Source organism: Lathamus discolor, unplaced genomic scaffold, assembly GCF_037157495.1.
Source record: "Lathamus discolor isolate bLatDis1 unplaced genomic scaffold, bLatDis1.hap1 Scaffold_78, whole genome shotgun sequence".
In the NCBI taxonomy this organism is placed as follows: Eukaryota; Metazoa; Chordata; class Aves; order Psittaciformes; family Psittacidae; genus Lathamus; species Lathamus discolor.
The window spans coordinates 609,891-676,619 of NW_027069390.1; positions in this window are offsets into that span (position 1 = coordinate 609,891).

Here is a 66,729-nt window from a genome sequence, read left to right on the forward strand (position 1 = left end):
TCGGTGGAGAGCCCGTCTTTTACTGCTGAACTTTGTTTTTCGGTGGAGAGACCAGCGTCTCGGTGGAGAGCCCGTCTTTAACTTCTGAACTTTGTTTTTCGGTGGAGAGCCCAGCGTCTCAGTGGAGAGCCCAGCGTCTCGGTGGAGAGCCCGTCTTTTAGTGCTGAATTTTGTTTTTCGGTGGTGAGCCCAGCGTCTCGGTGGAGAGCCCAGCATTTCAGTGGAGAGCCCGTCTTTTACTGCTGAACTTTGTTTTTCGGAGGAGAGCCCAGCGTCTCGGTGGAGAGCCCGTCTTTAACTGCTGAACTTTGTTTTTCGGTGAAGAGACAAGCGTCTCGGTGGAGAGCCCAGCGTCTTGGTGGAGAGCCCGTCTTTTACTGCTGAACTTTGTTTCTCGGTGGAGAGCCCCGCGTCTCGGTGGAGAGCCCGTCTTTTACTGCTGAAATTTGTTTTTCGGAGGAGAGCCCAGCGTCTCGGTGGTGAGCCCAGGGTCTCGGTGGAGAGCCCGTCTTTTCCTGCTGAACTTTGTTTTTCGGTGGAGAGCCAAGCGTCTCAGTGGAGAGCCCAGCGTCTTGGTGGAGAGCCCGTCTTTTACTGCTGAACTTTGTTTTTCGGTGGAGAGCCCCGCGTCTCGGTGGAGAGCCCAGCGTCTCAGTGGAGAGCTCGTCTTTTACTGCTGAACTTTGTTTTTCGGTGGTGAGCCCAGCGTCTTGGTGGAGAGCCCAGCGTTTCAGTGGAGAGCCCAGCGTCTCGGTGGAGAGCCCGTCTTTTACTGCTGAACTTTGTTTGTCGGTGCAGAGCCGGGCGTCTCGGCGGAGAGCCCGTCTTTTACTGCTGAAATTTGTTTTTCGGTGGAGAGCCCAGCGTCTCGGTGGAGAGGCCAGCGTCTCGGTGGAGAGCCCGTCTTTTACTGCTGAACTTTGTTTTTCGGTGGAGAGCCCAGCGTCTCGGTGGAGAGCCCGTCTTTTACTGCTGAAATTTGTTTTTCGGAGGAGAGCCCAGCGTCTCGGTGGTGAGCCCAGGGTCTCGGTGGAGAGCCCGTCTTTTCCTGCTGAACTTTGTTTTTCGGTGGAGAGCCAAGCGTCTCAGTGGAGAGCCCAGCGTCTTGGTGGAGAGCCCGTCTTTTACTGCTGAACTTTGTTTTTCGGTGGAGAGCCCCGCGTCTCGGTGGAGAGCCCAGCGTCTCGCTGGAGAGCTCGTCTTTTACTGCTGAACTTTGTTTTTCGGTGGTGAGCCCAGCGTCTCGGTGGAGAGCCCAGCGTTTCAGTGAAGAGCCCAGCGTCTCGGTGGAGAGCCCGTCTTTTACTGCTGAACTTTGTTTTTCGGTGGTGTCGTGGTTTGAACCCAACCACAAACCTCTTTTACTCACTCCCCCCCTTCTTGCCCTCCCCCTGCTCCTGGAGGGACGGAGAGGAGAATCAAAAAGAATGCAACTCCCACGGGTTGAGATAAGAACAGTTTAGTAACTAAGGTATAACACAAATCACTACTGCTACCACCAATAATAATAGTGCTAAAGGAAATAACAAGAGGAAAGAATACAACACCTCAACACCAGCCGACCAATAACTCACCCCACTCCCCCCAGCCAAGCACCGACCGATACCTTCTCCAACCCTCCAGTCCCAACCCTTCCAGGTCACTCCAAGTTACATCCTGGGCATGATGTGCTGTGGTATGGAATACCTCTTTGGCTGGTTTGGGTCAGGTGTCCTGTCTCTGCTTCCTCCCGGCCTCCCCTCCTCCCTGGCAGAGCATGAGGCTCAGAAAGTCCTTGGTCAGACCAAACATTTGAGCAGCAACTGAAAACATCGGCGTTATCAGCACTGTTCCAAGGCCAAAAGATCAAAACACAGCACTGTACTAGCTCCTAAGAAGGAGAAAAATGACTGCTGCTGCTCAACCCAGGACAGGTGGAGAGCCCAGCGTCTCGGTGGAGAGCCCAGCGTCTCGGTGGAGAGCCCGTCTTTTACTGCTAAACTTTGTTTTTCAGTGGAGAGCCCAGCGTCTCGGTGGAGAGGCCAGCGTCTCGGTGGAGAGCCCGTCTTTTACTGCTGAACTTTGTTTTTCAGTGGAGAGCCCAGCGTCTCGGCGGAGAGCCCGTCTTTTACTGCTGAACTTTGTTTTTCGGTGGAGAGCCCGGCGTCTCGGTGGAGAGCCCAGCGTCTCAGTGGAGAGCCCAGCGTCTCGGTGGAGAGCCTGTCTTTTACTGCTGAACTTTGTTTTTCGGTGGAGAGCCCAGCATCTCGGTGGAGAGCCCAGCGTTTCGGTGGAGAGCCCGTCTTTTACTGCTGAACTTTGTTTTTCAGTGGAGAGCCCAGCGTCTCGGCGGAGAGCCCGTCTTTTACTGCTGAAGTTTGTTTTTCGGTGGAGAGCTGAGCGTCTCGGTGGAGAGCCCAGCGTTTTGGTGGAGAGACCATCTTTTACTGGTGAACTTTGTTTTTCGGTGGAGAGACCAGCGTATCGGTGGAGAGCCCAGCGTCTCGGTGGAGAGCCCGTCTTTTACTGCTGAACTTTGTTTTTCGGTGGAGAGACCAGCGTCTCGGTGGAGAGCCCGTCTTTAACTTCTGAACTTTGTTTTTCGGTGGAGAGCCCAGCGTCTCAGTGGAGAGCCCAGCGTCTCGGTGGAGAGCCCGTCTTTTAGTGCTGAATTTTGTTTTTCGGTGGTGAGCCCAGCGTCTCGGTGGAGAGCCCAGCATTTCAGTGGAGAGCCCGTCTTTTACTGCTGAACTTTGTTTTTCGGAGGAGAGCCCAGCGTCTCGGTGGAGAGCCCGTCTTTAACTGCTGAACTTTGTTTTTCGGTGAAGAGACAAGCGTCTCGGTGGAGAGCCCAGCGTCTTGGTGGAGAGCCCGTCTTTTACTGCTGAACTTTGTTTCTCGGTGGAGAGCCCCGCGTCTCGGTGGAGAGCCCAGCGTCTTGGTGGAGAGCCCGTATTTTACTGCTGAACTTTGTTTTTCGGTGGTGAGCCCAGCGTCTCGGTGGAGAGCCCAGCGTTTCGGTGGAGAGCCCGTCTTTTACTGCTGAACATTGTTTTTCAGTGGAGAGCCCAGCGTCTCGGCGGAGAGCCCGTCTTTTACTGCTGAACTTTGTTTTTCAGTGGAGAGCCCGGCGTCTCGGTGGAGAGCCCAGCATCTCAGTGGAGAGCCCGTCTTTTACTACTGAACTTTGCTTTTCGTTGGAGAGCCCAGCGTCTCGGTGTTGAGCCCAGCGTCTCGGTGGAGAGCCTGTCTTTTACTGCTGAACTTTGTTTTTCGGTGGAGAGCCCAGCATCTCGGTGGAGAGCCCAGCGTCTCGGTGTAGAGCCTGTCTTTTACTGCTGAACTTTGTTTTTCGGTGGAGAGCCCAGCATCTCGGTGGAGAGACCAGCGTTTCGGTGGAGAGCCCAGCATCTCGGTGGAGAGCCCAGCGTTTCGGTGGAGAGCCCGTCTTTTACTGCTGAAATTTGTTTTTCAGTGGAGAGCCCAGGGTCTCGGTGGAGAGCCCGTCTTTTACTGCTGAACTTTGTTTTTCGGTGGAGAGACCAGCGTCTCGGTGGAGAGCCCGTCTTTTACTGCTGAAGTTTGTTTTTCGGTGGAGAGCTGAGCGTCTCGGTGGAGAGCCCAGCGTTTTGGTGGAGAGACCATCTTTTACTGGTGAACTTTGTTTTTCGGTGGAGAGCCCAGCGTATCGGTGGAGAGCCCAGCGTCTCGGTGGAGAGCCCAGAGTCTCGGTGGAGAGCCCAGAGTCTCGGTGGAGAGCCCGTCTTTTACTGCTGAACTTTGTTTTTCAGTGGTCAGCCCAGCGTCTCTGTGGAGAGCCCGTCTTTTACTGCTGAACTTTGTTTTTCGGTGGTGAGCCCAGCGTCTCGGTGGAGAGCCTGGCGTCTTGGAGGAGAGCCCGTCTTTCACTTCTGAACTTTGTTTTTCGGTGGTGAGCCCAGCGTCTCGGTGGAGAGCCCAGGGTTTCGGTGGAGAGCCCGTCTTTTACTGCTGAACTTTGTTTTTCAGTGGAGAGCCCAGCGTCTCGGTGGAGAGCCTGTCTTTTACGGCTGAACTTTGTTTTTCGGTGGAGAGCCCAGCATCTCGGTGGAGAGCCCAGCGTTTCGGTGGAGAGCCCGTCTTTTACTGCTGAACTTAGTTTTTCAGTGGAGAGCCCAGCGTCTCGGTGGAGAGCCCGTCTTTTACTGCTGAAGTTTGTTTTTCGGTGGAGAGCTGAGCGTCTCGGTGGAGAGCCCAGCGTTTTGGTGGAGAGACCGTCTTTTACTGGTGAACTTTGTTTTTCGGTGGAGAGCCCAGCGTATCGGTGGAGAGCCCAGCGTCTCGGTGGAGAGCCCAGAGTCTCGGTGGAGAGCCCAGAGTCTCGGTGGAGAGCCCGTCTTTTACTGCTGAACTTTGTTTTTCAGCGGTCAGCCCAGCGTCTCTGTGGAGAGCCCGTCTTTTACTGCTGAACTTTGTTTTTCGGTGGTGAGCCCAGCGTCTCGGTGGAGAGCCTGGCGTCTTGGTGGAGAGCCCAGGGTTTCGGTGGAGAGCCCGTCTTTTACTGCTGAACTTTGTTTTTCAGTGGAGAGCCCAGCGTCTCGGTGGAGAGCCTGTCTTTTACGGCTGAACTTTGTTTTTCGGTGGAGAGCCCAGCATCTCGGTGGAGAGCCCAGCGTTTCGGTGGAGAGCCCGTCTTTTACTGCTGAACTTAGTTTTTCAGTGGAGAGCCCAGCGTCTCGGTGGAGAGCCCGTCTTTTACTGCTGAAGTTTGTTTTTCGGTGGAGAGCTGAGCGTCTCGGTGGAGAGCCCAGCGTTTTGGTGGAGAGACCGTCTTTTACTGGTAAACTTTGTTTTTCGGTGGAGAGCCCAGCGTATCGGTGGAGAGCCCAGTGTCTCAGTGGAGAGCCCAGAGTCTCGGTGGAGAGCCCAGCGTCTCGGTGGAGAGCCCGTCTTTTACTGCTGAACTTTGTTTTTCGGTGGAGAGCCCAGCGTCTAGGTGGAGAGCCCAGCGTCTCAGTGGAGAGCCCGTCTTTTACTGCTGAACTTTGTTTTTCGGTGGAGAGGCCAGCGTCTCGGTGGAGAGCCCGTCTTTAACTTCTGAACTTTGTTTTTCGGTGGAGAGCCCAGCGTCTCAGTGGAGAGCCCAGCGTCTCGGTGGAGAGCCCGTCTTTAAGTGCTGAATTTTGTTTTTCGGTGGTGAGCCCAGCGTCTCGGTGGAGAGCCCAGCATTTCAGTGGAGAGCCCGTCTTTTACTGCTGAACTTTGTTTTTCGGTGGAGAGCCCAGCGTCTCGGTGGAGAGCCCGTCTTTTACTGCTGAACTTTGTTTTTCGGTGGAGAGCCCCGCGTCTCGGTGGAGAGCCCAGCGTCTTGGTGGACAGCCCGTCTTTTACTGCTGAACTTTGTTTCTCGGTGGTGAGCCCAGCGTCTCGGTGGAGAGCCCAGCGTTTCGATGGAGAGCCCGTCTTTTACTGCTGAACGTTGTTTTTCAGTGGAGAGCCCAGCGTCTCAGCGGAGAGCCCGTCTTTTACTGCTGAACTTTGTTTTTCGGTAGAGAGCCCGGCGTCTCGGTGGAGAGCCCAGCGTCTCAGTGGAGAGCCCGTCTTTTACTGCTGAACTTTGCTTTTCTGTGGAGAGCCCAGCGTCTCGGTGTAGAGCCCAGCGTCTCGGTGGAGAGCCTGTCTTATACTGCTGAACTTTGTTTTTCGGTGGAGAGCCCAGCATCTCGGTGGAGAGCCCAGTGTTTCGGTGGAGAGCCCGTCTTTTACTGCTGAACTTTGTTTTTCAGTGGAGAGCCCAGCGTTTCGGTGGAGAGCCCGTCTTTTACTGCTGAACTTTGTTTTTCAGTGGAGAGCCCAGCGTCTCAACGGAGAGCCCGTCTTTTACTGCTGAACTTTGTTTTTCGGTGGAGAGCCCGGCGTCTCGGTGGAGAGCCCAGCGTGTAAGTGGAGAGCCCAGCGTCTCGGTGGAGAGCCTGTCTTTTACTGCTGAACTTTGTTTTTCGGTGGAGAGCCCAGCATCTCGGTGGAGAGCCCACCTTTTCGGTGGAGAGCCCGTCTTTTACTGCTGAACTTTGTTTTTCAGTGGAGAGCCCAGCGTCTCGGCGGAGAGCCCGTCTTTTACTGCTGAAGTTTGTTTTTCGGTGGAGAGCTGAGCGTCTCGGTGGAGAGCCCAGCGTTTTGGTGGAGAGACCGTCTTTTACTGGTGAACTTTGTTTTTCGGTGGAGAGCCCAGCGTATCGGTGGAGAGCCCAGTGTCTCAGTGGAGAGCCCAGAGTCTCGGTGGAGAGCCCAGCGTCTCGGTAGAGAGCCCGTCTTTTACTGCTGAACTTTGTTTTTCGGTGGAGAGCCCAGCGTCTAGGTGGAGAGCCCAGCGTCTCAGTGGAGAGCCCGTCTTTTACTGCTGAACTTTTTTTTTCGGTGGAGAGGCCAGCGTCTCGGTGGAGAGCCCGTCTTTAACTTCTGAACTTTGTTTTTCGGTGGAGAGCCCAGCGTCTCAGTGGAGAGCCCAGCGTCTCGGTGGAGAGCCCGTCTTTTACTTCTGAACTTTGTTTTTCGGTGGAGAGCCCAGCGTCTCAGTGGAGAGCCCAGCATTTCAGTGGAGAGCCCGTCTTTTCCTGCGGAACTTTGTTTTTCGGTGGAGAGCCCAGCGTCTCGGTGGAGAGCCCGTCTTTTACTGCTGAACTTTGTTTTTCAGTGGAGAGCCCAGCGTTTCGGTGGAGAGCCCGTCTTTTACTGCTGAACTTTGTTTTTCAGTGGAGAGCCCAGCGTCTCGGCGGAGAGCCCGTCTTTTACTGCTGAACTTTGTTTTTCGGTGAAGAGACAAGCGTCTCGGTGGAGAGCCCAGCGTCTTGGTGGAGAGCCCGTCTTTTACTGCTGAACTTTGTTTTTCGGTGGAGAGCCCCGCGTCTCGGTGGAGAGCCCAGCGTCTTGGTGGAGAGCCCGTCTTTTACTTCTGAACTTTGTTTTTCGGTGGAGAGCCCAGCGTCTCGGTGGAGAGCCCAGCGTTTCTGTGGAGAGCCCGTCTTTTACTGCTGAACGTTGTTTTTCAGTGGAGAGCCCAGTGTCTCGGCGGAGAGCCCGTCTTTTACTGCTGAACTTTGTTTTTCGGTGGAGAGCCCGGCGTCTCGGTGGAGAGCCCAGCGTCTCAGTGGAGAGCCCGTCTTTTACTGCTGAACTTTGCTTTTCTGTGGAGAGCCCAGCGTCTCGGTGTAGAGCCCAGCGTCTCGGTGGAGAGCCTGTCTTATACTGCTGAACTTTGTTTTTCGGTGGAGAGCCCAGCATCTCGGTGGAGAGCCCAGTGTTTCGGTGGAGAGCCCGTCTTTTACTGCTGAACTTTGTTTTTCAGTGGAGAGCCCAGCGTTTCGGTGGAGAGCCCGTCTTTTACTGCTGAACTTTGTTTTTCAGTGGAGAGCCCAGCGTCTCAACGGAGAGCCCGTCTTTTACTGCTGAACTTTGTTTTTCGGTGGAGAGCCCGGCGTCTCGGTGGAGAGCCCAGCGTGTAAGTGGAGAGCCCAGCGTCTCGGTGGAGAGCCTGTCTTTTACTGCTGAACTTTGTTTTTCGGTGGAGAGCCCAGCATCTCGGTGGAGAGCCCACCTTTTCGGTGGAGAGCCCGTCTTTTACTGCTGAACTTTGTTTTTCAGTGGAGAGCCCAGCGTCTCGGCGGAGAGCCCGTCTTTTACTGCTGAAGTTTGTTTTTCGGTGGAGAGCTGAGCGTCTCGGTGGAGAGCCCAGCGTTTTGGTGGAGAGACCGTCTTTTACTGGTGAACTTTGTTTTTCGGTGGAGAGCCCAGCGTATCGGTGGAGAGCCCAGTGTCTCAGTGGAGAGCCCAGAGTCTCGGTGGAGAGCCCAGCGTCTCGGTAGAGAGCCCGTCTTTTACTGCTGAACTTTGTTTTTCGGTGGAGAGCCCAGCGTCTAGGTGGAGAGCCCAGCGTCTCAGTGGAGAGCCCGTCTTTTACTGCTGAACTTTTTTTTTCGGTGGAGAGGCCAGCGTCTCGGTGGAGAGCCCGTCTTTAACTTCTGAACTTTGTTTTTCGGTGGAGAGCCCAGCGTCTCAGTGGAGAGCCCAGCGTCTCGGTGGAGAGCCCGTCTTTTACTTCTGAACTTTGTTTTTCGGTGGAGAGCCCAGCGTCTCAGTGGAGAGCCCAGCATTTCAGTGGAGAGCCCGTCTTTTCCTGCGGAACTTTGTTTTTCGGTGGAGAGCCCAGCGTCTCGGTGGAGAGCCCGTCTTTTACTGCTGAACTTTGTTTTTCAGTGGAGAGCCCAGCGTTTCGGTGGAGAGCCCGTCTTTTACTGCTGAACTTTGTTTTTCAGTGGAGAGCCCAGCGTCTCGGCGGAGAGCCCGTCTTTTACTGCTGAACTTTGTTTTTCGGTGAAGAGACAAGCGTCTCGGTGGAGAGCCCAGCGTCTTGGTGGAGAGCCCGTCTTTTACTGCTGAACTTTGTTTTTCGGTGGAGAGCCCCGCGTCTCGGTGGAGAGCCCAGCGTCTTGGTGGAGAGCCCGTCTTTTACTTCTGAACTTTGTTTTTCGGTGGAGAGCCCAGCGTCTCGGTGGAGAGCCCAGCGTTTCTGTGGAGAGCCCGTCTTTTACTGCTGAACGTTGTTTTTCAGTGGAGAGCCCAGTGTCTCGGCGGAGAGCCCGTCTTTTACTGCTGAACTTTGTTTTTCGGTGGAGAGCCCGGCGTCTCGGTGGAGAGCCCAGCGTCTCAGTGGAGAGCCCGTCTTTTACTGGTGAACTTTGCTTTTCGGTGGAGAGCCCAGCGTCTCGGTGTAGAGCCCAGCGTCTCGGTGGAGAGCCTGTCTTTTACTGCTGAACCTTGTTTTTCGGTGGAGAGCCCAGCATCTCGGTGGAGAGCCCAGCGTTTCGATGGAGAGCCCGTCTTTTACTGCTGAACTTTGTTTTTCAGTGGAGAGCCCGGCGTCTCGGTGGAGAGCCCGTCTTTTACTGCTGAACTTTGTTTTTCGGTGGAGAGCCCGGCGTCTCGGTGGAGAGCCCAGCGTCTCAGTGGAGAGCCCAGCGTCTCGGTGGAGAGCCTGTCTTTTACTGCTGAACTTTGTTTTTCGGTGGAGAGCCCAGCATCTCGGTGGAGAGCCCAGCGTTTCGGTGGAGAGCCCGTCTTTTACTGCTGAACTTTGTTTTTCGGTGGAGAGCCCAGGGTCTCGGCGGAGAGCCCGTCTTTTACTGCTGAAGTTTGTTTTTCGGTGGAGAGCTGAGGGTCTCGGTGGAGAGCCCAGCGTCTCGGTATAGAGCCCGTCTTTTAATGCTGATCTTTGTTTTTCGGTGGAGAGCCCTGCGTCTAGGTGGAGAGCCCAGCGTCTCAGTGGAGAGCCCGTCTTTTACTGCTGAACTTTGTTTTTCGGTGGAGAGCCCAGCGTCTCAGTGGAGAGCCCAGCATTTCAGTGGAGAGCCCGTCTTTTACTGCTGAACTTTGTTTTTCGGTGGAGAGCCCAGCGTCTCGGTGGAGAGCCCGTCTTTTACTGCTGAACTTTGTTTTTCGGTGGAGAGCCCCGCGTCTCGGTGGAGAGCCCAGCGTCTTGGTGGAGAGCCCGTCTTTTACTGCTGAACTTTGTTTTTCGGTGGTGAGCCCAGTGTCTTGGTGGAGAGCCCAGTGTTTCGGTGGAGAGCCTGTGTTTTACTGCTGAACATTGTTTTTCGGTTGAGAGCCCAGCATCTCGGTGGAGAGCCCAGCGTTTCGGTGGAGAGCCCGTCTTTTACTGCTGAACTTTGTTTTTCAGTGGAGAGCCCAGCGTGTTGGTGGAGAGCAAAGCGTCTCAGTGGAGAGCCCGTCTTTTACTGCGGAACTTTGTTTTTCGGTGGAGAGCATAGCGTCTCGGTGGAGAGCCCGTCTTTAACTGCTGAACTTTGTTTTTCGGTGGAGAGACAAGCGTCTCAGTGGAGAGCCCAGCGTCTTGGTGGAGAGCCCGTCTTTTACTGCTGAACTTTGTTTTTCGGTGGAGAGCCCCGCGTCTCGGTGGAGAGCCCAGCATCTTGGTGGAGAGCCCGTCTTTTACTGCTGAACTTTGTTTTTCGGTGGTGTGCCCAGCGTCTCGGTGGAGAGCCCAGCGTTTCGGTGGAGAGCCCGTCTTTTACTGCTGAACGTTGTTTTTCAGTGGAGAGCCCAGCGTCTCGGCGGAGAGCCCGTCTTTTACTGCTGAACTTTGTTTTTCGGTGGAGAGCCCGGCGTCTCGGTGGAGAGCCCAGCGTCTCAGTGGAGAGCCCGTCTTTTACTGCTGAACTTTGCTTTTCGGTGGAGAGCCCAGCGTCTCGGTGTAGAGCCCAGCGTCTCGGTGGAGAGCCTGTCTTTTACTGGTGAACTTTGTTTTTCGGTGGAGAGCCCAGCATCTCGGTGGAGAGCCCAGCGTTTCGGTGGAGAGCCCGTCTTTTACTGCTGAACTTTGTTTTTCAGTGGAGAGCCCAGCGTTTCGGTGGAGAGCCCGTCTTTTACTGCTGAACTTTGTTTTTCAGTGGAGAGCCCAGCGTCTCGGCGGAGAGCCCGTCTTTTACTGCTGAACTTTGTTTTTCGATGGAGAGCCCGGCGTCTCGGTGGAGAGCCCAGCGTCTCAGTGGAGAGCCCAGCGTCTCGGTGGAGAGCCTGTCTTTTACTGCTGAACTTTGTTTTTCTGTGGAGAGCCCAGCATCTCGGTGGAGAGCCCAGCGTTTCGGTGGAGAGCCCGTCTTTTACTGCTGAAGTTTGTTTTTCGGTGGAGAGCTGAGCGTCTCGGTGGCGAGCCCAGCGTTTTGGTGGAGAGACCGTCTTTTACTGGTGAACTTTGTTTTTCGGTGGAGAGCCCTGCATCTAGGTGGAGAGCCCAGCGTCTCAGTGGAGAGCCCGTCTTTTACTGCTGAACTTTGTTTTTCGGTGGAGAGCCCAGCGTCTCAGTGGAGAGCCCAGCGTTTCGGTGGAGTGCCCGTCTTTTACTGCTGAACTTTGTTTTTCAGTGGAGAGCCCAGCGTCTTGGTGGAGAGCCCGTCATTTACTGCTGAACTTTGTTTTTCGGTGGTGAGCCCAGCGTCTCAGTGGAGAGCCCAGCGTTTCGGTGGAGAGCCCGTCTTTTACTGCTGAACTTTGTTTTTCAGTGGAGAGCACAGCGTCTCGGCGGAGAGCCCGTCTTTTACTGCTGAACTTTGTTTTTCGGTGGAGAGCCCGGCGTCTCGGTGGAGAGCCCAGCGTCTCGGTTTAGAGCCCGTCTTTTACTGCTGAACTTTGCTTTTCGGTGGAGAGCCCAGCGTCTCGGTGGAGAGCCTGTCTTTTACTGCTGAACTTTGTTTTTCGGTGGAGAGCCCAGCATCTCGGTGGAGAGCCCAGCGTTTCGGTGGAGAGCCCGTCTTTTACTGCTGAACTTTGTTTTTCAGTGGAGAGCCCAGCGTCTCGGCGGAGAGCCCAGTGTCTCAGTGGAGAGCCCGTCTTTTACTGCTGAACTTTGTTTTTCGGTGGAGAGACCAGCGTCTCGGTGGAGAGCCCGTCTTTTACTGCTGAACTTTGTTTTTCGATGGAGAGCCCAGCGTCTCGGTGGAGAGCCCAGCGTCTCGGTGGAGAGCCCAGCGTCTCGGTGGAGAGCCCGTCTTTTACTGCTGAACTTTGTTTGTCGCTGGGGAGCCCAGCGTCTCGGTGGAGGGCCGTCTTTTACTGCTGAACTTTGTTTTTCGGTGGAGAGCCCAGCGTCTCGGTGGAGAGCCCAGCGTCTCGGTGGAGAGCCCGTCTTTTACTGCTGAAATTTGTTTTTCGGTGGAGAGCCCAGCGTCTCGGTGGAGAGCCCGTCTTTTACTGCTGAACTTTGTTTTTCAGTGGAGAGCCCAGCGTCTCGGTGGAGAGCCTGTGTTTTACTGCTGAACTATGTTTTTCGGTGGAGAGCCCAGCATCTCGGTGGAGAGCCCAGCGTTTCGGTGGAGAGCCCGTCTTTTACTGCTGAACTTTTGTTTTTCGGTGGAGAGCCCAGCGTCTCGGTGGAGAGCCCGTCTTTTACTGCTGAACTTTTGTTTTTCGGTGGAGAGCCCAGCGTCTCAGTGGAGAGCCCGTCTTTTACTGCTGAACTTTTGTTTTTCGGTGGAGAGCCCAGCGTCTCGGTGGAGAGCCCGTCTTTTACTTCTGAACTTTGTTTTTCGGTGGAGAGACCAGCGTCTCAGTGGAGAGCCCAGCGTCTCGGTGGAGAGCCCGTCTTTAACTGCTGAACTTTGTTTTTTGGTGGAGAGCCAAGCGTCTCAGTGGAGAGCCCAGCGTCTTGGTGGAGAGCCCGTCTTTTACTGCTGAACTTTGTTTTTCGGTGGTGAGCCCAGCGTCTCGGTGGAGAGCCCAGCGTTTCGGTGGAGAGCCCGTCTTTTACTGCTGAACTTTGTTTTTCGGTGGAGAGCCCAGCGTCTAGGTGGAGAGCCCAGCGTCTCAGTGGAGAGCCCATCTTTTATTGCTGAACTTTGTTTTTCGGTGGAGAGCCCAGCGTCTCGGTGGAGAGCCCGTCTTTTACTTCTGAACTTTGTTTTTCGGTGGAGAGCCCAGCGTCTCAGTGGAGAGCCCAGCGTCTCGGTGGAGAGCCCGTCTTTTACTGCTGAACTTTGTTTGTCGGTGGTGAGCCCAGCGTCTCGGTGGAGAGCCCAGCATTTCAGTGGAGAGCCCGTCTTTTACTGCTGAACTTTGTTTTTCGGTGGAGAGACCAGCGTCTCGGTGGAGAGCCCGTCTTTTACTGCTGAATTTTGTTTTTCGGTGGAGAGCCCAGCGTCTCGGTGGAGAGCCCAGCGTCTCGGTGGAGAGCCCAGCGTCTCGGTGGAGAGCCCAGCGTCTCGGTGGAGAGCCCGTCTTTTACTGCTGAACTTTGTTTGTCGGTGGGGAGCCCGGCGTCTCGGTGGAGGGCCGTCTTTTACTGCTGAACTTTGTTTTTCGGTGGAGAGCCCAGCGTCTCGGTGGAGAGCCCAGCGTCTCGGTGGAGAGCCCGTCTTTTACTGCTGAAATTTGTTTTTCGGTGGAGAGCCCAGCGTCTCGGTGGAGAGCCCGTCTTTTACTGCTGAACTTTCTTTTTCAGTGGAGAGCCCAGCGTCTCGGTGGAGAGCCCGTCTTTTACTGCTGAACTTTGTTTTTCAGTGGAGAGCCCAGCGTCTTGGTGGAGAGCCCGTCTTTTACTGCTGAACTTTGTTTTTCGGTGGTGAGCCCAGCGTCTCGGTGGAGAGCCCAGCGTTTCGGTGGAGAGCCCGTCTTTTACTGCTGAACTTTGTTTTTCAGTGGAGAGCCAAGCGTCTCGGCGGAGTGCCCGTCTTTTACTGCTGAACTTTGCTTTTCGGTGGAGAGCCCGGCGTCTCGGTGGAGAGCCCAGCGTCTCAGTGGAGAGCCCGTCTTTTACTGCTGAACTTTGCTTTTCGGTGGAGAGCCCAGCGTCTCGGTGGAGTGCCCAGCGTCTCGGTGGAGAGCCTGTCTTTTACTGCTGAACTTTGTTTTTCGGTGGAGAGCCCAGCATCTCGGTGGAGAGACCAGCGTTTCGGTGGAGAGCCCAGCATCTCGGTGGAGAGCCCAGCGTTTCGGTGGAGAGCCCGTCTTTTACTGCTGAACTTTGTTTTTCAGTGGAGAGCCCAGGGTCTCGGTGGAGAGCCCGTCTTTTACTGCTGAACTTTGTTTTTCGGTGGAGAGACCAGCGTCTCGGTGGAGAGTCCGTCTTTTACTGCTGAAGTTTGTTTTTCGGTGGAGAGCTGAGCGTCTCGGTGGAGAGCCCAGCGTTTTGGTGGAGAGACTATCTTTTACTGGTGAACTTTGCTTTTCGGTGGAGAGCCCAACGTCTCGGTGTAGAGCCCAGCGTCTCGGTGGAGAGCCTGTCTTTTACTGCTGAACTTTGTTTTTCTGTGGAGAGCCCAGCATCTCGGTGGAGAGCCCAGCGTTTCGGTGGAGAGCCCGTCTTTTTCTGCTGAACTTTGTTTTTCAGTGGAGAGCCCAGCGTTTCGGTGGAGAGCCCGTCTTTTACTGCTGAACTTTGTTTTTCAGTGGAGAGCCCAGCGTCTCGGCGGAGAGCCCGTCTTTTACTGCTGAACTTTGTTTTTCGGTGAAGAGACAAGCGTCTCGGTGGAGAGCCCAGCGTCTTGGTGGAGAGCCCGTCTTTTACTGCTGAACTTTGTTTTTCGGTGGAGAGCCCCGCGTGTCGGTGGAGAGCCCAGCGTCTTGGTGGAGAGCCCGTCTTTTACTTCTGAACTTTGTTTTTCGGTGGAGAGCCCAGCGTCTCGGTGGAGAGCCCAGCGTTTCGGTGGAGAGCCCGTCTTTTACTGCTGAACGTTGTTTTTCAGTGGAGAGCCCAGTGTCTCGGCGGAGAGCCCGTCTTTTACTGCTGAACTTTGTTTTTCGGTGGAGAGCCCGGCGTCTCGGTGGAGAGCCCAGCGTCTCAGTGGAGAGCCCGTCTTTTACTGCTGAACTTTGCTTTTCGGTGGAGAGCCCAGCGTCTCAGTGTAGAGCCCAGCGTCTCGGTGGAGAGCCTGTCTTTTACTGCTGAACCTTGTTTTTCGGTGGAGAGCCCAGCATCTCGGTGGAGAGCCCAGCGTTTCGATGGAGAGCCCGTCTTTTACTGCTGAACTTTGTTCTTCAGTGGAGAGCCCAGCGTTTCGGTGGAGAGCCCGTCTTTTACTGCTGAACTTTGTTTTTCAGTGGAGAGCCCAGCGTCTCGGCGGAGAGCCCGTCTTTTACTGCTGAACTTTGTTTTTCGGTGGAGAGCCCGGCGTCTCGGTGGAGAGCCCAGCGTCTCAGTGGAGAGCCCAGCGTCTCGGTGGAGAGCCTGTCTTTTACTGCTGAACTTTGTTTTTCTGTGGAGAGCCCAGCATCTCGGTGGAGAGCCCAGCGTTTCGGTGGAGAGCCCGTCTTTTACTGCTGAAGTTTGTTTTTCGGTGGAGAGCTGAGCGTCTCGGTGGCGAGCCCAGCGTTTTGGTGGAGAGACCGTCTTTTACTGGTGAACTTTGTTTTTCGGTGGAGAGCCCTGCGTCTAGGTGGAGAGCCCAGCGTCTCAGTGGAGAGCCCGTCTTTTACTGCTGAACTTTGTTTTTCGGTGGAGAGCCCAGCGTCTCGGTGGAGAGCCCGTCTTTTACTTCTGAACTTTGTTTTTCGGTGGAGAGCCCAGCGTCTCAGTGGAGAGCCCAGCGTCTCGGTGGAGAGCCCGTCTTTTACTGCTGAACTTTGTTTTTCGGTGGTGAGCCCAGCGTCTCGGTGGAGAGCCCAGCATTTCAGTGGAGAGCCCGTCTTTTACTGCTGAACTTTGTTTTTCGGTGGAGAGACCAGCGTCTCGGTGGAGAGCCCGTCTTTTACTGCTGAATTTTGTTTTTCGGTGGAGAGCCCAGCGTCTCGGTGGAGAGCCCAGCGTCTCGGTGGAGAGCCCGTCTTTTACTGCTGAACTTTGTTTGTCGGTGGGGAGCCCGGCGTCTCGGTGGAGGGCCGTCCTTTACTGCTGAACTTTGTTTTTCGGTGGAGAGCCCAGCGTCTCGGTGGAGAGCCCAGCGTCTCGGTGGAGAGCCCGTCTTTTACTGCTGAAATTTGTTTTTCGGTGGAGAGCCCAGCGTCTCGGTGGAGAGCCCGTCTTTTACTGCTGAACTTTCTTTTTCAGTGGAGAGCCCAGCGTCTCGGTGGAGAGCCCGTCTTTTACTGCTGAACTTTGTTTTTCGGTGGTGAGCCCAGCGTCTCGGTGGAGAGCCCAGCGTTTCGGTGGAGAGCCCGTCTTTTACTGCTGAACTTTGTTTTTCAGTGGAGAGCCAAGCGTCTCGGCGGAGTGCCCGTCTTTTACTGCTGAACTTTGCTTTTCGGTGGAGAGCCCGGCGTCTCGGTGGAGAGCCCAGCGTCTCAGTGGAGAGCCCGTCTTTTACTGCTGAACTTTGCTTTTCGGTGGAGAGCCCAGCGTCTCGGTGGAGTGCCCAGCGTCTCGGTGGAGAGCCTGTCTTTTACTGCTGAACTTTGTTTTTCGGTGGAGAGCCCAGCATCTCGGTGGAGAGACCAGCGTTTCGGTGGAGAGCCCAGCATCTCGGTGGAGAGCCCAGCGTTTCGGTGGAGAGCCCGTCTTTTACTGCTGAACTTTGTTTTTCAGTGGAGAGCCCAGGGTCTCGGTGGAGAGCCCGTCTTTTACTGCTGAACTTTGTTTTTCGGTGGAGAGACCAGCGTCTCGGTGGAGAGTCCGTCTTTTACTGCTGAAGTTTGTTTTTCGGTGGAGAGCTGAGCGTCTCGGTGGAGAGCCCAGCGTTTTGGTGGAGAGACTATCTTTTACTGGTGAACTTTGCTTTTCGGTGGAGAGCCCAACGTCTCGGTGTAGAGCCCAGCGTCTCGGTGGAGAGCCTGTCTTTTACTGCTGAACTTTGTTTTTCTGTGGAGAGCCCAGCATCTCGGTGGAGAGCCCAGCGTTTCGGTGGAGAGCCCGTCTTTTTCTGCTGAACTTTGTTTTTCAGTGGAGAGCCCAGCGTTTCGGTGGAGAGCCCGTCTTTTACTGCTGAACTTTGTTTTTCAGTGGAGAGCCCAGCGTCTCGGCGGAGAGCCCGTCTTTTACTGCTGAACTTTGTTTTTCGGTGAAGAGACAAGCGTCTCGGTGGAGAGCCCAGCGTCTTGGTGGAGAGCCCGTCTTTTACTGCTGAACTTTGTTTTTCGGTGGAGAGCCCCGCGTCTCGGTGGAGAGCCCAGCGTCTTGGTGGAGAGCCCGTCTTTTACTTCTGAACTTTGTTTTTCGGTGGAGAGCCCAGCGTCTCGGTGGAGAGCCCAGCGTTTCGGTGGAGAGCCCGTCTTTTACTGCTGAACGTTGTTTTTCAGTGGAGAGCCCAGTGTCTCGGCGGAGAGCCCGTCTTTTACTGCTGAACTTTGTTTTTCGGTGGAGAGCCCGGCGTCTCGGTGGAGAGCCCAGCGTCTCAGTGGAGAGCCCGTCTTTTACTGCTGAACTTTGCTTTTCGGTGGAGAGCCCAGCGTCTCAGTGTAGAGCCCAGCGTCTCGGTTGAGAGCCTGTCTTTTACTGCTGAACCTTGTTTTTCGGTGGAGAGCCCAGCATCTCGGTGGAGAGCCCAGCGTTTCGATGGAGAGCCCGTCTTTTACTGCTGAACTTTGTTTTTCAGTGGAGAGCCCAGCGTTTCGGTGGAGAGCCCGTCTTTTACTGCTGAACTTTGTTTTTCAGTGGAGAGCCCAGCGTCTCGGCGGAGAGCCCGTCTTTTACTGCTGAACTTTGTTTTTCGGTGGAGAGCCCGGCGTCTCGGTGGAGAGCCCAGCGTCTCAGTGGAGAGCCCAGCGTCTCGGTGGAGAGCCTGTCTTTTACTGCTGAACTTTGTTTTTCTGTGGAGAGCCCAGCATCTCGGTGGAGAGCCCAGCGTTTCGGTGGAGAGCCCGTCTTTTACTGCTGAAGTTTGTTTTTCGGTGGAGAGCTGAGCGTCTCGGTGGTGAGCCCAGCGTTTTGGTGGAGAGACCGTCTTTTACTGGTGAACTTTGTTTTTCGGTGGAGAGCCCTGCGTCTAGGTGGAGAGCCCAGCGTCTCAGTGGAGAGCCCGTCTTTTACTGCTGAACTTTGTTTTTCGGTGGAGAGCCCAGCGTCTCGGTGGAGAGCCCGTCTTTTACTGCTGAACTTTGTTTTTCGGTGGAGAGCCCAGCGTGTCAGTGGAGAGCCCAGCGTTTCGGTGGAGAGCCCGTCTTTTACTGCTGAACTTTGTTTTTCAGTGGAGAGCCCAGCGTCTTGGTGGAGAGCCCGTCATTTACTGCTGAACTTTGTTTTTCGGTGGTGAGCCCAGCGTCTCAGTGGAGAGCCCAGCGTTTCGGTGGAGAGCCCGTCTTTTACTGCTGAACTTTGTTTTTCAGTGGAGAGCACAGCGTCTCGGCGGAGAGCCCGTCTTTTACTGCTGAACTTTGTTTTTCGGTGGAGAGCCCGGCGTCTCGGTGGAGAGCCCAGCGTCTCGGTTTAGAGCCCGTCTTTTACCGCTGAACTTTGCTTTTCGGTGGAGAGCCCAGCGTCTCGGTGGAGAGCCTGTCTTTTACTGCTGAACTTTGTTTTTCGGTGGAGAGCCAAGCATCTCGGTGGAGAGCCCAGCGTTTCGGTGGAGAGCCCGTCTTTTACTGCTGAACTTTGTTTTTCAGTGGAGAGCCTAGCGTCTCGGCGGAGAGCCCAGTGTCTCAGTGGAGAGCCCGTCTTTTACTGCTGAACTTTGTTTTTCGGTGGAGAGACCAGCGTCTCGGTGGAGAGCCCGTCTTTTACTGCTGAACTTTGTTTTTCGATGGAGAGCCCAGCGTCTCGGTGGAGAGCCCAGCGTCTCGGTGGAGAGCCCAGCGTCTCGGTGGAGAGCCCGTCTTTTACTGCTGAACTTTGTTTGTCGGTGGGGAGCCCGGCGTCTCGGTGGAGGGCCGTCTTTTACTGCTGAACTTTGTTTTTCGGTGGAGAGCCCAGCGTCTCGGTGGAGAGCCCAGCGTCTCGGTGGAGAGCCCGTCTTTTACTGCTGAAATTTGTTTTTCGGTGGAGAGCCCAGCGTCTCGGTGGAGAGCCCGTCTTTTACTGCTGAACTTTGTTTTTCAGTGGAGAGCCCAGCGTCTCGGTGGAGGGCCTGTGTTTTACTGCTGAACTATGTTTTTCGGTGGAGAGCCCAGCATCTCGGTGGAGAGCCCAGCGTTTCGGTGGAGAGCCCGTCTTTTACTGCTGAACTTTTGTTTTTCGGTGGAGAGCCCAGCGTCTCGGTGGAGAGCCCGTCTTTTACTGCTGAACTTTTGTTTTTCGGTGGAGAGCCCAGCGTCTCAGTGGAGAGCCCGTGTTTTACTGCTGAACTTTTGTTTTTCGGTGGAGAGCCCAGCGTCTCGGTGGAGAGCCCGTCTTTTACTTCTGAACTTTGTTTTTCGGTGGAGAGACCAGCGTCTCAGTGGAGAGCCCAGCGTCTCGGTGGAGAGCCCGTCTTTAACTCCTGAACTTTGTTTTTTGGTGGAGAGCCAAGCGTCTCAGTGGAGAGCCCAGCGTCTTGGTGGAGAGCCCGTCTTTTACTGCTGAACTTTGTTTTTCGGTGGTGAGCCCAGCGTCTCGGTGGAGAGCCCAGCGTTTCGGTGGAGAGCCCGTCTTTTACTGCTGAACTTTGTTTTTCGGTGGAGAGCCCAGCGTCTAGGTGGAGAGCCCAGCGTCTCAGTGGAGAGCCCATCTTTTATTGCTGAACTTTGTTTTTCGGTGGAGAGCCCAGCGTCTCGGTGGAGAGCCCGTCTTTTACTTCTGAACTTTGTTTTTCGGTGGAGAGCCCAGCGTCTCAGTGGAGAGCCCAGCGTCTCGGTGGAGAGCCCGTCTTTAACTGCTGAACTTTGTTTTTTGGTGGAGAGCCAAGCGTCTCAGTGGAGAGCCCAGCGTCTTGGTGGAGAGCCCGTCTTTTACTGCTGAAATTTGTTTTTCGGTGGTGAGCCCAGCGTCTCGGTGGAGAGCCCAGCGTTTCGGTGGAGAGCCCGTCTTTTACTGCTGAACTTTGTTTTTCGGTGGAGAGCCCAGCGTCTAGGTGGAGAGCCCAGCGTCTCAGTGGAGAGCCCATCTTTTATTGCTGAACTTTGTTTTTCGGTGGAGAACCCAGAGTCTCGGTGGAGAGCCCGTCTTTTACTTCTGAACTTTGTTTTTCGGTGGAGAGCCCAGCGTCTCAGTGGAGAGCCCAGCGTCTCGGTGGAGAGCCCGTCTTTTACTGCTGAACTTTGTTTTTCGGTGGTGAGCCCAGCGTCTCGGTGGAGAGCCCAGCATTTCAGTGGAGAGCCCGTCTTTTACTGCTGAACTTTGTTTTTCGGTGGAGAGACCAGCGTCTCGGTGGAGAGCCCGTCTTTTACTGCTGAATTTTGTTTTTCGGTGGAGAGCCCAGCGTCTCGGTGGAGAGCCCAGCGTCTCGGTGGAGAGCCCAGCGTCTCGGTGGAGAGCCCAGCGTCTCGGTGGAGAGCCCGTCTTTTACTGCTGAACTTTGTTTGTCGGTGGGGAGCCCGGCGTCTCGGTGGAGGGCCGTCTTTTACTGCTGAACTTTGTTTTTCGGTGGAGAGCCCAGCGTCTCGGTGGAGAGCCCAGCGTCTCGGTGGAGAGCCCGTCTTTTACTGCTGAAATTTGTTTTTCGGTGGAGAGCCCAGCGTCTCGGTGGAGAGCCCGTCTTTTACTGCTGAACTTTCTTTTTCAGTGGAGAGCCCAGCGTCTCGGTGGAGAGCCCGTCTTTTACTGCTGAACTTTGTTTTTCAGTGGAGAGCCCAGCGTCTTGGTGGAGAGCCCGTCTTTTACTGCTGAACTTTGTTTTTCGGTGGTGAGCCCAGCGTCTCGGTGGAGAGCCCAGCGTTTCGGTGGAGAGCCCGTCTTTTACTGCTGAACTTTGTTTTTCAGTGGAGAGCCAAGCGTCTCGGCGGAGTGCCCGTCTTTTACTGCTGAACTTTGCTTTTCGGTGGAGAGCCCGGCGTCTCGGTGGAGAGCCCAGCGTCTCAGTGGAGAGCCCGTCTTTTACTGCTGAACTTTGCTTTTCGGTGGAGAGCCCAGCGTCTCGGTGGAGTGCCCAGCGTCTCGGTGGAGAGCCTGTCTTTTACTGCTGAACTTTGTTTTTCGGTGGAGAGCCCAGCATCTCGGTGGAGAGACCAGCGTTTCGGTGGAGAGCCCAGCATCTCGGTGGAGAGCCCAGCGTTTCGGTGGAGAGCCCGTCTTTTACTGCTGAACTTTGTTTTTCAGTGGAGAGCCCAGGGTCTCGGTGGAGAGCCCGTCTTTTACTGCTGAACTTTGTTTTTCGGTGGAGAGACCAGCGTCTCGGTGGAGAGTCCGTCTTTTACTGCTGAACCTTGTTTTTCGGTGGAGAGCCCAGCATCTCGGTGGAGAGCCCAGCGTTTCGATGGAGAGCCCGTCTTTTACTGCTGAACTTTGTTTTTCGGTGGAGAGCCCAGCGTTTCGGTGGAGAGCCCGTCTTTTACTGCTGAACTTTGTTTTTCAGTGGAGAGCCCAGCGCCTCGGCGGAGAGCCCGTCTTTTACTGCTGAACTTTGTTTTTCGGTGGAGAGCCCGGCGTCTCGGTGGAGAGCCCAGCGTCTCAGTGGAGAGCCCAGCGTCTCGGTGGAGAGCCTGTCTTTTACTGCTGAACTTTGTTTTTCTGTGGAGAGCCCAGCATCTCGGTGGAGAGCCCAGCGTTTCGGTGGAGAGACCGTCTTTTACTGCTGAAGTTTGTTTTTCGGTGGAGAGCTGAGCGTCTCGGTGGTGAGCCCAGCGTTTTGGTGGAGAGACCGTCTTTTACTGGTGAACTTTGTTTTTCGGTGGAGAGCCCTGCGTCTAGGTGGAGAGCCCAGCGTCTCAGTGGAGAGCCCGTCTTTTACTGCTGAACTTTGTTTTTCGGTGGAGAGCCCAGCGTCTCGGTGGAGAGCCCGTCTTTTACTGCTGAACTTTGTTTTTCGGTGGAGAGCCCAGCGTCTCAGTGGAGAGCCCAGCGTTTCGGTGGAGAGCCCGTCTTTTACTGCTGAACTTTGTTTTTCAGTGGAGAGCCCAGCGTCTTGGTGGAGAGCCCGTCATTTACTGCTGAACTTTGTTTTTCGGTGGTGAGCCCAGCGTCTCAGTGGAGAGCCCAGCGTTTCGGTGGAGAGCCCGTCTTTTACTGCTGAACTTTGTTTTTCAGTGGAGAGCACAGCGTCTCGGCGGAGAGCCCGTCTTTTACTGCTGAACTTTGTTTTTCGGTGGAGAGCCCGGCGTCTCGGTGGAGAGCCCAGCGTCTCGGTTTAGAGCCCGTCTTTTACTGCTGAACTTTGCTTTTCGGTGGAGAGCCCAGCGTCTCGGTGGAGAGCCTGTCTTTTACTGCTGAACTTTGTTTTTCGGTGGAGAGCCAAGCATCTCGGTGGAGAGCCCAGCGTTTCGGTGGAGAGCCCGTCTTTTACTGCTGAACTTTGTTTTTCAGTGGAGAGCCTAGCGTCTCGGCGGAGAGCCCAGTGTCTCAGTGGAGAGCCCGTCTTTTACTGCTGAACTTTGTTTTTCGGTGGAGAGACCAGCGTCTCGGTGGAGAGCCCGTCTTTTACTGCTGAACTTTGTTTTTCGATGGAGAGCCCAGCGTCTCGGTGGAGAGCCCAGCGTCTCGGTGGAGAGCCCAGCGTCTCGGTGGAGAGCCCGTCTTTTACTGCTGAACTTTGTTTGTCGGTGGGGAGCCCGGCGTCTCGGTGGAGGGCCGTCTTTTACTGCTGAACTTTGTTTTTCGGTGGAGAGCCCAGCGTCTCGGTGGAGAGCCCAGCGTCTCGGTGGAGAGCCCGTCTTTTACTGCTGAAATTTGTTTTTCGGTGGAGAGCCCAGCGTCTCGGTGGAGAGCCCGTCTTTTACTGCTGAACTTTGTTTTTCAGTGGAGAGCCCAGCGTCTCGGTGGAGAGCCTGTGTTTTACTGCTGAACTATGTTTTTCGGTGGAGAGCCCAGCATCTCGGTGGAGAGCCCAGCGTTTCGGTGGAGAGCCCGTCTTTTACTGCTGAACTTTTGTTTTTCGGTGGAGAGCCCAGCGTCTCGGTGGAGAGCCCGTCTTTTACTGCTGAACTTTTGTTTTTCGGTGGAGAGCCCAGCGTCTCAGTGGAGAGCCCGTCTTTTACTGCTGAACTTTTGTTTTTCGGTGGAGAGCCCAGCGTCTCGGTGGAGAGCCCGTCTTTTACTTCTGAACTTTGTTTTTCGGTGGAGAGACCAGCGTCTCAGTGGAGAGCCCAGCGTCTCGGTGGAGAGCCCGTCTTTAACTCCTGAACTTTGTTTTTTGGTGGAGAGCCAAGCGTCTCAGTGGAGAGCCCAGCGTCTTGGTGGAGAGCCCGTCTTTTACTGCTGAACTTTGTTTTTCGGTGGTGAGCCCAGCGTCTCGGTGGAGAGCCCAGCGTTTCGGTGGAGAGCCCGTCTTTTACTGCTGAACTTTGTTTTTCGGTGGAGAGCCCAGCGTCTAGGTGGAGAGCCCAGCGTCTCAGTGGAGAGCCCATCTTTTATTGCTGAACTTTGTTTTTCGGTGGAGAGCCCAGCGTCTCGGTGGAGAGCCCGTCTTTTACTTCTGAACTTTGTTTTTCGGTGGAGAGCCCAGCGTCTCAGTTGAGAGCCCAGCGTCTCGGTGGAGAGCCCGTCTTTAACTGCTGAACTTTGTTTTTTGGTGGAGAGCCAAGCGTCTCAGTGGAGAGCCCAGCGTCTTGGTGGAGAGCCCGTCTTTTACTGCTGAAATTTGTTTTTCGGTGGTGAGCCCAGCGTCTCGGTGGAGAGCCCAGCGTCTTGGTGGAGAGCCCGTCTTTTACTGCTGAACTTTGTTTTTCGGTGGTGAGCCCAGCGTCTCGGTGGAGAGCCCAGCGTTTCGGTGGAGAGCCCGTCTTTTACTGCTGAACTTTGTTTTTCAGTGGAGAGCCAAGCGTCTCGGCGGAGTGCCCGTCTTTTACTGCTGAACTTTGCTTTTCGGTGTAGAGCCCGGCGTCTCGGTGGAGAGCCCAGCGTCTCGGTGGAGAGCCTGTCTTTTACTGCTGAACTTTGTTTTTCGGTGGAGAGCCCAGCATCTCGGTGGAGAGACCAGCGTTTCGGTGGAGAGCCCGTCTTTTACTGCTGAACTTTGTTTTTCAGTGGAGAGCCCAGGGTCTCGGTGGAGAGCCCGTCTTTTACTGCTGAACTTTGTTTTTCGGTGGAGAGACCAGCGTCTCGGTGGAGAGTCCGTCTTTTACTGCTGAACCTTGTTTTTCGGTGGAGAGCCCAGCATCTCGGTGGAGAGCCCAGCGTTTCGATGGAGAGCCCGTCTTTTACTGCTGAACTTTGTTTTTCAGTGGAGAGCCCAGCGTTTCGGTGGAGAGCCCGTCTTTTACTGCTGAACTTTGTTTTTCAGTGGAGAGCCCAGCGTCTCGGCGGAGAGCCCGTCTTTTACTGCTGAACTTTGTTTTTCGGTGGAGAGCCCGGCGTCTCGGTGGAGAGCCCAGCGTCTCAGTGGAGAGCCCAGCGTCTCGGTGGAGAGCCTGTCTTTTACTGCTGAACTTTGTTTTTCTGTGGAGAGCCCAGCATCTCGGTGGAGAGCCCAGCGTTTCGGTGGAGAGCCCGTCTTTTACTGCTGAAGTTTGTTTTTCGGTGGAGAGCTGAGCGTCTCGGTGGTGAGCCCAGCGTTTTGGTGGAGAGACCGTCTTTTACTGGTGAACTTTGTTTTTCGGTGGAGAGCCCTGCGTCTAGGTGGAGAGCCCAGCGTCTCAGTGGAGAGCCCGTCTTTTACTGCTGAACTTTGTTTTTCGGTGGAGAGCCCAGCGTCTCGGTGGAGAGCCCGTCTTTTACTGCTGAACTTTGTTTTTCGGTGGAGAGCCCAGCGTCTCAGTGGAGAGCCCAGCGTTTCGGTGGAGAGCCCGTCTTTTACTGCTGAACTTTGTTTTTCAGTGGAGAGCCCAGCGTCTTGGTGGAGAGCCCGTCATTTACTGCTGAACTTTGTTTTATGGTGGTGAGCCCAGCGTCTCAGTGGAGAGCCCAGCGTTTCGGTGGAGAGCCCGTCTTTTACTGCTGAACTTTGTTTTTCAGTGGAGAGCACAGCGTCTCGGCGGAGAGCCCGTCTTTTACTGCTGAACTTTGTTTTTCGGTGGAGAGCCCGGCGTCTCGGTGGAGAGCCCAGCGTCTCGGTTTAGAGCCCGTCTTTTACTGCTGAACTTTGCTTTTCGGTGGAGAGCCCAGCGTCTCGGTGGAGAGCCTGTCTTTTACTGCTGAACTTTGTTTTTCGGTGGAGAGCCAAGCATCTCGGTGGAGAGCCCAGCGTTTCGGTGGAGAGCCCGTCTTTTACTGCTGAACTTTGTTTTTCAGTGGAGAGCCTAGCGTCTCGGCGGAGAGCCCAGTGTCTCAGTGGAGAGCCCGTCTTTTACTGCTGAACTTTGTTTTTCGGTGGAGAGACCAGCGTCTCGGTGGAGAGCCCGTCTTTTACTGCTGAACTTTGTTTTTCGATGGAGAGCCCAGCGTCTCGGTGGAGAGCCCAGCGTCTCGGTGGAGAGCCCAGCGTCTCGGTGGAGAGCCCGTCTTTTACTGCTGAACTTTGTTTTTCGGTGGAGAGCCCAGCGTCTCGGTGGAGAGCCCAGCGTCTCGGTGGAGAGCCCGTCTTTTACTGCTGAAATTTGTTTTTCGGTGGAGAGCCCAGCGTCTCGGTGGAGAGCCCGTCTTTTACTGCTGAACTTTGTTTTTCAGTGGAGAGCCCAGCGTCTCGGTGGAGAGCCTGTGTTTTACTGCTGAACTATGTTTTTCGGTGGAGAGCCCAGCATCTCGGTGGAGAGCCCAGCGTTTCGGTGGAGAGCCCGTCTTTTACTGCTGAACTTTTGTTTTTCGGTGGAGAGCCCAGCGTCTCGGTGGAGAGCCCGTCTTTTACTGCTGAACTTTTGTTTTTCGGTGGAGAGCCCAGCGTCTCAGTGGAGAGCCCGTCTTTTACTGCTGAACTTTTGTTTTTCGGTGGAGAGCCCAGCGTCTCGGTGGAGAGCCCGTCTTTTACTTCTGAACTTTGTTTTTCGGTGGAGAGACCAGCGTCTCAGTGGAGAGCCCAGCGTCTCGGTGGAGAGCCCGTCTTTAACTCCTGAACTTTGTTTTTTGGTGGAGAGCCAAGCGTCTCAGTGGAGAGCCCAGCGTCTTGGTGGAGAGCCCGTCTTTTACTGCTGAACTTTGTTTTTCGGTGGTGAGCCCAGCGTCTCGGTGGAGAGCCCAGCGTTTCGGTGGAGAGCCCGTCTTTTACTGCTGAACTTTGTTTTTCGGTGGAGAGCCCAGCGTCTAGGTGGAGAGCCCAGCGTCTCAGTGGAGAGCCCATCTTTTATTGCTGAACTTTGTTTTTCGGTGGAGAGGCCAGCGTCTCGGTGGAGAGCCCGTCTTTTACTTCTGAACTTTGTTTTTCGGTGGAGAGCCCAGCTTCTCAGTGGAGAGCCCAGCGTCTCGGTGGAGAGCCCGTCTTTAACTGCTGAACTTTGTTTTTTGGTGGAGAGCCAAGCGTCTCAGTGGAGAGCCCAGCGTCTTGGTGGAGAGCCCGTCTTTTACTGCTGAAATTTGTTTTTCGGTGGTGAGCCCAGCGTCTCGGTGGAGAGCCCAGCGTTTCGGTGGAGAGCTCGTCTTTTACTGCTGAACTTTGTTTTTCGGTGGAGAGCCCAGCGTCTAGGTGGAGAGCCCAGCGTCTCTGTGGAGAGCCCATCTTTTATTGCTGAACTTTGTTTTTCGGTGGAGAACCCAGAGTCTCGGTGGAGAGCCCGTCTTTTACTTCTGAACTTTGTTTTTCGGTGGAGAGCCCAGCGTCTCAGTGGAGAGCCCAGCGTCTCGGTGGAGAGCCCGTCTTTTACTGCTGAACTTTGTTTTTCGGTGGTGAGCCCAGCGTCTCGGTGGAGAGCCCAGCATTTCAGTGGAGAGCCCGTCTTTTACTGCTGAACTTTGTTTTTCGGTGGAGAGACCAGCGTCTCGGTGGAGAGCCCGTCTTTTACTGCTGAATTTTGTTTTTCGGTGGAGAGCCCAGCGTCTCGGTGGAGAGCCCAGCGTCTCGGTGGAGAGCCCAGCGTCTCGGTGGAGAGCCCAGCGTCTCGGTGGAGAGCCCGTCTTTTACTGCTGAACTTTGCTTGTCGGTGGGGAGCCCGGCGTCTCGGTGGAGGGCCGTCTTTTACTGCTGAACTTTGTTTTTCGGTGGAGAGCCCAGCGTCTCGGTGGAGAGCCCAGCGTCTCGGTGGAGAGCCCGTCTTTTACTGCTGAAATTTGTTTTTCGGTGGAGAGCCCAACGTCTCGGTGGAGAGCCCGTCTTTTACTGCTGAACTTTCTTTTTCAGTGGAGAGCCCAGCGTCTCGGTGGAGAGCCCGTCTTTTACTGCTGAACTTTGTTTTTCAGTGGAGAGCCCAGCGTCTTGGTGGAGAGCCCGTCTTTTACTGCTGAACTTTGTTTTTCGGTGGTGAGCCCAGCGTCTCGGTGGAGAGCCCAGCGTTTCGGTGGAGAGCCCGTCTTTTACTGCTGAACTTTGTTTTTCAGTGGAGAGCCAAGCGTCTCGGCGGAGTGCCCGTCTTTTACTGCTGAACTTTGCTTTTCGGTGGAGAGCCCGGCGTCTCGGTGGAGAGCCCAGCGTCTCAGTGGAGTGCCCGTCATTTACTGCTGAACTTTGCTTTTCGGTGGAGAGCCCGGCGTCTCGGTGGAGAGCCCAGCGTCTCAGTGGAGGGCCGTCTTTTACTGCTGAACTTTGTTTGTCGGTGGGGAGCCCGGCGTCTCGGTGGAGGGCCGTCTTTTACTGCTGAACTTTGTTTTTCGGTGGAGAGCCCAGCGTCTCGGTGGAGAGCCCAGCGTCTCGGTGGAGAGCCCGTGTTTTACTGCTGAAATTTGTTTTTTGGTGGAGAGCCCAGCGTCTCGGTGGTGAGCCCAGGGTCTCGGTGGAGAGCCCGTCTTTTAGTGCAGAACTTTGTTTTTCGGTGGAGAGCCCAGCGTCTCGGTGGAGAGCCCAGCGTCTCGGTGGAGATTCCAGCGTCTCAATGGAGAGCCCGTCTTTTACTGCTGAACTTTGTTTTTCGGTGGAGAACCCAGCGTCTCGGTGGAGAGCCCAGCGTCTCATTGGAGAGCCCGTCTTTTACTGGTGAAATTTGTTTTTCGGTGGAGAGCCCAGCGTATCGGTGGAGAGCCCAGTGTCTCAGTGGAGAGCCCAGAGTCTCGGTGGAGAGCCCAGCGTCTCGGTGGAGAGCCCATCTTTTACTGCTGAACTTTTGTTTTTCGGTGGAGAGCCCAGCGTCTCGGTGGAGAGCCCGTCTTTTACTGCTGAACTTTGTTTTTCGATGGAGAGCCCAGCGTCTCGGTGGAGAGCCCCGCGTCTCGGTGGAGAGCCCAGCGTCTCGGTGGAGGGCCGTCTTTTACTGCTGAACTTTGTTTGTCGGTGGGGAGCCCGGCGTCTCGGTGGAGGGCCGTCTTTTACTGCTGAACTTTGTTTTTCGGTGGAGAGCCCAGCGTCTCGGTGGAGAGCCCAGCGTCTCGGTGGAGAGCCCGTCTTTTACTGCTGAACTTTGTTTTTCGGTGGAGAGCCCAGCGTCTCCGTGGTGAGCCCAGGGTCTCGGTGGAGAGCCCGTCTTTTACTGCTGAACTTTGTTTTTCGGTGGAGAGCCCAGCGTCTCGGTGGAGAGCCCAGCGTCTCGGTGGAGAGCCCATCTTTTACTGCTGAACTTTGTTTTTCGGTGGTGAGCCCAGCGTCTCAGTGGAGAGCCCAGCGTTTCGGTGGAGAGCCCGTCTTTTACTGCTGAACTTTGTTTTTCGGTGGAGAGCCCGGCGTCTCGGTGGAGAGCCCAGCGTCTCAGTGGAGAGCCCGTCTTTTACTGCTGAACTTTGCTTTTCGGTGGAGAGCCCAGCGTCTCGGTGGAGAGCCCAGCGTCTCGGTGGAGAGCCTGTCTTTTACTGCTGAACTTTGTTTTTCGGTGGATAGCCCAGCATCTTGGTGGAGAGCCCAGCGTTTCGGTGGAGAGCCCGTCTTTTACTGCTGAACTTTGTTTTTCGGTGGAGAGCCCAGCGTCTCGGCGGAGAGCCCGTCTTTTACTGCTGAACTTTGTTTTTCGGTGGAGAGCCCGGCGTCTCGGTGGAGAGCGCAGCGTCTCAGTGGAGAGCCCAGCGTCTCGGTGGAGAGCCTGTCTTTTACTGCTGAAGTTTGTTTTTCGATGGAGAGCTGAGCGTCTCGGTGGAGAGCCCAGCGTTTTGGTGGAGAGACCATCTTTTACTGGTGAACTTTGTTTTTCGGTGGAGAGCCCAGCGTATCGGTGGAGAGCCCAGCGTCTCGGCGGAGAGCCCAGTGTGTCAGTGGAGAGCCCAGCGTCTCGGTGGAGAGCCCAGCGTCTCGGTGGAGAGCCCGTCTTTTACTGCTGAAATTTGTTTTTTGGTGGAGAGCCCAGCGTCTCGGTGGTGAGCCCAGGGTCTCGGTGGAGAGCCCGTCTTTTAGTGCAGAACTTTGTTTTTCGGTGGAGAGCCCAGCGTCTCGGTGGAGAGCCCAGCGTCTCGGTGGAGAGCCCGTCTTTTACTGCTGAACTTTGTTTTTCGGTGGAGAGCCCAGCGTCTCGGTGGAGAGCCCGTCTTTTACTGCTGATTTTTGTTTTTCGGTGGAGAGCTGAGCGTCTCGGTGGAGAGCCCAGCGTTTTGGTGGAGAGACCATGTTTTACTGGTGAACTTTGTTTTTCGGTGGAGAGCCCAGCGTCTCGGTGGAGAGCCCGTCTTTTACTTCTGAACTTTGTTTTTCGGTGGAGAGCCCAGCGTCTCAGTGGAGAGCCCAGCGCCTCGGTGGAGAGCCCGTCTTTTAGTGCTGAATTATGTTTTTCGGTGGTGAGCCCAGCGTCTCGGTGGAGAGCCCAGCATTTCAGTGGAGAGCCCGTCTTTTACTGCTGAACTTTGTTTTTTGGTGGAGAGCCCAGCGTCTCGGTGGAGAGCCTGTCTTTTACTGCTGAACTTTGTTTGTCGGTGGAGAGCCCAGCGTCGCGCTGGAGAGCCCGTCTTTTACTGCTGAACTTTGTTTTTCGGTGGAGAGCCCAGCGTCTCGGTGGGGAGCCCAGCGTTTCAGTGGAGAGCCCGTCTTTTACTGCTGAAGTTTGTTCTTAGGTCGAGAGCCCAGCGTCTCGGTGGAGAGCCCAGCGTCTCAGTGGAGAGCCCGTCTTTTACTGCTGAACTTTTTTTTTCGGTGGAGAGCCCAGCGTATCGGTGGGGAGCCCAGAGTCTCGGTGGAGAGCCCGTCTTTTACTGCTGAATTTTGTTTGTAGGTGGAGAGCCCGGCGTCTCGGTGGAGAGCCCGTCTTTTTCTGCTGAACTCTGTTTTTCGGTGGAGAGCGCAGCGTCTCGGTGGAGAGCCCAGCGTCTCGGTGGAGAGCCCGTCTTTTACTGCTGAACTTTGTTTTTCGGTGGTGAGCCCAGCGTCTCGGTGGAGAGCCCAGCGTTTCAGTGGAGAGCCCGTCTTTTACTGCTGAACTTTGTTTTTCGGTGGAGAGCCCGGCGTCTCGGTGGAGACCTCAGGGTCACAGTGGAGAGACAAGCGTCTCGGTGGAGAGCCTGTCTTTTACTGCTGAACTTTGTTTTTCGGTGGAGAGCCCAGCATCTCGGTGGAGAGCCCAGCGTTTCGGTGGAGAGCCCGTCTTTTACTACTGAACTTTGTTTTTCAGTGGAGAGACCAGCGTCTCGGTGGAGAGCCCGTCTTTCACTGCTGAAGTTTGTTTTTCGGTGGAGAGCTGAGCGTCTCGGTGGAGAGCCCAGCGTTTTAGTGGAGAGACCGTCTTTTACTGGTGAACTTTGTTTTTCGGTGGAGAGCCCAGCGTATCGGTGGAGAGCCCAGTGTCTCAGTGGAGAGCCCAGCGTCTCGGTGGAGAGCCCAGCGTCTCGGTGGAGAGCCCGTCTTTTACTGCTGAACTTTGTTTTTCGGTGGAGAGCCCAGCGTCTCGGTGGAGAGCCCAGCGTCTCGGTGGAGAGCCCGTCTTTTACTGCTGAACTTTGTTTTTCGGTGGAGAGCCCAGCGTCTAGGTGGAGAGCCCAGCGTCTCGGTGGAGAGCCCGTCTTTTACTTCTGAACTTTGTTTTTCGGTGGAGAGCCCAGCGTCTCAGTGGAGAGCCCAGCGTCTCGGTGGAGAGCCCGTCTTTTAGTGCTGAATTATGTTTTTCGGTGGTGAGCCCAGCGTCTCGGTGGAGAGCCCAGCGTCTCGGTGGAGAGCCCGTCTTTTACTGCTGAACTTTGTTTTTCGGTGGAGAGCCCAGCGTCTCGGTGGAGAGCCCAGCGTCTCGGTGGAGAGCCCAGCGTCTCGGTGGAGAGCCCAGCGTTTCGGTGGAGAGCCCGTCTTTTACTGCTGAAATTTGCATTTCGGTGGAGAGCCCGGCGTCTCGGTGGAGAGCCCAGCGTCTCAGTGGAGAGCCCGTCTTTTACTGCTGAACTTTGCTTTTCGGTGGAGAGCCCAGCGTCTCGGTGGAGAGCCCAGCGTCTCGGTGGAGAGCCTGTCTTTTACTGCTGAACTTTGTTTTTCGGTGGAGAGCCCAGCATCTCGGTGGAGAGCCCAGCGTTTCGGTGGAGAGCCCGTCTTTTACTGCTGAACTTTGTTTTTCAGTGGAGAGCCCAGGGTCTCGGTGGAGAGCCAGTCTTTTACTGCTAAACTTTGTTTTTCAGTGGAGAGCCCAACGTCTCGGTGCAGAGCCCGTCTTTTACTGCTGAATTTTGTTTTTCGGTGGAGAGCTGAGCGTCTCGGTGGAGAGCCCATCGTTTTGGTGGAGAGACCATCTTTTACTGGTGAGCTTTGTTTTTCGGTGTAGAGCCCAGCGTATCGGTGGAGAGCCCAGCGTCTCGGTGGAGAGCCCAGAGTCTCGGTGGAGAGCCCAGCGTCTCGGTGGAGAGCCCGTCTTTTACTGCTGAACTTTGTTTTTCGGTGGAGAGCCCAGCGTCTCGGTGAAGAGCTTGTCTTTTACTGCTGAACTTTGTTTTTCGGTGGAGAGCCCAGCGTCTCGGTGGAGAGCCCAGCGTCTCGGTGGAGAGCCCGTCTTTTACTGCTGAACTTTGTTTTCTGGTGGAGAGCCCAGCGTCTCGGTGGAGTGCCCAGCGTCTCGGTAGAGAGCCCGTCTTTTACTGCTAATCTTTGTTTTTCGGTGGAGAGCCCAGCGTCTCGGTGGAGAGCCCGTCTTTTACTGCTGAAATTTGCTTTTCAGTGGTGAGCCCAGCGTCTCTGTGGAGAGCCCGTCTTTTACTGCTGAACATTGTTTTTCGGTGGAGAGCCCAGCGTTTCGGTGGAGAGCCCAGCGTTTCAGTGGAGAGCCCGTCTTTTACTGCTGAACTTTGTTTTTCCGTGGGGAGCCCCGCGCCTCGGTGGAGAGCCCGTCTTTTACTGCTGAACTTTGTTTTTTGGTGGAGAGCCCAGCGTCTCGGTGGAGAGCCCGTCTTTTACTGTTGAACTTTGTTTTTCGGTGGAGAGCCCAGCGTCTCGGTGGAGAGCCCAGCGTTTCAGTGGAGAGCCCGTCTTTTACTGCTGAACTTTGTTGTTAGGTCGAGAGCCCAGCGTCTCGGTGGAGAGCCCAGCGTCTCAGTGGAGAGCCCGTCTTTTACTGCTGAACTTTTTTTTTCGGTGGAGAGCCCAGCTTATCGGTGGGGAGCCCAGAGTCTCGGTGGAGAGCCCGTCTTTTACTGCTGAATTTTGTTTGTAGGTGGAGAGCCCGGCGTCTCGGTGGAGAGCCCGTCTTTTTCTGCTGAACTCTGTTTTTCGGTGGAGAGCCCAGCGTCTCGGTGGAGAGCCCAGCGTCTCGGTGGAGAGCCCGTCTTTTACTGCTGAACTTTGTTTTTCGGTGGAGAGTCCAGCGTCTCGGTGGAGATCCCAGAGTCTCGGTAGAGAGCCCGTCTTTTACTGCTGATCTTTGTTTTTCTGTGGAGAGGCCAGCGTCTCGGTGGAGAGCCCGTCTTTTACTGCTGAAATTTGTTTTTCGGTGGAGAGCCCAGCGTCTCGGTGGAGAATCCAGCGCTTCAGTGGAGAGCCCGTCTTTTACTGCTGAACTTTGTTTTTCGGTGGAGAGCCCAGCGTCTCGGTGGAGAGCCCAGCGTTTCGGTGGAGAGCCCGTCTTTTACTGCTGAACATTGTTTTTCGGTGGAGAACCCATCGTCTCGGTGTAGAGCCCAGCGCTTCAGTGGAGAGCCCGTCTTTTACTTCTGAACTTTGTTTTTCAATGGAGAGCCCAGCATCTCGGTGGAGAGCCCAGCGTTTCAGTGGAGAGCCCGTCTTTTACTGCTGAACTTTGTTTTTCAGTGGAGAGCCCAGGGTCTCGGTGGAGACCCAGTCTTTTACTGTAAACTTTGTTTTTCGGTGGAGAGCCCAGCGTCTCGGTGGAGAGCCCGTCTTTTACTGCTGAACTTTGTTATTCGGTGGAGAGCTGAGCGTCTCGGTGGAGAGCCCAGCGTTTTGGTGGAGAGACCATCTTTTACTGGTGAACTTTGTTTTTCGGTGTAGAGCCCAGCGTATCGGTGGAGAGCCCAGCGTCTCGGTGGAGAGCCCAGAGTCTCGGTGGAGAGCCCAGCCTCTCGGTGGAGAGCCCGTCTTTTACTGCTGAACTTTGTTTTTCGGTGGAGAGCCCAGCGTCTCGGTGAAGAGCTTGTCTTTTACTGCTGAACTTTGTTTTTCGGTGGAGAGCCCAGCGTCTCGGTGGAGAGCCCAGCGTCTCGGTGGAGAGCCCATCTTTTACTGCTGAACTTTGTTTTCTGGTGGAGAGCCCAGCGTCTCGGTGGAGAGCCCAGCGTCTCGGTAGAGAGCCCGTCTTTTACTGCTGAACTTTGTTTTTCGGTGGAGAGCCCAGCGTCTCGGTGGAGAGCCCAGCGTTTCAGTGGAGAGCCCGTCTTTTACTGCTGAACTTTGTTCTTAGGTCGAGAGCCCAGCGTCTCGGTGGAGAGCCCAGCGTCTCGGTGGAGAGCCCGTCTTTTATTGCTGAACTTTGTTTTTCGGTGGAGAGCCCAGCGTCTCGGTGGAGAGCCCGTCTTTTACTGCTGAACTTTGTTTTTCGGTGGAGAGCCCAGCGTCTCGGTGGTAAGCCCAGGGTCTCGGTGGAGAGCCCGTCTTTTACTGCTGAACTTTGTTTTTCGGTGGAGAGCCATGCGTCTCAGTGGAGAGCCCAGCGTCTCGGTGGAGAGCCCGTCTTTTACTGCTGAACTTTGTTTTTCGGTGGAGAGCCCAGCGTCTCGGTGGAGAGCCCGTCTTTTACTGCTGAACTTTGTATTTCGGTGGAGAGCCCGGTGTCTCGGTGGAGAGCCCGTCTTTTACTGCTGAACTTTGTTTTTCGGTGGAGAGCCCAGCGTCTCGGTGGAGAGCCCAGCGTCTCGGTGGAGAGCCCAGGGTCTCGGTGGAGAGCCCGTCTTTTACTGCTGAACTTTGTTTTTCGGTGGTGAGCCCAGCGTCTCGGTGGAGAGCCCAGCATTTCAGTGGAGAGCCCGTCTTTTTCTGCTGAACTTTGTTTTTTGGGGGAGAGACCAGCGTTTCGGTGGCGAGCCCGTCTTTTACTGCTGAACTTTGTTTTTCAGTGGAGAGCCCAGCGTTTCGGTGGAGAACCCGTCTTTTACTGCTGAACTTTGTTTGTCGGTGGAGAGCCCAGTGTCTCGGTGGAAAGCCCAGCGCTTCGGTGGAGAGCCCGTCTTTTATTGCTGAACTTTGTTTTTCGGTGGAGAGCCCAACGTCTCGGTGGAGAGCCCAGCGTCTCGTGGAGAGCCCGTCTTTTACTGCTGAACTTTCTTTTTCGGTGGAGAGCCCGACGTCTCGGTGGAGAGCCCGTCTTTTACTGCTGAAATTTGTTTTTCGGTGGAGAGCACAGCGTCTCGGTGGAATGCCGTCTTTTACTGCTGAACTTTGTTTGTCGGTTGAGAGCCCGGCGTCTCGGTGGAGAGCCCGTCTTTTACTGCTGAACTTTGTTTTTCGGTGGAGAGCCCAGCGTCTCGGTGGAGAGACCAGCGTCTCGGCGGAGAGCCCGTCTTTACTGCTGAACTTTGTTTTTTGGTGGAGAGCCATGCGTCTCGGTGGAGAGACCAGCGTTTTGGTGGAGAGCCCGTCTTTTACTGCTGAACTTTCTTTTTCGGTGGAGAGCCCGGCGTCTCGGTGGAGAGCCCGTCTTTTACTGCTGAAATTTGTTTTTCGGTGGAGAGCCCAGCGTCTCGGTGGAGTGCCCGTCTTTTACTGCTGAACTTTGTTTGTCGGTTGAGAGCCCGGCGTCTCGGTGGAGAGCCCGTCTTTTACTGCTGAACTTTGTTTTTCGGTGGAGAGCCCAGCGTCTCGGTGGAGAGACCAGCGTCTCGCTGGAGAGCCCGTCTTTACTGCTGAACTTTGTTTTTTGGTGGAGAGCCATGCGTCTCGGTGGAGAGACCAGCGTTTTGGTGGAGAGCCCGTCTTTTACTGCTGAACTTTGTTTTTCGGTGGAGAGCCCAGCGTTTCGGTGGAGAGCCCGTCTTTTACTGCTGAACTTTGATTTTCAGTGGAGAGGACAGGGTCTCGGTGGAGAGCCCGTCTTTTACTGCTGAACTTTGTTTTTCGGTGGAGAGCCCAGCGTCGCGGTGGAGAGCCCAGCGTTTCAGTGGAGAGCCCGTCTTTTCCTGCTGAACTTCGTTTTTCGGTGGAGAGCCCAGCGTCTCGGTCAGAGCCCAGCGTCTCGGTGGAGAGCCCGTCTTTTACTGCTGAACTTTGTTTTTCGGTGGAGAGCCCGGCGTCTCAGTGGAGAGCCCGTCTTTTACTGCTGAAATTTGTTTTTCGGTGGAGAGCCCAGCGTCTCGGTGGAGAGCCCAGCGTTTCGGTGAAGAGCCCGTCTTTTACTGCTGAACTTTGTTTTTCGGTGGAGAGCCCAGCGTTTCGGTGGAGAGCCCGTCTTTTACTGCTGAAATTTGTTTTTCGGTGGAGAGCCCAGCGTTTCGGTGGAGAGCCCGTCTTTTACTGCTGAACTTTTTTTGTCGGTGGAGAGCCCAGCGTGTCGGTGGAGAGCCCAGCCTCTCGGTGGAGAGCCCAGCGTCTCGGTGGAGAGCCCGTCTTTTACTGCTGAAATTTGTTTTTCGGTGGAGAGCCCAGCGTCTCGGTGGAGTGCCCGTCTTTTACTGCTGAACTTTGTTTTTCGGTGGAGAGCCCAGCGTCTCGGTGGAGAGCCCAGCGTCTCGGTGGAGAGCCCGTCTTTTACTGCTGAACTTTGTTTTTCAGTGGAGAGCCCAGGGTCTCGGTGGAGAGCCCAGCATTTTGGTGGAGAGCCCGTCTTTTACTGCTGAACTTTGTTTTTCGGTAGAGAGCCCAGCGTCTCGGTGGAGAGCCCGTCTTTTTCTGCTGAACTTTGTTTTTTGGTGGAGAGACCAGCGTTTCGGTGGAGAGCCCGTCTTTTACTGCTGAACTTTGTTTTTCGGTGGAGAGCCCAGCGTTTCGGTGGAGAGCCCGTCTTTTACTGCTGAAATTTGTTTGTCGGTGGAGAGCCCAGCGTCTCGGTGGAAAGCCCAGCATTTCGGTGGAGAGCCCGTCTTTTATTGCTGAACTTTGTTTTTCGGTGGAGAGCCCAGCGTCTCTGTGGAGAGCCCAGCGTCTCGTGGAGTGCCCGTCTTTTACTGCTGAACTTTCTTTTTCGGTGGAGAGCCCGGCGTCTCGGTGCAGAGCCCGTCTTTTACTGCTGAACTTTGTTTTTCGGTGGAGAGCCCAGCGTCTCGGTGGAGAGACCAGCGTCTCGGCGGAGAGCCCGTCTTTACTGCTGAACTTTGTTTTTTGGTGGAGAGCCATGCGTCTCGGTGGAGAGACCAGCGTTTTGGTGGAGAGCCCGTCTTTTACTGCTGAACTTTGATTTTCAGTGGAGAGGAAAGGGTCTCGGTGGAGAGCCCGTCTTTTACTGCTGAACTTTGTTTTTCGGTGGAGAGCCCAGCGTCGCGGTGGAGAGCCCAGCGTTTCAGTGGAGAGCCCGTCTTTTACTGCTGAACTTCGTTTTTCGGTGGAGAGCCCAGCGTCTCGGTGGAGAGCCCAGCGTCTCGGTGGAGAGCCCGTCTTTTACTGCTGAACTTTGTTTTTCGGTGGAGAGCCCAGCGTCTCGGTGCAGAGCCCGTCTTTTACTGCTGAACTTTGTTTTTCGGTGGAGAGCCCGGTGTCTCGGTGGAGAGCCCGTCTTTTACTGCTGAACTTTGTTTTTCGGTGGAGAGCCCAGCGTCTCGGTGGAGAGCCCAGCGTCTTGGTGGCGAGCCCGTCTTTTACTGCTGAACTTTGTTTTTCAGTGGAGAGCCCAGCGTTTCGGTGGAGAACCCGTCTTTTACTGCTGAACTTTGTTTGTCGGTGGAGAGCCCAGCGTCTCGGTGGAAAGCCCAGCGCTTCGGTGGAGAGCCCGTCTTTTATTGCTGAACTTTGTTTTTCGGTGGAGAGCCCAACGTCTCGGTGGAGAGCCCAGCGTCTCGTGGAGAGCCCGTCTTTTACTGCTGAACTTTCTTTTTCGGTGGAGAGCCCGGCGTCTCGGTGGAGAGCCCGTCTTTTACTGCTGAAATTTGTTTTTCGGTGGAGAGCACAGCGTCTCGGTGGAATGCCGTCTTTTACTGCTGAACTTTGTTTGTCGGTTGAGAACCCGGCGTCTCGGTGGAGAGCCCGTCTTTTACTGCTGAACTTTGTTTTTCGGTGGAGAGCCCAGCGTCTCGGTGGAGAGCCCAGCGTCTCGGCGGAGAGCCCGTCTTTACTGCTGAACTTTGTTTTTTGGTGGAGAGCCATGCGTCTCGGTGGAGAGACCAGCGTTTTGGTGGAGAGCCCGTCTTTTACTGCTGAACTTTCTTTTTCGGTGGAGAGCCCGGCGTCTCGGTGGAGAGCCCGTCTTTTACTGCTGAAATTTGTTTTTCGGTGGAGAGCCCAGCGTCTCGGTGGAGTGCCCGTCTTTTACTGCTGAACTTTGTTTGTCGGTTGAGAGCCCGGCGTCTCGGTGGAGAGCCCGTCTTTTACTGCTGAACTTTGTTTTTCGGTGGAGAGCCCAGCGTCTCGGTGGAGAGACCAGCGTCTCGGCGGAGAGCCCGTCTTTACTGCTGAACTTTGTTTTTTGGTGGAGAGCCATGCGTCTCGGTGGAGAGACCAGCGTTTTGGTGGAGAGCCCGTCTTTTACTGCTGAACTTTGTTTTTCGGTGGAGAGCCCAGCGTTTCGGTGGAGAGCCCGTCTTTTACTGCTGAACTTTGATTTTCAGTGGAGAGGACAGGGTCTCGGTGGAGAGCCCGTCTTTTACTGCTGAACTTTGTTTTTCGGTGGAGAGCCCAGCGTCGCGGTGGAGAGCCCAGCGTTTCAGTGGAGAGCCCGTCTTTTCCTGCTGAACTTCGTTTTTCGGTGGAGAGCCCAGCGTCTCGGTGGAGAGCCCAGCGTCTCAGTGGAGAGCCCGTCTTTTACTGCTGAAATTTGTTTTTCGGTGGAGAGCCCAGCGTCTCGGTGGAGAGCCCAGCGTTTCGGTGAAGAGCCCGTCTTTTACTGCTGAACTTTGTTTTTCGGTGGAGAGCCCAGCGTTTCGGTGGAGAGCCCGTCTTTTACTGCTGAAATTTGTTTTTCGGTGGAGAGCCCAGCGTTTCGGTGGGGAGCCCGTCTTTTACTGCTGAACTTTTTTTGTCGGTGGAGAGCCCAGCGTGTCGGTGGAGAGCCCAGCCTCTCGGTGGAGAGCCCAGCGTCTCGGTGGAGAGCCCGTCTTTTACTGCTGAAATTTGTTTTTCGGTGGAGAGCCCAGCGTCTCGGTGGAGTGCCCGTCTTTTACTGCTGAACTTTGTTTTTCGGTGGAGAGCCCAGCGTCTCGGTGGAGAGCCCAGCGTCTCGGTGGAGAGCCCGTCTTTTACTGCTGAACTTTGTTTTTCGGTGGTGAGCCCAGCGTCTCGGTGAAGAGCCCAGCGTTTCAGTGGAGAGCCCGTCTTTTACTGCTGAACTTTGTTTTTCGGTGGAGAGCCCAGCGTCTCAGTGGAGAGCCCAGCGTCTCGGTGGAGAGCCCGTCTTTTACTGCTGAACTTTGTTTGTCGGTGGAGAGCCCAGCGTCTCGGTGGAGAGCCCAGCGTCTCAGTGGAGAGCCCAGCGTCTCGGTGGAGAGCCCGTCTTTTACTGCTGAACTTTGTTTTTCAGTGGAGAGCCCAGGGTCTCGGTGGAGAGCCCAGCATTTTGGTGGAGAGCCCGTCTTTTACTGCTGAACTTTGTTTTTCGGTAGAGAGCCCAGCGTCTCGGTGGAGAGCCCGTCTTTTTCTGCTGAACTTTGTTTTTTGGTGGAGAGACCAGCGTTTCGGTGGAGAGCCCGTCTTTTACTGCTGAACTTTGTTTTTCGGTGGAGAGCCCAGCGTTTCGGTGGAGAGCCCGTCTTTTACTGCTGAAATTTGTTTGTCGGTGGAGAGCCCAGCGTCTCGGTGGAAAGCCCAGCATTTCGGTGGAGAGCCCGTCTTTTATTGCTGAACTTTGTTTTTCGGTGGAGAGCCCAGCGTCTCTGTGGAGAGCCCAGCGTCTCGTGGAGTGCCCGTCTTTTACTGCTGAACTTTCTTTTTCGGTGGAGAGCCCGGCGTCTCGGTGCAGAGCCCGTCTTTTACTGCTGAACTTTGTTTTTCGGTGGAGAGCCCAGCGTCTCGGTGGAGAGACCAGCGTCTCGGCGGAGAGCCCGTCTTTACTGCTGAACTTTGTTTTTTGGTGGAGAGCCATGCGTCTCGGTGGAGAGACCAGCGTTTTGGTGGAGAGCCCGTCTTTTACTGCTGAACTTTGATTTTCAGTGGAGAGGACAGGGTCTCGGTGGAGAGCCCGTCTTTTACTGCTGAACTTTGTTTTTCGGTGGAGAGCCCAGCGTCGCGGTGGAGAGCCCAGCGTTTCAGTGGAGAGCCCGTCTTTTACTGCTGAACTTCGTTTTTCGGTGGAGAGCCCAGCGTCTCGGTGGAGAGCCCAGCGTCTCGGTGGAGAGCCCGTCTTTTACTGCTGAACTTTGTTTTTCGGTGGAGAGCCCAGCGTCTCGGTGCAGAGCCCGTGTTTTACTGCTGAACTTTGTTTTTCGGTGGAGAGCCCGGTGTCTCGGTGGAGAGCCCGTCTTTTACTGCTGAACTTTGTTTTTCGGTGGAGAGCCCAGCGTCTCGGTGGAGAGCCCAGCGTCTCGGTGGAGAGCCCAGGGTCTCGGTGGAGAGCCCGTCTTTTACTGCTGAACTTTGTTTTTCGGTGGTGAGCCCAGCGTCTCGGTGGAGAGCCCAGCGTCTCAGTGGAGAGCCCGTCTTTTTCTGCTGAACTTTGTTTTTTGGGGGAGAGACCAGCGTTTCGGTGGCGAGCCCGTCTTTTACTGCTGAACTTTGTTTTTCAGTGGAGAGCCCAGCGTTTCGGTGGAGAGCCCGTCTTTTACTGCTGAACTTTGTTTGTCGGTGGAGAGCCCAGCGTCTCGGTGGAAAGCCCAGCGCTTCGGTGGAGAGCCCGTCTTTTATTGCTGAACTTTGTTTTTCGGTGGAGAGCCCAACGTCTCGGTGGAGAGCCCAGCGTCTCGTGGAGAGCCCGTCTTTTACTGCTGAACTTTCTTTTTCGGTGGAGAGCCCGGCGTCTCGGTGGAGAGCCCGTCTTTTACTGCTGAAATTTGTTTTTCGGTGGAGAGCCCAGCGTCTCGGTGGAGTGCCCGTCTTTTACTGCTGAACTTTGTTTGTCGGTTGAGAGCCCGGCGTCTCGGTGGAGAGCCCGTCTTTTACTGCTGAACTTTGTTTTTCGGTGGAGAGCCCAGCGTCTCGGTGGAGAGACCAGCGTCTCGGCGGAGAGCCCGTCTTTACTGCTGAACTTTGTTTTTTGGTGGAGAGCCATGCGTCTCGGTGGAGAGACCAGCGTTTTGGTGGAGAGCCCGTCTTTTACTGCTGAACTTTGTTTTTCGGTGGAGAGCCCAGCGTTTCGGTGGAGAGCCCGTCTTTTACTGCTGAACTTTGATTTTCAGTGGAGAGGACAGGGTCTCGGTGGAGAGCCCGTCTTTTACTGCTGAACTTTGTTTTTCGGTGGAGAGCCCAGCGTCGCGGTGGAGAGCCCAGCGTTTCAGTGGAGAGCCCGTCTTTTCCTGCTGAACTTCGTTTTTCGGTGGAGAACCCAGCGTCTCGTTGGAGAGCCCAGCGTCTCGGTGGAGAGCCCGTCTTTTACTGCTGAACTTTGTTTTTCGGTGGAGAGCCCGGCGTCTCAGTGGAGAGCCCGTCTTTTACTGCTGAAATTTGTTTTTCGGTGGAGAGCCCAGCGTCTCGGTGGAGAGCCCAGCGTTTCGGTGAAGAGCCCGTCTTTTACTGCTGAACTTTGTTTTTCGGTGGAGAGCCCAGCGTTTCGGTGGAGAGCCCGTCTTTTACTGCTGAAATTTGTTTTTCGGTGGAGAGCCCAGCGTTTCGGTGGAGAGCCCGTCTTTTACTGCTGAACTTTTTTTGTCGGTGGAGAGCCCAGCGTGTCGGTGGAGAGCCCAGCCTCTCGGTGGAGAGCCCAGCGTCTCGGTGGAGAGCCCGTCTTTTACTGCTGAAATTTGTTTTTCGGTGGAGAGCCCAGCGTCTCGGTGGAGTGCCCGTCTTTTACTGCTGAAATTTGTTTTTCGGTGGAGAGCCCAGCGTCTCGGTGGAGAGCCCAGCGTCTCGGCGGAGAGCCCGTCTTTACTGCTGAACTTTGTTTTTTGGTGGAGAGCCATGCGTCTCGGTGGAGAGACCAGCGTTTTGGTGGAGAGCCCGTCTTTTACTGCTGAACTTTCTTTTTCGGTGGAGAGCCCGGCGTCTCGGTGGAGAGCCCGTCTTTTACTGCTGAAATTTGTTTTTCGGTGGAGAGCCCAGCGTCTCGGTGGAGTGCCCGTCTTTTACTGCTGAACTTTGTTTGTCGGTTGAGAGCCCGGCGTCTCGGTGGAGAGCCCGTCTTTTACTGCTGAACTTTGTTTTTCGGTGGAGAGCCCAGCGTCTCGGTGGAGAGACCAGCGTCTCGGCGGAGAGCCCGTCTTTACTGCTGAACTTTGTTTTTTGGTGGAGAGCCATGCGTCTCGGTGGAGAGACCAGCGTTTTGGTGGAGAGCCCGTCTTTTACTGCTGAACTTTGTTTTTCGGTGGAGAGCCCAGCGTTTCGGTGGAGAGCCCGTCTTTTACTGCTGAACTTTGATTTTCAGTGGAGAGGACAGGGTCTCGGTGGAGAGCCCGTCTTTTACTGCTGAACTTTGTTTTTCGGTGGAGAGCCCAGCGTCGCGGTGGAGAGCCCAGCGTTTCAGTGGAGAGCCCGTCTTTTCCTGCTGAACTTCGTTTTTCGGTGGAGAGCCCAGCGTCTCGGTGGAGAGCCCAGCGTCTCGGTGGAGAGCCCGTCTTTTACTGCTGAACTTTGTTTTTCGGTGGAGAGCCCGGCGTCTCAGTGGAGAGCCCGTCTTTTACTGCTGAAATTTGTTTTTCGGTGGAGAGCCCAGCGTCTCGGTGGAGAGCCCAGCGTTTCGGTGAAGAGCCCGTCTTTTACTGCTGAACTTTGTTTTTCGGTGGAGAGCCCAGCGTTTCGGTGGAGAGCCCGTCTTTTACTGCTGAAATTTGTTTTTCGGTGGAGAGCCCAGCGTTTCGGTGGGGAGCCCGTCTTTTACTGCTGAACTTTTTTTGTCGGTGGAGAGCCCAGCGTGTCGGTGGAGAGCCCAGCCTCTCGGTGGAGAGCCCAGCGTCTCGGTGGAGAGCCCGTCTTTTACTGCTGAAATTTGTTTTTCGGTGGAGAGCCCAGCGTCTCGGTGGAGTGCCCGTCTTTTACTGCTGAACTTTGTTTTTCGGTGGAGAGCCCAGCGTCTCGGTGGAGAGCCCAGCGTCTCGGTGGAGAGCCCGTCTTTTACTGCTGAACTTTGTTTTTCGGTGGTGAGCCCAGCGTCTCGGTGAAGAGCCCAGCGTTTCAGTGGAGAGCCCGTCTTTTACTGCTGAACTTTGTTTTTCGGTGGAGAGCCCAGCGTCTCAGTGGAGAGCCCAGCGTCTCGGTGGAGAGCCCGTCTTTTACTGCTGAACTTTGTTTGTCGGTGGAGAGCCCAGCGTCTCGGTGGAGAGCCCAGCGTCTCAGTGGAGAGCCCAGCGTCTCGGTGGAGAGCCCGTCTTTTACTGCTGAACTTTGTTTTTCAGTGGAGAGCCCAGGGTCTCGGTGGAGAGCCCAGCATTTTGGTGGAGAGCCCGTCTTTTACTGCTGAACTTTGTTTTTCGGTAGAGAGCCCAGCGTCTCGGTGGAGAGCCCGTCTTTTTCTGCTGAACTTTGTTTTTTGGTGGAGAGACCAGCGTTTCGGTGGAGAGCCCGTCTTTTACTGCTGAACTTTGTTTTTCGGTGGAGAGCCCAGCGTTTCGGTGGAGAGCCCGTCTTTTACTGCTGAAATTTGTTTGTCGGTGGAGAGCCCAGCGTCTCGGTGGAAAGCCCAGCATTTCGGTGGAGAGCCCGTCTTTTATTGCTGAACTTTGTTTTTCGGTGGAGAGCCCAGCGTCTCTGTGGAGAGCCCAGCGTCTCGTGGAGTGCCCGTCTTTTACTGCTGAACTTTCTTTTTCGGTGGAGAGCCCGGCGTCTCGGTGCAGAGCCCGTCTTTTACTGCTGAACTTTGTTTTTCGGTGGAGAGCCCAGCGTCTCGGTGGAGAGACCAGCGTCTCGGCGGAGAGCCCGTCTTTACTGCTGAACTTTGTTTTTTGGTGGAGAGCCATGCGTCTCGGTGGAGAGACCAGCGTTTTGGTGGAGAGCCCGTCTTTTACTGCTGAACTTTGATTTTCAGTGGAGAGCCCAGCGTCTCGGTGGAGTGCCCGTCTTTTACTGCTGAACTTTGTTTTTCGGTGGAGAGCCCAGCGTCTCGGTGGAGAGCCCAGCGTCTCGGTGGAGAGCCCGTCTTTTACTGCTGAACTTTGTTTTTCGGTGGTGAGCCCAGCGTCTCGGTGAAGAGCCCAGCGTTTCAGTGGAGAGCCCGTCTTTTACTGCTGAACTTTGTTTTTCGGTGGAGAGCCCAGCGTCTCAGTGGAGAGCCCAGCGTCTCGGTGGAGAGCCCGTCTTTTACTGCTGAACTTTGTTTGTCGGTGGAGAGCCCAGCGTCTCGGTGGAGAGCCCAGCGTCTCAGTGGAGAGCCCAGCGTCTCGGTGGAGAGCCCGTCTTTTACTGCTGAACTTTGTTTTTCAGTGGAGAGCCCAGGGTCTCGGTGGAGAGCCCAGCATTTTGGTGGAGAGCCCGTCTTTTACTGCTGAACTTTGTTTTTCGGTAGAGAGCCCAGCGTCTCGGTGGAGAGCCCGTCTTTTTCTGCTGAACTTTGTTTTTTGGTGGAGAGACCAGCGTTTCGGTGGAGAGCCCGTCTTTTACTGCTGAACTTTGTTTTTCGGTGGAGAGCCCAGCGTTTCGGTGGAGAGCCCGTCTTTTACTGCTGAAATTTGTTTGTCGGTGGAGAGCCCAGCGTCTCGGTGGAAAGCCCAGCATTTCGGTGGAGAGCCCGTCTTTTATTGCTGAACTTTGTTTTTCGGTGGAGAGCCCAGCGTCTCTGTGGAGAGCCCAGCGTCTCGTGGAGTGCCCGTCTTTTACTGCTGAACTTTCTTTTTCGGTGGAGAGCCCGGCGTCTCGGTGCAGAGCCCGTCTTTTACTGCTGAACTTTGTTTTTCGGTGGAGAGCCCAGCGTCTCGGTGGAGAGACCAGCGTCTCGGCGGAGAGCCCGTCTTTACTGCTGAACTTTGTTTTTTGGTGGAGAGCCATGCGTCTCGGTGGAGAGACCAGCGTTTTGGTGGAGAGCCCGTCTTTTACTGCTGAACTTTGATTTTCAGTGGAGAGGACAGGGTCTCGGTGGAGAGCCCGTCTTTTACTGCTGAACTTTGTTTTTCAGTGGAGAGCCCAGCGTCGCGGTGGAGAGCCCAGCGTTTCAGTGGAGAGCCCGTCTTTTACTGCTGAACTTCGTTTTTCGGTGGAGAGCCCAGCGTCTCGGTGGAGAGCCCAGCGTCTCGGTGGAGAGCCCGTCTTTTACTGCTGAACTTTGTTTTTCGGTGGAGAGCCCAGCGTCTCGGTGCAGAGCCCGTGTTTTACTGCTGAACTTTGTTTTTCGGTGGAGAGCCCGGTGTCTCGGTGGAGAGCCCGTCTTTTACTGCTGAACTTTGTTTTTCGGTGGAGAGCCCAGCGTCTCGGTGGAGAGCCCAGCGTCTCGGTGGAGAGCCCAGGGTCTCGGTGGAGAGCCCGTCTTTTACTGCTGAACTTTGTTTTTCGGTGGTGAGCCCAGCGTCTCGGTGGAGAGCCCAGCGTCTCAGTGGAGAGCCCGTCTTTTTCTGCTGAACTTTGTTTTTTGGGGGAGAGACCAGCGTTTCGGTGGCGAGCCCGTCTTTTACTGCTGAACTTTGTTTTTCAGTGGAGAGCCCAGCGTTTCGGTGGAGAGCCCGTCTTTTACTGCTGAACTTTGTTTGTCGGTGGAGAGCCCAGCGTCTCGGTGGAAAGCCCAGCGCTTCGGTGGAGAGCCCGTCTTTTATTGCTGAACTTTGTTTTTCGGTGGAGAGCCAAACGTCTCGGTGGAGAGCCCAGCGTCTCGTGGAGAGCCCGTCTTTTACTGCTGAACTTTCTATTTCGGTGGAGAGCCCGGCGTCTCGGTGGAGAGCCCGTCTTTTACTGCTGAAATTTGTTTTTCGGTGGAGAGCCCAGCGTCTCGGTGGAGTGCCCGTCTTTTACTGCTGAACTTTGTTTGTCGGTTGAGAGCCCGGCGTCTCGGTGGAGAGCCCGTCTTTTACTGCTGAACTTTGTTTTTCGGTGGAGAGCCCAGCGTCTCGGTGGAGAGACCAGCGTCTCGGCGGAGAGCCCGTCTTTACTGCTGAACTTTGTTTTTTGGTGGAGAGCCATGCGTCTCGGTGGAGAGACCAGCGTTTTGGTGGAGAGCCCGTCTTTTACTGCTGAACTTTGTTTTTCGGTGGAGAGCCCAGCGTTTCGGTGGAGAGCCCGTCTTTTACTGCTGAACTTTGATTTTCAGTGGAGAGGACAGGGTCTCGGTGGAGAGCCCGTCTTTTACTGCTGAACTTTGTTTTTCGGTGGAGAGCCCAGCGTCGCGGTGGAGAGCCCAGCGTTTCAGTGGAGAGCCCGTCTTTTCCTGCTGAACTTCGTTTTTCGGTGGAGAACCCAGCGTCTCGGTGGAGAGCCCAGCGTCTCGGTGGAGAGCCCGTCTTTTACTGCTGAACTTTGTTTTTCGGTGGAGAGCCCGGCGTCTCAGTGGAGAGCCCGTCTTTTACTGCTGAAATTTGTTTTTCGGTGGAGAGCCCAGCGTCTCGGTGGAGAGCCCAGCGTTTCGGTGAAGAGCCCGTCTTTTACTGCTGAACTTTGTTTTTCGGTGGAGAGCCCAGCGTTTCGGTGGAGAGCCCGTCTTTTACTGCTGAACTTTTTTTGTCGGTGGAGAGCCCAGCGTGTCGGTGGAGAGCCCAGCCTCTCGGTGGAGAGCCCAGCGTCTCGGTGGAGAGCCCGTCTTTTACTGCTGAAATTTGTTTTTCGGTGGAGAGCCCAGCGTCTCGGTGGAGTGCCCGTCTTTTACTGCTGAACTTTGTTTTTCGGTGGAGAGCCCAGCGTCTCGGTGGAGAGCCCAGCGTCTCGGTGGAGAGCCCGTCTTTTACTGCTGAACTTTGTTTTTCGGTGGTGAGCCCAGCGTCTCGGTGAAGAGCCCAGCGTTTCAGTGGAGAGCCCGTCTTTTACTGCTGAACTTTGTTTTTCGGTGGAGAGCCCAGCGTCTCAGTGGAGAGCCCAGCGTCTCGGTGGAGAGCCCGTCTTTTACTGCTGAACTTTGTTTTTCGGTGGAGAGCCCAGCGTCTCGGTGGAGAGCCCAGCGTCTCGGTGGAGAGCCCGTCTTTTACTGCTGAACTTTGTTTTTCTGTGGAGAGCCCAGGGTCTCGGTGGAGAGCCCAGCATTTTGGTGGAGAGCCCGTCTTTTACTGCTGAACTTTGTTTTTCGGTAGAGAGCCCAGCGTCTCGGTGGAGAGCCCGTCTTTTTCTGCTGAACTTTGTTTTTTGGTGGAGAGACCAGCGTTTCGGTGGAGAGCCCGTCTTTTACTGCTGAACTTTGTTTTTCGGTGGAGAGCCCAGCGTTTCGGTGGAGAGCCCGTCTTTTACTGCTGAAATTTGTTTGTCGGTGGAGAGCCCAGCGTCTCGGTGGAAAGCCCAGCATTTCGGTGGAGAGCCCGTCTTTTATTGCTGAACTTTGTTTTTCGGTGGAGAGCCCAGCGTCTCTGTGGAGAGCCCAGCGTCTCGTGGAGTGCCCGTCTTTTACTGCTGAACTTTCTTTTTCGGTGGAGAGCCCGGCGTCTCGGTGCAGAGCCCGTCTTTTACTGCTGAACTTTGTTTTTCGGTGGAGAGCCCAGCGTCTCGGTGGAGAGACCAGCGTCTCGGCGGAGAGCCCGTCTTTACTGCTGAACTTTGTTTTTTGGTGGAGAGCCATGCGTCTCGGTGGAGAGACCAGCGTTTTGGTGGAGAGCCCGTCTTTTACTGCTGAACTTTGATTTTCAGTGGAGAGGACAGGGTCTCGGTGGAGAGCCCGTCTTTTACTGCTGAACTTTGTTTTTCGGTGGAGAGCCCAGCGTCGCGGTGGAGAGCCCAGCATTTCAGTGGAGAGCCCGTCTTTTACTGCTGAACTTCGTTTTTCGGTGGAGAGCCCAGCGTCTCGGTGGAGAGCCCAGCGTCTCGGTGGAGAGCCCGTCTTTTACTGCTGAACTTTGTTTTTCGGTGGAGAGCCCAGCGTCTCGGTGCAGAGCCCGTGTTTTACTGCTGAACTTTGTTTTTCGGTGGAGAGCCCGGTGTCTCGGTGGAGAGCCCGTCTTTTACTGCTGAACTTTGTTTTTCGGTGGAGAGCCCAGCGTCTCGGTGGAGAGCCCAGCGTCTCGGTGGAGAGCCCAGGGTCTCGGTGGAGAGCCCGTCTTTTACTGCTGAACTTTGTTTTTCGGTGGTGAGCCCAGCGTCTCGGTGGAGAGCCCAGCGTCTCAGTGGAGAGCCCGTCTTTTTCTGCTGAACTTTGTTTTTTGGGGGAGAGACCAGCGTTTCGGTGGCGAGCCCGTCTTTTACTGCTGAACTTTGTTTTTCAGTGGAGAGCCCAGCGTTTCGGTGGAGAGCCCGTCTTTTACTGCTGAACTTTGTTTGTCGGTGGAGAGCCCAGCGTCTCGGTGGAAAGCCCAGCGCTTCGGTGGAGAGCCCGTCTTTTATTGCTGAACTTTGTTTTTCGGTGGAGAGCCCAACGTCTCGGTGGAGAGCCCAGCGTCTCGTGGAGAGCCCGTCTTTTACTGCTGAACTTTCTTTTTCGGTGGAGAGCCCGGCGTCTCGGTGGAGAGCCCGTCTTTTACTGCTGAAATTTGTTTTTCGGTGGAGAGCCCAGCGTCTCGGTGGAGTGCCCGTCTTTTACTGCTGAACTTTGTTTGTCGGTTGAGAACCCGGCGTCTCGGTGGAGAGCCCGTCTTTTACTGCTGAACTTTGTTTTTCGGTGGAGAGCCCAGCGTCTCGGTGGAGAGACCAGCGTCTCGGCGGAGAGCCCGTCTTTACTGCTGAACTTTGTTTTTTGGTGGAGAGCCATGCGTCTCGGTGGAGAGACCAGCGTTTTGGTGGAGAGCCCGTCTTTTACTGCTGAACTTTCTTTTTCGGTGGAGAGCCCGGCGTCTCGGTGGAGAGCCCGTCTTTTACTGCTGAAATTTGTTTTTCGGTGGAGAGCCCAGCGTCTCGGTGGAGAGCCCAGCGTCTCGGTGGAGAGCCCGTCTTTTACTGCTGAACTTTGATTTTCAGTGGAGAGGACAGGGTCTCGGTGGAGAGCCCGTCTTTTACTGCTGAACTTTGTTTTTCGGTGGAGAGCCCAGCGTCGCGGTGGAGAGCCCAGCGTTTCAGTGGAGAGCCCGTCTTTTACTGCTGAACTTCGTTTTTCGGTGGAGAGCCCAGCGTCTCGGTGGAGAGCCCAGCGTCTCGGTGGAGAGCCCGTCTTTTACTGCTGAACTTTGTTTTTCGGTGGAGAGCCCGGCGTCTCAGTGGAGAGCCCGTCTTTTACTGCTGAAATTTGTTTTTCGGTGGAGAGCCCAGCGTCTCGGTGGAGAGCCCAGCGTTTCGGTGAAGAGCCCGTCTTTTACTGCTGAACTTTGTTTTTCGGTGGAGAGCCCAGCGTTTCGGTGGAGAGCCCGTCTTTTACTGCTGAAATTTGTTTTTCGGTGGAGAGCCCAGCGTTTCGGTGGAGAGCCCGTCTTTTACTGCTGAACTTTTTTTGTCGGTGGAGAGCCCAGCGTGTCGGTGGAGAGCCCAGCCTCTCGGTGGAGAGCCCAGCGTCTCGGTGGAGAGCCCGTCTTTTACTGCTGAAATTTGTTTTTCGGTGGAGAGCCCAGCGTCTCGGTGGAGTGCCCGTCTTTTACTGCTGAACTTTGTTTTTCGGTGGAGAGCCCAGCGTCTCGGTGGAGAGCCCAGCGTCTCGGTGGAGAGCCCGTCTTTTACTGCTGAACTTTGTTTTTCGGTGGTGAGCCCAGCGTCTCGGTGAAGAGCCCAGCGTTTCAGTGGAGAGCCCGTCTTTTACTGCTGAACTTTGTTTTTCGGTGGAGAGCCCAGCGTCTCAGTGGAGAGCCCAGCGTCTCGGTGGAGAGCCCGTCTTTTACTGCTGAACTTTGTTTTTCGGTGGAGAGCCCAGCGTCTCGGTGGAGAGCCCAGCGTCTCGGTGGAGAGCCCGTCTTTTACTGCTGAACTTTGTTTTTCAGTGGAGAGCCCAGGGTCTCGGTGGAGAGCCCAGCATTTTGGTGGAGAGCCCGTCTTTTACTGCTGAACTTTGTTTTTCGGTAGAGAGCCCAGCGTCTCGGTGGAGAGCCCGTCTTTTTCTGCTGAACTTTGTTTTTTGGTGGAGAGACCAGCGTTTCGGTGGAGAGCCCGTCTTTTACTGCTGAACTTTGTTTTTCGGTGGAGAGCCCAGCGTTTCGGTGGAGAGCCCGTCTTTTACTGCTGAAATTTGTTTGTCGGTGGAGAGCCCAGCGTCTCGGTGGAAAGCCCAGCATTTCGGTGGAGAGCCCGTCTTTTATTGCTGAACTTTGTTTTTCGGTGGAGAGCCCAGCGTCTCTGTGGAGAGCCCAGCGTCTCGTGGAGTGCCCGTCTTTTACTGCTGAACTTTCTTTTTCGGTGGAGAGCCCGGCGTCTCGGTGCAGAGCCCGTCTTTTACTGCTGAACTTTGTTTTTCGGTGGAGAGCCCAGCGTCTCGGTGGAGAGACCAGCGTCTCGGCGGAGAGCCCGTCTTTACTGCTGAACTTTGTTTTTTGGTGGAGAGCCATGCGTCTCGGTGGAGAGACCAGCGTTTTGGTGGAGAGCCCGTCTTTTACTGCTGAACTTTGTTTTTCGGTGGAGAGCCCAGCGTCTCGGTGGAGAGCCCAGCGTCTCAGTGGAGAGCCCGTCTTTTACTGCTGAAATTTGTTTTTCGGTGGAGAGCCCAGCGTCTCGGTGGAGAGCCCGTCTTTTACTGCTGAACTTTGTTTTTCGGTGGAGAGCCCGGTGTCTCGGTGGAGAGCCCGTCTTTTACTGCTGAACTTTGTTTTTCGGTGGAGAGCCCAGCGTCTCGGTGGAGAGCCCAGCGTCTCGGTGGAGAGCCCAGGGTCTCGGTGGAGAGCCCGTCTTTTACTGCTGAACTTTGTTTTTCGGTGGTGAGCCCAGCGTCTCGGTGGAGAGCCCAGCGTCTCAGTGGAGAGCCCGTCTTTTTCTGCTGAACTTTGTTTTTTGGGGGAGAGACCAGCGTTTCGGTGGCGAGCCCGTCTTTTACTGCTGAACTTTGTTTTTCAGTGGAGAGCCCAGCGTTTCGGTGGAGAGCCCGTCTTTTACTGCTGAACTTTGTTTGTCGGTGGAGAGCCCAGCGTCTCGGTGGAAAGCCCAGCGCTTCGGTGGAGAGCCCGTCTTTTATTGCTGAACTTTGTTTTTCGGTGGAGAGCCCAACGTCTCGGTGGAGAGCCCAGCGTCTCGTGGAGAGCCCGTCTTTTACTGCTGAACTTTCTTTTTCGGTGGAGAGCCCGGCGTCTCGGTGGAGAGCCCGTCTTTTACTGCTGAAATTTGTTTTTCGGTGGAGAGCCCAGCGTCTCGGTGGAGTGCCCGTCTTTTACTGCTGAACTTTGTTTGTCGGTTGAGAGCCCGGCGTCTCGGTGGAGAGCCCGTCTTTTACTGCTGAACTTTGTTTTTCGGTGGAGAGCCCAGCGTCTCGGTGGAGAGACCAGCGTCTCGGCGGAGAGCCCGTCTTTACTGCTGAACTTTGTTTTTTGGTGGAGAGCCATGCGTCTCGGTGGAGAGACCAGCGTTTTGGTGGAGAGCCCGTCTTTTACTGCTGAACTTTGTTTTTCGGTGGAGAGCCCGGCGTCTCGGTGGAGAGCCCGTCTTTTACTGCTGAAATTTGTTTTTCGGTGGAGAGCCCAGCGTCTCGGTGGAGTGCCCGTCTTTTACTGCTGAACTTTGTTTGTCGGTTGAGAGCCCGGCGTCTCGGTGGAGAGCCCGTCTTTTACTGCTGAACTTTGTTTTTCGGTGGAGAGCCCAGCGTCTCGGTGGAGAGACCAGCGTCTCGGCGGAGAGCCCGTCTTTACTGCTGAACTTTGTTTTTTGGTGGAGAGCCATGCGTCTCGGTGGAGAGACCAGCGTTTTGGTGGAGAGCCCGTCTTTTACTGCTGAACTTTGTTTTTCGGTGGAGAGCCAAGCGTTTCGGTGGAGAGCCCGTCTTTTACTGCTGAACTTTGATTTTCAGTGGAGAGCACAGGGTCTCGGTGGAGAGCCCGTCTTTTACTGCTGAACTTTGTTTTTCGGTGGAGAGCCCAGCGTCGCGGTGGAGAGCCCAGCGTTTCAGTGGAGAGCCCGTCTTTTACTGCTGAACTTCGTTTTTCGGTGGAGAGCCCAGCGTCTCGGTGGAGAGCCCAGCGTCTCGGTGGAGAGCCCGTCTTTTACTGCTGAACTTTGTTTTTCGGTGGAGAGCCCGGCGTCTCAGTGGAGAGCCTGTCTTTTACTGCTGAAATTTGTTTTTCGGTGGAGAGCCCAGCGTCTCGGTGGAGAGCCCAGCGTTTCGGTGAAGAGCCCGTCTTTTACTGCTGAACTTTGTTTTTCGGTGGAGAGCCCAGCGTTTCGGTGGAGAGCCCGTCTTTTACTGCTGAAATTTGTTTTTCGGTGGAGAGCCCAGCGTTTCGGTGGAGAGCCCGTCTTTTACTGCTGAACTTTTTTTGTCGGTGGAGAGCCCAGCGTGTCGGTGGAGAGCCCAGCCTCTCGGTGGAGAGCCCAGCGTCTCGGTGGAGAGCCCGTCTTTTACTGCTGAAATTTGTTTTTCGGTGGAGAGCCCAGCGTCTCGGTGGAGTGCCCGTCTTTTACTGCTGAACTTTGTTTTTCGGTGGAGAGCCCAGGGTCTCGGTGGAGAGCCCAGCATTTTGGTGGAGAGCCCGTCTTTTACTGCTGAACTTTGTTTTTCGGTAGAGAGCCCAGCGTCTCGGTGGAGAGCCCGTCTTTTTCTGCTGAACTTTGTTTTTTGGTGGAGAGACCAGCGTTTCGGTGGAGAGCCCGTCTTTTACTGCTGAACTTTGTTTTTCGGTGGAGAGCCCAGCGTTTCGGTGGAGAGCCCGTCTTTTACTGCTGAAATTTGTTTGTCGGTGGAGAGCCCAGCGTCTCGGTGGAAAGCCCAGCATTTCGGTGGAGAGCCCGTCTTTTATTGCTGAACTTTGTTTTTCGGTGGAGAGCCCAGCGTCTCTGTGGAGAGCCCAGCGTCTCGTGGAGTGCCCGTCTTTTACTGCTGAACTTTCTTTTTCGGTGGAGAGCCCGGCGTCTCGGTGCAGAGCCCGTCTTTTACTGCTGAACTTTGTTTTTCGGTGGAGAGCCCAGCGTCTCGGTGGAGAGACCAGCGTCTCGGCGGAGAGCCCGTCTTTACTGCTGAACTTTGTTTTTTGGTGGAGAGCCATGCGTCTCGGTGGAGAGACCAGCGTTTTGGTGGAGAGCCCGTCTTTTACTGCTGAACTTTGTTTTTCGGTGGAGAGCCCAGCGTCTCGGTGGAGAGCCCAGCGTCTCAGTGGAGAGCCCGTCTTTTACTGCTGAAATTTGTTTTTCGGTGGAGAGCCCAGCGTCTCGGTGGAGAGCCCGTCTTTTACTGCTGAACTTTGTTTTTCGGTGGAGAGCCCGGTGTCTCGGTGGAGAGCCCGTCTTTTACTGCTGAACTTTGTTTTTCGGTGGAGAGCCCAGCGTCTCGGTGGAGAGCCCAGCGTCTCGGTGGAGAGCCCAGGGTCTCGGTGGAGAGCCCGTCTTTTACTGCTGAACTTTGTTTTTCGGTGGTGAGCCCAGCGTCTCGGTGGAGAGCCCAGCGTCTCAGTGGAGAGCCCGTCTTTTTCTGCTGAACTTTGTTTTTTGGGGGAGAGACCAGCGTTTCGGTGGCGAGCCCGTCTTTTACTGCTGAACTTTGTTTTTCAGTGGAGAGCCCAGCGTTTCGGTGGAGAGCCCGTCTTTTACTGCTGAACTTTGTTTGTCGGTGGAGAGCCCAGCGTCTCGGTGGAAAGCCCAGCGCTTCGGTGGAGAGCCCGTCTTTTATTGCTGAACTTTGTTTTTCGGTGGAGAGCCCAACGTCTCGGTGGAGAGCCCAGCGTCTCGTGGAGAGCCCGTCTTTTACTGCTGAACTTTCTTTTTCGGTGGAGAGCCCGGCGTCTCGGTGGAGAGCCCGTCTTTTACTGCTGAAATTTGTTTTTCGGTGGAGAGCCCAGCGTCTCGGTGGAGTGCCCGTCTTTTACTGCTGAACTTTGTTTTTCGGTGGAGAGCCCAGGGTCTCGGTGGAGAGCCCAGCATTTTGGTGGAGAGCCCGTCTTTTACTGCTGAACTTTGTTTTTCGGTAGAGAGCCCAGCGTCTCGGTGGAGAGCCCGTCTTTTTCTGCTGAACTTTGTTTTTTGGTGGAGAGACCAGCGTTTCGGTGGAGAGCCCGTCTTTTACTGCTGAACTTTGTTTTTCGGTGGAGAGCCCAGCGTTTCGGTGGAGAGCCCGTCTTTTACTGCTGAAATTTGTTTGTCGGTGGAGAGCCCAGCGTCTCGGTGGAAAGCCCAGCATTTCGGTGGAGAGCCCGTCTTTTATTGCTGAACTTTGTTTTTCGGTGGAGAGCCCAGCGTCTCTGTGGAGAGCCCAGCGTCTCGTGGAGTGCCCGTCTTTTACTGCTGAACTTTCTTTTTCGGTGGAGAGCCCGGCGTCTCGGTGCAGAGCCCGTCTTTTACTGCTGAACTTTGTTTTTCGGTGGAGAGCCCAGCGTCTCGGTGGAGAGACCAGCGTCTCGGCGGAGAGCCCGTCTTTACTGCTGAACTTTGTTTTTTGGTGGAGAGCCATGCGTCTCGGTGGAGAGACCAGCGTTTTGGTGGAGAGCCCGTCTTTTACTGCTGAACTTTGTTTTTCGGTGGAGAGCCCAGCGTCTCGGTGGAGAGCCCAGCGTCTCAGTGGAGAGCCCGTCTTTTACTGCTGAAATTTGTTTTTCGGTGGAGAGCCCAGCGTCTCGGTGGAGAGCCCGTCTTTTACTGCTGAACTTTGTTTTTCGGTGGAGAGCCCGGTGTCTCGGTGGAGAGCCCGTCTTTTACTGCTGAACTTTGTTTTTCGGTGGAGAGCCCAGCGTCTCGGTGGAGAGCCCAGCGTCTCGGTGGAGAGCCCAGGGTCTCGGTGGAGAGCCCGTCTTTTACTGCTGAACTTTGTTTTTCGGTGGTGAGCCCAGCGTCTCGGTGGAGAGCCCAGCGTCTCAGTGGAGAGCCCGTCTTTTTCTGCTGAACTTTGTTTTTTGGGGGAGAGACCAGCGTTTCGGTGGCGAGCCCGTCTTTTACTGCTGAACTTTGTTTTTCAGTGGAGAGCCCAGCGTTTCGGTGGAGAGCCCGTCTTTTACTGCTGAACTTTGTTTGTCGGTGGAGAGCCCAGCGTCTCGGTGGAAAGCCCAGCGCTTCGGTGGAGAGCCCGTCTTTTATTGCTGAACTTTGTTTTTCGGTGGAGAGCCCAACGTCTCGGTGGAGAGCCCAGCGTCTCGTGGAGAGCCCGTCTTTTACTGCTGAACTTTCTTTTTCGGTGGAGAGCCCGGCGTCTCGGTGGAGAGCCCGTCTTTTACTGCTGAAATTTGTTTTTCGGTGGAGAGCCCAGCGTCTCGGTGGAGTGCCCGTCTTTTACTGCTGAACTTTGTTTGTCGGTTGAGAGCCCGGCGTCTCGGTGGAGAGCCCGTCTTTTACTGCTGAACTTTGTTTTTCGGTGGAGAGCCCAGCGTCTCGGTGGAGAGACCAGCGTCTCGGCGGAGAGCCCGTCTTTACTGCTGAACTTTGTTTTTTGGTGGAGAGCCATGCGTCTCGGTGGAGAGACCAGCGTTTTGGTGGAGAGCCCGTCTTTTACTGCTGAACTTTGTTTTTCGGTGGAGAGCCCGGCGTCTCGGTGGAGAGCCCGTCTTTTACTGCTGAAATTTGTTTTTCGGTGGAGAGCCCAGCGTCTCGGTGGAGTGCCCGTCTTTTACTGCTGAACTTTGTTTGTCGGTTGAGAGCCCGGCGTCTCGGTGGAGAGCCCGTCTTTTACTGCTGAACTTTGTTTTTCGGTGGAGAGCCCAGCGTCTCGGTGGAGAGACCAGCGTCTCGGCGGAGAGCCCGTCTTTACTGCTGAACTTTGTTTTTTGGTGGAGAGCCATGCGTCTCGGTGGAGAGACCAGCGTTTTGGTGGAGAGCCCGTCTTTTACTGCTGAACTTTGTTTTTCGGTGGAGAGCCAAGCGTTTCGGTGGAGAGCCCGTCTTTTACTGCTGAACTTTGATTTTCAGTGGAGAGCACAGGGTCTCGGTGGAGAGCCCGTCTTTTACTGCTGAACTTTGTTTTTCGGTGGAGAGCCCAGCGTCGCGGTGGAGAGCCCAGCGTTTCAGTGGAGAGCCCGTCTTTTACTGCTGAACTTCGTTTTTCGGTGGAGAGCCCAGCGTCTCGGTGGAGAGCCCAGCGTCTCGGTGGAGAGCCCGTCTTTTACTGCTGAACTTTGTTTTTCGGTGGAGAGCCCGGCGTCTCAGTGGAGAGCCTGTCTTTTACTGCTGAAATTTGTTTTTCGGTGGAGAGCCCAGCGTCTCGGTGGAGAGCCCAGCGTTTCGGTGAAGAGCCCGTCTTTTACTGCTGAACTTTGTTTTTCGGTGGAGAGCCCAGCGTTTCGGTGGAGAGCCCGTCTTTTACTGCTGAAATTTGTTTTTCGGTGGAGAGCCCAGCGTTTCGGTGGAGAGCCCGTCTTTTACTGCTGAACTTTTTTTGTCGGTGGAGAGCCCAGCGTGTCGGTGGAGAGCCCAGCCTCTCGGTGGAGAGCCCAGCGTCTCGGTGGAGAGCCCGTCTTTTACTGCTGAAATTTGTTTTTCGGTGGAGAGCCCAGCGTCTCGGTGGAGTGCCCGTCTTTTACTGCTGAACTTTGTTTTTCGGTGGAGAGCCCAGCGTCTCGGTGGAGAGCCCAGCGTCTCGGTGGAGAGCCCGTCTTTTACTGCTGAACTTTGTTTTTCGGTGGTGAGCCCAGCGTCTCGGTGAAGAGCCCAGCGTTTCAGTGGAGAGCCCGTCTTTTACTGCTGAACTTTGTTTTTCGGTGGAGAGCCCAGCGTCTCAGTGGAGAGCCCAGCGTCTCGGTGGAGAGCCCGTCTTTTACTGCTGAACTTTGTTTTTCGGTGGAGAGCCCAGCGTCTCGGTGGAGAGCCCAGCGTCTCGGTGGAGAGCCCGTCTTTTACTGCTGAACTTTGTTTTTCAGTGGAGAGCCCAGGGTCTCGGAGGAGAGCCCAGCATTTTGGTGGAGAGCCCGTCTTTTACTGCTGAACTTTGTTTTTCGGTGGAGAGCCCAGCGTCTCGGTGGAGAGCCCGTCTTTTTCTGCTGAACTTTGTTTTTTGGTGGAGAGACCAGCGTTTCGGTGGAGAGCCCGTCTTTTACTGCTGAACTTTGTTTTTCGGTGGAGAGCCCAGCGTTTCGGTGGAGAGCCCGTCTTTTACTGCTGAACTTTGTTTGTCGGTGGAGAGCCCAGCGTCTCGGTGGAAAGCCCAGCACTTCGGTGGAGAGCCCGTCTTTTATTGCTGAACTTTGTTTTTCGGTGGAGAGCCCAGCGTCTCTGTGGAGAGCCCAGCGTCTCGTGGAGTGCCCGTCTTTTACTGCTGAACTTTCTTTTTCGGTGGAGAGCCCGGCGTCTCGGTGCAGAGCCCGTCTTTTACTGCTGAACTTTGTTTTTCGGTGGAGAGCCCAGCGTCTCGGTGGAGAGACCAGCGTCTCGGCGGAGAGCCCGTCTTTACTGCTGAACTTTGTTTTTTGGTGGAGAGCCATGCGTCTCGGTGGAGAGACCAGCGTTTTGGTGGAGAGCCCGTCTTTTACTGCTGAACTTTGTTTTTCGGTGGAGAGCCCAGCGTCTCGGTGGAGAGCCCAGCGTCTCAGTGGAGAGCCCGTCTTTTACTGCTGAACTTTGTTTGTTGGTGGAGAGCCCGGCGTCTCAGTGGAGAGACCGTCTTTTACTGCTGAAATTTGTTTTTCGGTGGAGAGCCCAGCGTCTCGGTGGAGAGCCCAGCGTTTCGGTGAAGAGCCCGTCTTTTACTGCTGAACTTTGTTTTTCGGTGGAGAGCCCAGCGTTTCGGTGGAGAGCCCGTCTTTTACTGCTGAAATTTGTTTTTCGGTGGAGAGCCCAGCGTTGCGGTGGGGAGCCCGTCTTTTACTGCTGAACTTTGTTTTTCGGTGGAGAGCCCAGCGTCTCGGTGGAGAGCCCAGCGTCTCGGTGGAGAGCCCGTCTTTTACTGCTGAACTTTGTTTGTTGGTGGAGAGCCCGGCGTCTCAGTGGACAGCCCGTCTTTTACTGCTGAACTTTGTTTTTCGGTGGAGAGCCCAGCGTCTCGGTGGAGAGCCCAGCGTTTCAGTGGAGAGCCCGTCTTTTACTGCTGAACTTTGTTTTTCGGTGGTGAGCCCAGCGTCTCGGTGAAGAGCCCAGCGTTTCAGTGGAGAGCCCGTCTTTTACTGCTGAACTTTGTTTTTCGGTGGAGAGCCCAGCGTTTCGGTGGAGAGCCCGTCTTTTACTGCTGAAATTTGTTTTTCGGTGGAGAGCCCAGCGTTTCGGTGGAGAGCCCGTCTTTTACTGCTGAACTTTTTTTGTCGGTGGAGAGCGCAGCGTGTCGGTGGAGAGCCCAGCCTCTCGGTGGAGAGCCCAGCGTCTCGGTGGAGAGCCCGTCTCTTACTGCTGAAATTTGTTTTTCGGTGGAGAGCCCAGCGTCTCGGTGGAGTGCCCGTCTTTTACTGCTGAACTTTGTTTTTCGGTGGAGAGCCCGGTGTCTCGGTGGAGAGCCCGTCTTTTACTGCTGAACTTTGTTTTTCGGTGGAGAGCCCAGCGTCTCGGTGGAGAGCCCAGCGTCTCGGTGGAGAGCCCAGGGTCTCGGTGGAGAGCCCGTCTTTTACTGCTGAACTTTGTTTTTCGGTGGTGAGCCCAGCGTCTCGGTGGAGAGCCCAGCGTCTCAGTGGAGAGCCCGTCTTTTTCTGCTGAACTTTGTTTTTTGGGGGAGAGACCAGCGTTTCGGTGGCGAGCCCGTCTTTTACTGCTGAACTTTGTTTTTCAGTGGAGAGCCCAGCGTTTCGGTGGAGAGCCCGTCTTTTACTGCTGAACTTTGTTTGTCGGTGGAGAGCCCAGCGTCTCGGTGGAAAGCCCAGCGCTTCGGTGGAGAGCCCGTCTTTTATTGCTGAACTTTGTTTTTCGGTGGAGAGCCCAACGTCTCGGTGGAGAGCCCAGCGTCTCGTGGAGAGCCCGTCTTTTACTGCTGAACTTTCTTTTTCGGTGGAGAGCCCGGCGTCTCGGTGGAGAGCCCGTCTTTTACTGCTGAAATTTGTTTTTCGGTGGAGAGCCCAGCGTCTCGGTGGAGTGCCCGTCTTTTACTGCTGAACTTTGTTTGTCGGTTGAGAGCCCGGCGTCTCGGTGGAGAGCCCGTCTTTTACTGCTGAACTTTGTTTTTCGGTGGAGAGCCCAGCGTCTCGGTGGAGAGACCAGCGTCTCGGCGGAGAGCCCGTCTTTACTGCTGAACTTTGTTTTTTGGTGGAGAGCCATGCGTCTCGGTGGAGAGACCAGCGTTTTGGTGGAGAGCCCGTCTTTTACTGCTGAACTTTGTTTTTCGGTGGAGAGCCCGGCGTCTCGGTGGAGAGCCCGTCTTTTACTGCTGAACTTTGTTTTTCGGTGGAGAGCCCAGCGTCTCGGTGGAGTGCCCGTCTTTTACTGCTGAACTTTGTTTGTCGGTTGAGAGCCCGGCGTCTCGGTGGAGAGCCCGTCTTTTACTGCTGAACTTTGTTTTTCGGTGGAGAGCCCAGCGTCTCGGTGGAGAGACCAGCGTCTCGGCGGAGAGCCCGTCTTTACTGCTGAACTTTGTTTTTTGGTGGAGAGCCATGCGTCTCGGTGGAGAGACCAGCGTTTTGGTGGAGAGCCCGTCTTTTACTGCTGAACTTTGTTTTTCGGTGGAGAGCCAAGCGTTTCGGTGGAGAGCCCGTCTTTTACTGCTGAACTTTGATTTTCAGTGGAGAGCACAGGGTCTCGGTGGAGAGCCCGTCTTTTACTGCTGAACTTTGTTTTTCGGTGGAGAGCCCAGCGTCGCGGTGGAGAGCCCAGCGTTTCAGTGGAGAGCCCGTCTTTTACTGCTGAACTTCGTTTTTCGGTGGAGAGCCCAGCGTCTCGGTGGAGAGCCCAGCGTCTCGGTGGAGAGCCCGTCTTTTACTGCTGAACTTTGTTTTTCGGTGGAGAGCCCAGCGTTTCGGTGGAGAGCCCGTCTTTTACTGCTGAAATTTGTTTTTCGGTGGAGAGCCCAGCGTTTCGGTGGAGAGCCCGTCTTTTACTGCTGAACTTTTTTTGTCGGTGGAGAGCCCAGCGTGTCGGTGGAGAGCCCAGCCTCTCGGTGGAGAGCCCAGCGTCTCGGTGGAGAGCCCGTCTTTTACTGCTGAAATTTGTTTTTCGGTGGAGAGCCCAGCGTCTCGGTGGAGTGCCCGTCTTTTACTGCTGAACTTTGTTTTTCGGTGGAGAGCCCAGCGTCTCGGTGGAGAGCCCAGCGTCTCGGTGGAGAGCCCGTCTTTTACTGCTGAACTTTGTTTTTCGGTGGTGAGCCCAGCGTCTCGGTGAAGAGCCCAGCGTTTCAGTGGAGAGCCCGTCTTTTACTGCTGAACTTTGTTTTTCGGTGGAGAGCCCAGCGTCTCAGTGGAGAGCCCAGCGTCTCGGTGGAGAGCCCGTCTTTTACTGCTGAACTTTGTTTTTCGGTGGAGAGCCCAGCGTCTCGGTGGAGAGCCCAGCGTCTCGGTGGAGAGCCCGTCTTTTACTGCTGAACTTTGTTTTTCAGTGGAGAGCCCAGGGTCTCGGAGGAGAGCCCAGCATTTTGGTGGAGAGCCCGTCTTTTACTGCTGAACTTTGTTTTTCGGTGGAGAGCCCAGCGTCTCGGTGGAGAGCCCGTCTTTTTCTGCTGAACTTTGTTTTTTGGTGGAGAGACCAGCGTTTCGGTGGAGAGCCCGTCTTTTACTGCTGAACTTTGTTTTTCGGTGGAGAGCCCAGCGTTTCGGTGGAGAGCCCGTCTTTTACTGCTGAACTTTGTTTGTCGGTGGAGAGCCCAGCGTCTCGGTGGAAAGCCCAGCACTTCGGTGGAGAGCCCGTCTTTTATTGCTGAACTTTGCTTTTCGGTGGAGAGCCCAGCGTCTCTGTGGAGAGCCCAGCGTCTCGTGGAGTGCCCGTCTTTTACTGCTGAACTTTCTTTTTCGGTGGAGAGCCCGGCGTCTCGGTGCAGAGCCCGTCTTTTACTGCTGAACTTTGTTTTTCGGTGGAGAGCCCAGCGTCTCGGTGGAGAGACCAGCGTCTCGGCGGAGAGCCCGTCTTTACTGCTGAACTTTGTTTTTTGGTGGAGAGCCATGCGTCTCGGTGGAGAGACCAGCGTTTTGGTGGAGAGCCCGTCTTTTACTGCTGAACTTTGTTTTTCGGTGGAGAGCCCAGCGTCTCGGTGGAGAGCCCAGCGTCTCAGTGGAGAGCCCGTCTTTTACTGCTGAACTTTGTTTGTTGGTGGAGAGCCCGGCGTCTCAGTGGAGAGACCGTCTTTTACTGCTGAAATTTGTTTTTCGGTGGAGAGCCCAGCGTCTCGGTGGAGAGCCCAGCGTTTCGGTGAAGAGCCCGTCTTTTACTGCTGAACTTTGTTTTTCGGTGGAGAGCCCAGCGTTTCGGTGGAGAGCCCGTCTTTTACTGCTGAAATTTGTTTTTCGGTGGAGAGCCCAGCGTTGCGGTGGGGAGCCCGTCTTTTACTGCTGAACTTTGTTTTTCGGTGGAGAGCCCAGCGTCTCGGTGGAGAGCCCAGCGTCTCGGTGGAGAGCCCGTCTTTTACTGCTGAACTTTGTTTGTTGGTGGAGAGCCCGGCGTCTCAGTGGACAGCCCGTCTTTTACTGCTGAACTTTGTTTTTCGGTGGAGAGCCCAGCGTCTCGGTGGAGAGCCCAGCGTTTCAGTGGAGAGCCCGTCTTTTACTGCTGAACTTTGTTTTTCGGTGGTGAGCCCAGCGTCTCGGTGAAGAGCCCAGCGTTTCAGTGGAGAGCCCGTCTTTTACTGCTGAACTTTGTTTTTCGGTGGAGAGCCCAGCGTCTCAGTGGAGAGCCCAGCGTCTCGGTGGAGAGCCCGTCTTTTACTGCTGAACTTTGTTTCTCGGTGGAGAGCCCAGCGTCTCGGTGGAGAGACCAGGGTCTCGGTGGAGAGCCCAGCGTCTCGGTGGAGAGACCAGGGTCTCGGTGGAGAGCCCGTCTTTTACTGCTGAACTTTGTTTTTCGGTGGTGAGCCCAGCGTCTCGGTGGAGAGCCCAGCGTCTCAGTGGAGAGCCCGTCTTTTTCTGCTGAACTTTGTTTTTTGGTGGAGAGACCAGCGTTTCGGTGGAGAGCCCGTCTTTTACTGCTGGACTTTGTTTTTCAGTGGAGAGCCCAGCGTTTTGGTGGAGAGCCCGTCTTTTATTGCTGAACTTTGTTTTTCGGTGGAGAGCCCAGCGTCTCGGTGGAGAACTCAGCATCTCGGTGGTGAGACCAGGGTCTCGGTGGAGAGCCCGTCTTTTACTGCTGAACTTTGTTTTTTGGTGGAGAGCCAAGCGTCTCAGTGTAGAGCTCCGCGTCTCGGTGGAGAGGCCCGCGTCTCGGTGGAGAGGCCCTCGTCTCGGTGGAGAGCCCCGCGTCTCGGTGGAGAGCCCCGCGTCTCGGTGGAGAGCCCCGCGTCTCGGTGGAGAGCCCAGCGTCTCGGTCGAGAGCCCGTCTTTTACTGCTGAACTTTGTTTTTCGGTGGAGAGCCCCGCGTCTCGGTGGAGAGCCCCGCGTCTCGGTGGAGAGCCCCGCGTCTCGGTGGAGAGCCCAGCATCTCGGCGGAGAGCCCCGCGTCTCGGTTGAGAGCCCAGCGTCTCGGTCGAGAGCCCGTCTTTTACTGCTGAACTTTGTATTTCGGTGGAGAGCCCAGCGTCTCGGTGGAGAGCCCCGCGTCTCGGTGGAGAGCCCCGCGTCTCGGTGGAGAGCCCCGCGTCTCGGTGGAGAGCCCCGCGTCTCGGTCGAGAGCCCCGCGTCTCGGTCGAGAGCCCCGCGTCTCGGTTGAGAGCCCCGCGTCTCGGTGGAGAGCCCCACGTCTCGGTCGAGAGCCCCGCGTGTCTGTGGAGAGCCCCGCGTCTCGGTCGAGTGCCCAGCGTCTCGGTCGAGAGCCCGTCTTTTACTGCTGAACTTTGTTTTTCGGTGGAGAGCTCCGCGTCTCGGTGGAGAGCCCCGCGTCTCGGTGGAGAGCCCCGCGTCTCGGTGGAGAGCCCCGCGTCTCGGTGGAGAGCCCCGCGTCTCGGTGGAGAGCCCCGCGTCTCGGTCGAGAGCCCCGCGTCTCGGTGGAGAGCCCCGCGTCACGGTCGAGAGCCCCGCGTCTCGGTCGAGAGCCCCGCGTCTCGGTCGAGAGCCCCGCGTCTCGGTCTAGAGCCCCGCGTCTCGGTCGAGAGCCCCGCGTCTCGGTCGAGAGCCTGTCTTTTACTGCTGAACTTTGTTTTTCGGTCGAGAGAACCGCGTCTCGGTCGAGAGCCCCGCGTCTCGGTCGAGAGCCCGTCTTTTACTGCTGAACTTTGTTTTTCGGTGGAGAGCCCCGCGTCTCGGTGGAGAGCCCAGCATCTCGGTGGAGAGCCCAGCGTCTCGGTGGAGAGCCCGTCTTTTACTGCTGAATTTTGTTTTTCGGTGGAGAGCCAAGCGTCTCGGTGGAGAGCCCAACGTGTCGGTGGAGAGCCCGTCTTTTACTGCTGAACTTTGTTTTTCGGTGGAGAGCCCCGCGTCTCGGTGGAGAGCCCCGCGTCTCGGTGGTGAGCCCGTCTTTTACTGCTGAACTTTGTTTGTCGGTGGAGAGCCCCGCGTCTCGGTGGAGAGCCCGTCTTTTAGTGCTGAACTTTGTTTGTCGGTGGAGAGCCCCGCGTCTCGGTGGAGAGCCCGTCTTTTAGTGCTGAACTTTGTTTTTCGGTGGAGAGCCCAGCGTCTCGGTGGAGAGCCCGTCTTTTACTGCTGAACTTTGTTTTTCGGTGGAGAGCCCAGCGTCTCGGTGGAGAGCCCGTCTTTTACTGCTGAACTTGGTTTTTCGGTGGAGAGGCCAGTGTCTCGGTGGAGAGCCCGTCTTTTACTGCTGAACTTTGTTTTTCGGTGGAGAGCCCCGCGTCTCGGTGGAGAGCCCAGCGTCTCGGTGGAGAGCCCGTCTTTTACTGCTGAACTTTGTTTTTCAGTGGAGAGCCCAGGGTCTCGGAGGAGAGCCCAGCATTTTGGTGGAGAGCCCGTCTTTTACTGCTGAACTTTGTTTTTCGGTGGAGAGCCCAGCGTCTCGGTGGAGAGCCCGTCTTTTTCTGCTGAACTTTGTTTTTTGGTGGAGAGACCAGCGTTTCGGTGGAGAGCCCGTCTTTTACTGCTGAACTTTGTTTTTCGGTGGAGAGCCCAGCGTTTCGGTGGAGAGCCCGTCTTTTACTGCTGAACTTTGTTTGTCGGTGGAGAGCCCAGCGTCTCGGTGGAAAGCCCAGCACTTCGGTGGAGAGCCCGTCTTTTATTGCTGAACTTTGCTTTTCGGTGGAGAGCCCAGCGTCTCTGTGGAGAGCCCAGCGTCTCGTGGAGTGCCCGTCTTTTACTGCTGAACTTTCTTTTTCGGTGGAGAGCCCGGCGTCTCGGTGCAGAGCCCGTCTTTTACTGCTGAACTTTGTTTTTCGGTGGAGAGCCCAGCGTCTCGGTGGAGAGACCAGCGTCTCGGCGGAGAGCCCGTCTTTACTGCTGAACTTTGTTTTTTGGTGGAGAGCCATGCGTCTCGGTGGAGAGACCAGCGTTTTGGTGGAGAGCCCGTCTTTTACTGCTGAACTTTGTTTTTCGGTGGAGAGCCCAGCGTCTCGGTGGAGAGCCCAGCGTCTCAGTGGAGAGCCCGTCTTTTACTGCTGAACTTTGTTTGTTGGTGGAGAGCCCGGCGTCTCAGTGGAGAGACCGTCTTTTACTGCTGAAATTTGTTTTTCGGTGGAGAGCCCAGCGTCTCGGTGGAGAGCCCAGCGTTTCGGTGAAGAGCCCGTCTTTTACTGCTGAACTTTGTTTTTCGGTGGAGAGCCCAGCGTTTCGGTGGAGAGCCCGTCTTTTACTGCTGAAATTTGTTTTTCGGTGGAGAGCCCAGCGTTGCGGTGGGGAGCCCGTCTTTTACTGCTGAACTTTGTTTTTCGGTGGAGAGCCCAGCGTCTCGGTGGAGAGCCCAGCGTCTCGGTGGAGAGCCCGTCTTTTACTGCTGAACTTTGTTTGTTGGTGGAGAGCCCGGCGTCTCAGTGGACAGCCCGTCTTTTACTGCTGAACTTTGTTTTTCGGTGGAGAGCCCAGCGTCTCGGTGGAGAGCCCAGCGTTTCAGTGGAGAGCCCGTCTTTTACTGCTGAACTTTGTTTTTCGGTGGTGAGCCCAGCGTCTCGGTGAAGAGCCCAGCGTTTCAGTGGAGAGCCCGTCTTTTACTGCTGAACTTTGTTTTTCGGTGGAGAGCCCAGCGTCTCAGTGGAGAGCCCAGCGTCTCGGTGGAGAGCCCGTCTTTTACTGCTGAACTTTGTTTCTCGGTGGAGAGCCCAGCGTCTCGGTGGAGAGACCAGGGTCTCGGTGGAGAGCCCAGCGTCTCGGTGGAGAGACCAGGGTCTCGGTGGAGAGCCCGTCTTTTACTGCTGAACTTTGTTTTTCGGTGGTGAGCCCAGCGTCTCGGTGGAGAGCCCAGCGTCTCAGTGGAGAGCCCGTCTTTTTCTGCTGAACTTTGTTTTTTGGTGGAGAGACCAGCGTTTCGGTGGAGAGCCCGTCTTTTACTGCTGGACTTTGTTTTTCAGTGGAGAGCCCAGCGTTTTGGTGGAGAGCCCGTCTTTTATTGCTGAACTTTGTTTTTCGGTGGAGAGCCCAGCGTCTCGGTGGAGAACTCAGCATCTCGGTGGTGAGACCAGGGTCTCGGTGGAGAGCCCGTCTTTTACTGCTGAACTTTGTTTTTTGGTGGAGAGCCAAGCGTCTCAGTGTAGAGCTCCGCGTCTCGGTGGAGAGGCCCGCGTCTCGGTGGAGAGGCCCTCGTCTCGGTGGAGAGCCCCGCGTCTCGGTGGAGAGCCCCGCGTCTCGGTGGAGAGCCCCGCGTCTCGGTGGAGAGCCCAGCGTCTCGGTCGAGAGCCCGTCTTTTACTGCTGAACTTTGTTTTTCGGTGGAGAGCCCCGCGTCTCGGTGGAGAGCCCCGCGTCTCGGTGGAGAGCCCCGCGTCTCGGTGGAGAGCCCAGCATCTCGGCGGAGAGCCCCGCGTCTCGGTTGAGAGCCCAGCGTCTCGGTCGAGAGCCCGTCTTTTACTGCTGAACTTTGTATTTCGGTGGAGAGCCCAGCGTCTCGGTGGAGAGCCCCGCGTCTCGGTGGAGAGCCCCGCGTCTCGGTGGAGAGCCCCGCGTCTCGGTGGAGAGCCCCGCGTCTCGGTCGAGAGCCCCGCGTCTCGGTCGAGAGCCCCGCGTCTCGGTTGAGAGCCCCGCGTCTCGGTGGAGAGCCCCACGTCTCGGTCGAGAGCCCCGCGTGTCTGTGGAGAGCCCCGCGTCTCGGTCGAGTGCCCAGCGTCTCGGTCGAGAGCCCGTCTTTTACTGCTGAACTTTGTTTTTCGGTGGAGAGCTCCGCGTCTCGGTGGAGAGCCCCGCGTCTCGGTGGAGAGCCCCGCGTCTCGGTGGAGAGCCCCGCGTCTCGGTGGAGAGCCCCGCGTCTCGGTGGAGAGCCCCGCGTCTCGGTCGAGAGCCCCGCGTCTCGGTGGAGAGCCCCGCGTCACGGTCGAGAGCCCCGCGTCTCGGTCGAGAGCCCCGCGTCTCGGTCGAGAGCCCCGCGTCTCGGTCTAGAGCCCCGCGTCTCGGTCGAGAGCCCCGCGTCTCGGTCGAGAGCCTGTCTTTTACTGCTGAACTTTGTTTTTCGGTCGAGAGAACCGCGTCTCGGTCGAGAGCCCCGCGTCTCGGTCGAGAGCCCGTCTTTTACTGCTGAACTTTGTTTTTCGGTGGAGAGCCCCGCGTCTCGGTGGAGAGCCCAGCATCTCGGTGGAGAGCCCAGCGTCTCGGTGGAGAGCCCGTCTTTTACTGCTGAATTTTGTTTTTCGGTGGAGAGCCAAGCGTCTCGGTGGAGAGCCCAACGTGTCGGTGGAGAGCCCGTCTTTTACTGCTGAACTTCGTTTTTCGGTGGAGAGCCCCGCGTCTCGGTGGAGAGCCCCGCGTCTCGGTGGTGAGCCCGTCTTTTACTGCTGAACTTTGTTTGTCGGTGGAGAGCCCCGCGTCTCGGTGGAGAGCCCGTCTTTTAGTGCTGAACTTTGTTTGTCGGTGGAGAGCCCCGCGTCTCGGTGGAGAGCCCGTCTTTTAGTGCTGAACTTTGTTTTTCGGTGGAGAGCCCAGCGTCTCGGTGGAGAGCCCGTCTTTTACTGCTGAACTTTGTTTTTCGGTGGAGAGCCCAGCGTCTCGGTGGAGAGCCCGTCTTTTACTGCTGAACTTGGTTTTTCGGTGGAGAGGCCAGTGTCTCGGTGGAGAGCCCGTCTTTTACTGCTGAACTTTGTTTTTCGGTGGAGAGCCCCGCGTCTCGGTGGAGAGCCCAGCGTCTCGGTGGAGAGCCCGTCTTTTACTGCTGATCTTTGTTTTTCGGTGGAGAACCCCGCGTCTCGGTGGAGAGCCCAGCGTCTCGGTGGAGAGCCCGTCTTTTACTGCTGAACTTTGTTTTTCGGTGGAGAGCCCCGCGTCTCGGTGGAGAGCCCCGCGTCTCGGTGGAGAGCCCCGCGTCTCGGTGGAGAGCACCGCTGTGGAGGATTGGCTTGTCGAAAAAAGGTCAAAGGTCACGCTCCCATCAACGAGCTGAAACAAGACATCTGTGTAGAACATGATGCAAACCTCTCACGCCAGATAATGAGGAAATGAAGGACACCGGCAAACAGCAACAAACTATGACCAATCACAGCCAAGGCCACTAAGTGATAAGTGCATGAGAAGGAGGATGGTGGGGGGGTGCACGGTGTAGCTGCAAAAAATGTAGAAGCTACAAACCAATGATCTTGTAACATGTAAAAGCTGTAAGCCAATGATCTCTCTGTAACCAAACTATAAACATGCAAGCAAGGTATATAAGTATCGATCTGCTTAGC